This window comes from Gossypium arboreum, chromosome 13 (assembly GCF_025698485.1).
Source record: "Gossypium arboreum isolate Shixiya-1 chromosome 13, ASM2569848v2, whole genome shotgun sequence".
In the NCBI taxonomy this organism is placed as follows: domain Eukaryota; kingdom Viridiplantae; phylum Streptophyta; class Magnoliopsida; order Malvales; family Malvaceae; genus Gossypium; species Gossypium arboreum.
Window position 1 is genome coordinate 7587954 of NC_069082.1, and position 72089 is coordinate 7660042.

General features: G+C 33.6%; 1 protein-coding gene, 3 long non-coding RNA genes and 1 pseudogene across 4 annotated transcripts in view; 3 read left to right on the top strand and 2 right to left on the bottom strand.

Annotated features, from left to right (window-relative positions):
- LOC128286446 (uncharacterized) overlaps positions 1-247 on the top strand; it is a 1577-nt gene extending 1330 nt beyond the window's left edge. The window contains exon 2 of the long non-coding RNA XR_008277009.1: positions 1-247. This exon is cut by the window's left edge and continues 187 nt beyond it. This is a non-coding gene — a long non-coding RNA (uncharacterized LOC128286446).
- Positions 248-32797: 32550 nt separating this feature from the next.
- On the bottom strand, positions 32798-33697 carry LOC108485024 (scopoletin glucosyltransferase-like; annotated as a pseudogene).
- A 742-nt stretch (positions 33698-34439) lies between these two features.
- LOC108484495 (scopoletin glucosyltransferase-like) lies at positions 34440-36286 on the bottom strand. The gene has a single exon (XM_017788299.2). It carries the CDS (start codon positions 36102-36104, stop codon positions 34662-34664), a length of 1443 nt encoding a protein of 480 aa, XP_017643788.1. The 5' UTR covers positions 36105-36286; the 3' UTR covers positions 34440-34661.
- A 25986-nt stretch (positions 36287-62272) lies between these two features.
- Positions 62273-63560, top strand: LOC108485598 (uncharacterized). Its single transcript, XR_008277398.1, has 3 exons — positions 62273-62502; positions 62779-63130; positions 63206-63560. It is a non-coding gene; the product is annotated as an uncharacterized LOC108485598 (long non-coding RNA).
- Positions 63561-67401: 3841 nt separating this feature from the next.
- On the top strand, positions 67402-68855 carry LOC128286565 (uncharacterized). The gene is made up of 3 exons (XR_008277173.1): positions 67402-67479; positions 67956-68037; positions 68728-68855. It is a non-coding gene; the product is annotated as an uncharacterized LOC128286565 (long non-coding RNA).
- The last annotated feature ends 3234 nt before the right edge of the window (positions 68856-72089 follow it).

Genomic DNA, 72089 nt, shown 5'->3' on the forward strand with positions numbered 1-72089 from the left:
CGCGCGATTTCGTACATTTTGATCATTTGGGCTTAATGGGCCAAAGATCGGGTTCATGGGCCAACAGGCCCAATTCAGTAAGTATGTGCGGTAAGTGTTCTGATAGTACGTAAATAGTTAGGATATGCATGAAAACCATAAAAGAAGCTAAATTACTATAATACCCCTATGTATGGAAAATTACTGTTATACCCCTAGGTGCAAAATTACCGTTATACCCCTAGGGTTAATTTTGACTGAAAAGCATGACGATCTGATTCTGTATGATGTATGCCATGATTATATATCTGTTGCATTGGGACATGGGTATATTATGGAGGAAGCGTTCTGGTGGCTATGCCACAAATATCTGATCTGGTGGCTCTGCCACATATATTCTGATACGGTGGCTCGCCACGATTATTCAGATCTGGTGACTCTGTCACATTATTCTGCTGCAGCCATGCTGCAAATTCGTGGTGTGTAGCGGTTAGGTGGGTCGAGTTGTCTCCCACACGGTGTAAGGTTGGTATGGGGTGTATACGGTTGGATATGGTTAGGTTTCGCATAAACATGTAATATCATTACGCTCGCTATGGGCCTATGGGCTTTATTCTCAATTCTATTCGGCTAAGGCCAACTTATTCTATTTCGTGGTTTGAGTGATATAGGCTATGGTTGGGTTAATTTACACACTGAGTTTCCCCAAACTCACCCCTTTTATTTTCATCCACGCAGTAATCCCCAACCATAGTGGGCTTGGAGTCGTGAGGGAATTGAGTGGCCATTGCTCGAAAGTTTAATTTTCTTCCGTGAACTGGACATCCTTTTATTTACGTTTGAAGTTTTGGGTTTTAAATGTAATAAGGCCGCTTATTTATTTTTGATGGTTTTTAATATGTATTACTAAGATAGGTAATACTTATTTTAACTGTTGAAATTGGATAGCTTTAGGGCGCGTTTTCAAAAACAACAGTTGATTTCAAAATAACACGACAACAAGCAAAGCTTCCGCAATGAAAGTATTTTCCAAATTTAATCACTTTTCCTAAAAATGACTTAATCAAATCGGTTTCCTAGAAATATCCATGATGTTAAGGTGTGGCAATGGCAGTATGCATATCTAGGATTGGATCCGAAGGGAGCTTGGTACTTAAGCAGTCCGATGGACTCACCACCTCTTTTCCGGTTTCCTACCTGGTGCACAGCTTCCATTCACTTTAACCCTTAATGAATTAATCTTTTGAACATCAAGTACGATTTTCTGGACTTAGAATGGATTTTTTTTTTAACGTTTTTGATGTGGCATGCCGGATCCGGCCATAACTTCTGGGCCGAGTTTGGAGTGCTACAACACCAATAAGTAGCTTACATTAGCAAACAAACCTTTCAAATACTCATCCACAAATCTATGTACTTTCATCATTATTTTTTCGATTCAATGCTAAAATAGTTTATGCACATACATGTATCATATCGTACCAATCTCATATACATTCCTGTCTTTCATTTACCCGTTAAACCATTTGCAATAAAAGTCAGATACTCAAGGGTCTTAAACGATAAGTACTTATACCATGGCTTGAAGCCAAATTAAGGTAACTTATCCAAAATACTGATATCATGGCCCAATGCCAAATCAGCTGATATGCATGGACCGAAGCCAAATCGGTATATCTCACACCCGAAGTGCTAAATCATATCCTGAAGCCAATTCAAAGTGTAACACCCTTAACCCCAAATGTCACCAGAATAGGGTTACAAGGCATTACCAGACTTATACACTAGAAATTATACAAGACCGAGTCATAAATCTGTAATTCAATTAAAAATTTCTCAAATTCCATCTTTAAGTCCCTAATATTAACCTACAAGGCCCAAAATATGTTTAGGAGTGATTTGGCGCTAGACCGGAAACTTTGGAAACTTTTCCTTAAAAATAGGGGCACACGCCCGTGTGGCTTGGGACATGCCCGTATGGCCTACTCGTGGGGCTCAACATGGCCGTGGGGCCAGCCCGTGGGCAGATCTGTTTTTCTCACGCGACCGTGGGACTAACCTATGGGCAAATCTGACTTTGCCACACGGCCTGGGCACACGCCCATGTGACTTGGCCGTGTGAAAACATATTTTCACATACTAAACACACCTAATTCATGCCCAAAACATTTACTTATAAATCTTGATCAAGTAACATTCATCAAACCTTTCAAACTTAGCAAATATTAATTCATTCATTTCATTACCTCTTAAAGATTATGCACCACATTTACATTCAAAATATAAAATATTTACAAGTGACAAACACCAAACCTAGTACATGCCACATTTCTAAAAGATAGATGCATCACCAAAATTGAGCTGAGGTCGAGATTGACTCGGATGCTTGACTGAACTTCAACTTTACCTAACCTGCGCATGGGAAACAATCGTACGTTGAGTATTGGAAATACTCAATGGTATTATCATAATTCAAATTATAACAACAATAAAATATCATAACATACATAGATAATTAGCAAATCATACATACAAATCATATATATAAATTCATACTAAACTATCATATTTCCATTATATCATTTCTAATGATAGATCCAATAAATCATCAATGATATTTCAAATAACTCATGAACCTTTAATTCATCTCTCAACCACATATAATTATTCAATTCACATTTCAAATATGAACACTTCATGAACCTTTGGTTCATACCTTCAATCTCTTTACAAGTTTCATCTCACATTCTATCTTACAATATCACTTTCTCATTTCATTCAATCGCTCAATTAATCAAATTCATTTGATTTTATTATTTTACTTATTTCCCCTATTAACATGCCTCGGACTTTGGCGGATACACGGATCTAACCAAACACACCAGAATAGCGACCAACGCCTCATCGGATAGTTCGAAGTAAATAAGTGACGACCAATGTCTCATCGGCTAAGCTGAAGCAAAGTGGAGACCAACACCTCATCGAATCTATCCGAAGCAATAATGACACACCAAGTGTCTCATCGACTCGAAGTCGAAGTATCCCTGAACCTTTCCAATCCTCTATGGCATGCCAACTGTATCCACTAAGCCCGACTAGTTAATATGGTATCGGATTACTTCCTCTATTTCAATCAATTCACATCAATTGCACTTTGACCACATTTTCTCACATATTTCTCAATTCACATTCATATGCATACCAACATTACTCAATTCAATCATACAATTCAATTTCACATACATATATTTGTTCATCAAATAAATCTAGTTCACATTCAACTTAAGTATCAATATTTACCTCACATTCAAATTCCATACACATATATTAAAATTAAACATTTAATAAGAAATAACTTGAATTATAATAATACAAACCGATATTTTTCTCGAGCTATTCCTCGATCACTTTTTCTTTTCCTTTCGTATTCAAAGTCTCGGTTTCCTTGTTTGCTATGAAAATTAGCATAAGTACAATTAATTAATAACACACATATTTTATATAAAATAATAACTTTTCATGCAACTTTTACCTAAATCCCAAATTTATCCTAACCATTTTCATCTTCTTCCTTTTTACAATTCACATCATTTTCTTATTCAATTTCCATCAAAACTTCAATATAACCATTAAATTTTTCATTATTTTACCATAATTCCAAACTTCTTTCAATTTAGCTCATAAACTAAAAACTTATAGCCTAGTTTACAATTTAGTCCTCTAATCAATTCTAATCAACAATTTTATCAATTTGATCCCTAATTTCATCATTTATTCAACATAAACCCTACTCAAAAGTCTATCAACTTTCAATATTTCCATACAAATTCAAGAGTACTTTACTCTAAGTCTCCAAAAACATCAAAATCACAAACAAAGGGACTTAATTGACTTACCAATTTAACTTCCAAGGTTTCAAACCCTAATTTCTCCTTTTTCTTTTCTTTTCTTCTTTCTTTCTTTCTATTTTGTTTGGTTCCCTGTAACTTTTTCTTGTTTTTCTTTCTTTTATTCATTCTTTATTTTATTACCTTATTTACTTAATTAATTTTTAATAAAATATCTAATTAATATCAATAAAAATATTACATGTGTATTCATACACACATGTACACATGTATCAATCCTAAAGGTGTTTATGGGCCGAGCCAGGCTCAACTAAAAAATCATGCCCATTTATTGGGCTCGGGCGGGCCGAGCCCAAAAAATGGGCCTAAAATTTTGCCCAAGCTCAATCCGGATAAAAATACTAAAACCTAGGCCGGCCCTACCAGTATTAATTTTTATATTATTTTTAAATATATATATAATACATCAAAAATACTAAAATTATCAAAATAAATATTTCCCAACAAATTGAAAATAAATTTTGAAAAATATGTAGACTTAAATAACACTAAGATGAATGCAACTTAACAAGCAAATGCTTCTAAAATAATAAAAAATTAACAAATGCCTTTAAAATAATAAGAAAATTAACAATAAAATAAATTTTATACAATATCCAAACAATAACAACAAAATAATAGTAACATAATAGTAAAATGGTAGCAAAATATAGAAAACAACAAGAAAATAACATTAAAAAAATATGCATATTTTTTTCCTTTAGTGAATTCAGGCCAAGTTGGTAAAATTTGGGCTCAAGCTAAAATACCTTATACGAGGTCGGCCCATTTTTAAACAGCCTTATTTTTTGTCCAAGCCCATTTTTCGAGCCTATATTTTTGCTCAAACCATACATTTGTCATTTTCTCAATTAATAGATAATAATAATAATAATAATAATAATAAGTAAATATCTTTTACTTAATATATAAGTAAATATATATATATAGATAACATACATTTGTACTAATAATTTAAATACATATGTATTTATTCTCTATCTTACACATGTCATTAATTTAGTTTAATTACTAATTTAATCTTTTATCCTTTCTCTATTCTATGATTAAGTTTTATACTCTATTCAATTTAGTCCTTTCTTACTAATTACTTCTAATTAGAAATAAATTCACCTAATTAAAATCTAATTCAACCCATAACTAACTTCGTAAATATTTTTAATAAATATTTACAAACTCGTTTTCCTAAGACGGAGGCCCTAAATTCACTTTTCAAGTGCCCGTGAAATATGAGTTGTTACACAAAGTATCCCTAATGACATGTCACTAGCATCCTAAACTATTCCTAAGGTACAACTAGGATTCCAACTATCGAATCATCGTCGAGTCATTTCGAAACTTGTCCGTAGTCACGTAATCACAATTTATGTTATATCAAAACATATAAAATACATTTAAAATGAAACTTATAACATACGGACTTACCTTGATTCAAAAAATGATGAAATTGTCGATTAATCGAGTACTTTATCTTTTCCCTGATCCAAGTCCATATTTCTCCTTTCTTGATCTAAACATATTTAAAATTAACTTATTTAATCATATATTCATTCAATTTAGTCCAAAACATACTTTAAAACACATTTACACTTTTGCCCCACATATTTCACATTTTTCACAATTTAGTTCTTATTTCATAAAATCACAAATTAATGAAATTCATTATAGACCCATGCTAGTCGAATTACTACTATGCCTCTATCAGCCCATATTTTTTATTTATTTCACATTTTAACCACTAACTTTACACATTTCTCAATTTAATCCCTATTTTGCATTTTCACTAAAATCACTTAACAAAACTATCAACAAACATTCATAATCTATCAACAAAATTCAAAATACACATGTATTCATCAATTACATCATTCAAAATCTTTAACAGTTTTGCAAAATAGTCCCTAGGCTAGCTAGTACTAGATGCAACGATCACAAAGACATATAAATCATTAAAAACTGAGTCAAAATCACTCAACAATTCAATCTTGAAGTTTTCGAATACTTTAAACCCTAAAATGGTTTCTCCTATCTTCAATTTTCGGCAATTGAAAGAAAGATTTGATTTTTGTTTTGTTTTAATTAACCTTTATTAACTAATTTACTTATTTAGCCTTTAAAACATTTAATAATTATACCAAATGTCATGCCACTATCATCCACTAACTCAAAAATGTGTTAATTATCACTGAAGGACCTTTAATTTAAGGTTCTATAGCTATTTGAACACATTTAGTTAATAGAACAACACTTTTGCACTTTACGCGATTTAGTCTTTTTTATCAAATTAACCAACCAAAAGATAAAATTTCTTAACAAAATTTTTGCACAAACATAACATCATGCTGTAAAAATTAAAATAATAATAAAATAATTATTTTTACCTCATATTTGTGGTTCCGGAACCACTGTTTTGATTTGATAAAAAACGGGCTATTATATAGCTTATAGTAATCAATGAATGGAGTTAATGTGGTAAGTTTATACAAATGAGTTGTGTGATGACATATTTGGTCTAAAACTTGATTTTTGGCTTGTATTAGTTGCTTGATTGGGTTATATTGGTATATGAGAGTTTTGTATGCAGGTTGATTGTGAAAATGGTGAAAAAAGTGGCCTTTAAATGGCTTATTTTCGTCCACACAGGCAGAGACACGGGCGTGTGTCTTATCCGTGTGTGACACACGGCCATGCACATGGGCGTGTAGTCTGGCTGTGTCCCTTGCATCTTAAAATTTAAAAACAGGATGCTCAAAATTGAGCACACGGATAGATACACGGGAGTGTGTCTTAGCCGTGTAAGGCACACAACCTAGCATATAGGTATGTGGCCTGGCTGTGTGAAAACTGCACCTAATTTTAAGAAAATAAATTGGCCACACGGCCTAGCACATGGGCGTGTGGTTGGCTTTATGACCCAAGTTAGGGAGTTACACGGGTTAAGACAGTTTGAAGCACAGGATGTCATGGAACCACATGAGCGTGTCCATTGGTCACACGGGCATGTGACCCCTGTACCTAGGAAAAATTTTGAAATTTTGTGAAAAACTTTTTGAGTTTTCAATTTAGTCCCGACTTGCTTATAATACTTAAATTGGGCCTCGAAGGTCCATTTAAGAGATAATATAATTTGTCGCGATTATAAATAATAAATGACAAGAATTAGGTGTAATTATTCTGTAATGTAACATCCAATTTTCAGTGAAATTGCAACAGTGGGATCACAAATCCGAGTCAGAAAGAAAATTTATTTTTATATTTTTGCATGATTTGCATTATAATAGAGATTTCATATGAAAATTTTGATAAGAAAATTTTATCGATTAAGTGCTTAATTACGGGAATGACCAAATTGCATAAAATGAGAAAGTTGAATTCTAGTAGCTAGAAGGATTAAATAGCTATGGAATTCAAAACTTGAGGTCTCTATATGGTAATTAGACCATTAAGCAAAAGTTAGTAGATATTTTATATGATTCATCCATGGAAATTTAGAAAAGGGCAAGGATTAAATTGGAAATAGAAATAATTAAAAGAAGATAAATAATTAAAAAGAAATTAACATCTTATTTTATGTCATCTTCCTCCCCAAAATACATAGAAACCCTAGGAAGAGAAAACAATCTTATTTGGCTTAATTGGGTAAGTTTTCTTGTCTCGCTTTTAGTAATTTTGATATTTTTGAAATCGGGATAGTTTAATCTATTTATTTGGTGGATTAATTTGAAAAGTTATCAAAGTATAGAAATTTTTCATGGATGAATATGCTGAAAATTTGAAATTTATCGTAGAAAATGAAAGGTTGTTGATAGATAAATAACTTTTACAAAGTGATTTCAGATGAAAACATGATTTAGAGACTAATTTGTAAAGTTGTGAAAATTGAAGAAAATTTCAGAAATTTATAGAATATATGTGCTGTAAATTGTATATTGAAATTTTGGTTAGGCTTCGAATATGGAGTAAATTGCATGAATTTTATTTTCCGAGCCTAGGGACGAAATTAGAATTTATGAAAAGTTTAGGGGCAAAATGGTAATTTTTCCTAGGATGTAAATTGAGTCCAAATAAGTATGAAATATGATAAATTGATGATTAAATTCATTTATATTGATCCAGATAACACAAATTTGAGGCTAGATCGAGGAAATGAAAAAGTTTTAGATTAGTAGATTTTTATACGCAAACAAGTGTCGAGATAAGTTCGTGTAACTAAATTGTTTATATTTATATGCTTGAATTGAATGTTGTGTATGTGAAATATATGAATGTTGTAATATATGAATGAACATATATTTGAAATTTTTGAAAAAGGTTAAATTCAGTTTGAATATTGGATTTCGATGGATAGATGTGATTTTTCCTATTAAAATGAGGTCTTACATTTGTTGCTAACTGGATTTAGCTTAGATGAGTAATCCTATTGACCTCATTACAGATAGGATTTAGCTCGGACGGGTAATCTTGATATAATCCCTTTCGAGCATGTGTTACAATTAGGATTTAGCCTAGACTGGTAATCCTAATTGAGCTCTTCTGAGTATATGTAATAGAAAGAATTTAGCTTGGACTGGTAATCCTGTTATATAATATGTGGCTTGAGAGTGTGTTTCCTAAATAAGTGCCCTAATGGGTACTCTTGAATATGAATTGACAGGTTATTGAATTGTACACCTTGAGTGTACTATCTGAATATCCATCGGAATTTCAATGATTCAACAGACAAAATACTTGACATGATGTAAGAATTATGAGATGAAATGAATAATGTCTTGAAAGAATATAGCATGATGAGCTCATCTATGTTTACTTGATGTATATGAGAATTATGTGACTAACATGTTTGATTGAATGCATGTGTTTAGGCAATTTTGCCAAGTTGATGGAAAACATGTTATTGTATGCTTAGATTTGATTAATGAGATTGGTAAGTTTAATTCTTGTTATACGAAGTTACTAAGCATATAATGCTTACTAGGTTTTATTTTTTCTGTTTTATAGTGCTCGGAAGCGCGCAAAGGTTAGTGAACAATTGGAGCATCATTACACTATCCATAAGCTTATTTTGGTATAATAATAAACTTATTTTGGTATAATGGCATGTATAGGCTAATTTGGCCTTAGATGGCTTGAATATGTTATTTGTAATCTAGCCATTGGTGTAACACCCCAAACCCGAGACCATCGCCGGTGTCGGACACGAGGGGTTAACGAGACAAATCCTCTTAAAGTACCGACCAATTTGGCATTTCTGGACAGGCTGGAAAACTGCGTCACCGTCGCCTTAAAAATCATATCTAGAGTTTCAAAACTCGGAAACTGGTTTTGTAAATTTTCCCTGAATTTAGGCTCATATACCCATCCATGGATTTATTTTTAGAATTTTTGGTTGGGCCAATTGGTACAGTTTATTAGTTAAAGTCACCCATGTTACCGGGATCGACTGCTCTGACCTTCGCGCGTTACAACTTGAATATCTCTCTGTACAGGGCTTTAATACTGGTGCCGTTTGTTTCTAATGAAACTAGACTCAAAATGGAATCTTTACATATAAGGTATGACTCCTAATTATTTCTGGATAATTTATGGTAAATTTTCAAAGTCGCGACAGGGGACCCAGAAACCGTTCTGGCCCTGTCTCACGAGAACTTTAATATTTCTCAGTATACTGCTCATATGGTCGTTTCGTTTCATCCATATAAAAATAGATTCATCAAGGTTCAGTTCCATAATTTACTCACTATTTAATTCTACTTCTACTATTTTTAGTGATTTTTCAATCTCATCTCACTGCTGCTGTCTGCAACAGTTACTGCAGTAGACTATGCCAATTTCATGAATTTTTCCTTGGCCTTAATCATCCATCATACATGACACAAATTATGGCCACCTTATCAAAATTTGAGTTTCTAAGACTCGTGGCTATAGGTTCTAGCATCCCACTCGACGACCACATAGGCCATTTTCACATGGCTTAAAGTTTACAACCCACAATTCGACAAAATATAATAGCCTATACATGCCAAATGTTCTTCAACAACAAAAACAATACCACAAGATTTCAGCCGGTGTGATGACTTCAACGACGGTTCCGAGCACGCAACAATACGAGTCCAAGAGACCTAAAATGGGTGACAAGAAAACACCGAGTGAGTTTACAACTCAGTAAGTCATAAGCATTCATCAATCCATCGATAAAGTTACTACTACATGTACAACAAATGAGGCTAGGTACTCGTCCATATCGAATCTATACCATAATACCTCGGACCTTTCGGTCCAATCTCGTACCAATTCATACATCCACATTTCATATTCTACACAACAAGATAATCGAAGCATTTTTACACATTAACTCATTTTCCAGCACAACCCTACAATTTCAATCATCACATAGATTTAAGGCTTACCAAATTCAACCCCAAGCATAAACGTATTCTCTATTCGTCATGAGCTCGAGGTACTTACCCGATCCGCTGTCCATACTCAATTCAATGGAGACACACCCTCCATATATATAGAGTACGCACACACAGTGCTTACCACTCGATTTCGCACACTTAGTGCCACGTAATTTAAGCTCGCACACACAGTGCCATACCCTCCGAACTCGCACACCCAGTGCCGTATTTTTCCAGCTTGCACACTTAGTGCCAAATATTTCCAGCACGCACACTTAGTGCCATATATTTCCAGCACGCACACTTAGTGCCATATATTTCCAGCACGCACACTTAGTGCCAATCTCGTCACCACACACACGTATTGCTCAAGACACATAGTGCCGAAAGCAAACTTTCTACACATTCCACTATTTCTTTTACATTCAACAATTATCCTCATTCCATACACATACAATTTCATTTATCCATATATATAGCATTCCATTAAACACAATTGCATAGATTTTCCAATCATTTAAGCAATATCAAACATATGTGCTTAATGACTTACCTCGTGTTGGGTAAAATAGTTCCAAGTCGGCTACTCGATGACCTTCGTCTTTCCCTTGCTTGATTCTCCTTCTTTAACTCCTTGAGCTTAATCAATAAATCACTAGTTTAACCATCTCGCTAAACATTCATAATTCAACTACACATGCATATGTATGCTTGTATATTCGGCAACCATTCTTACTAATCGCCCATTTGGTCGATTATACACCTAACCGAATATGCACCAAAACTTGATTCAACATTACCTACATATTCACTTTAATGGCGAATATATATATATATGTACAATGTCAACTAACATCTTTTAATCACCTAATTTCATCTCATGAACATTTAATCAAATTTTCCCAATCTAGCATATATTTTCACATCCATTTGTAACATCATGTACAAACACATATACACATATATCAAAACACAAATTTTACCTATCATGCAACAAGCATAAATCGCACTTATGAGCATGCCATGGCGAATACATCCCACACCATCCCCTTTCAATTTTTGGTCATGGTTAAACAAAGAAAACTCCATGTCTTACTCAAGAATGCTAAAAGAAATTTCAAGAGTAGTCAATCCATCATTACATGTATCATCAACAAGCTTCACATTTAGCATGCAATGGCTTTAACACAATATCAACCTTGGCCAAATACCATTTCCATGGCATAACAAGGATTTGAACCATGGGCTAACATGAACATCAAGTTAGCAACTAAAACATGCATGAATCTCATGACACAACCTCAAACATACCTTAATCTTGACACAAGTATGACCAAATCTCCTTCTAGTTCTCTTCTAAACCAAGCATGAAGCAAAAATCCTTCCTTTTTCCCTTAGTATTTTCAGCCAAGATTTGAGAATGGATGAACAAATTTTTCCTTTCTTTTCCTCTACTCAAGGCAACAAAAGGGGGCATCCATGCTCATTTTTTTCATTTCTTTATTTTTTCTACATAATCCACTAACTAAACATGTTGGAAACATGTTCCTTGCCCATATTCTTGTCATGGCCGGCCACTCTTCCCTTTTTTGGGCAAATTGACATGCAAAACCACTCTTTTGCATGCATGTACTATTAGACCATTGTAAGATTAGCCTATCACCTTTCAACAATGTTTCATACAAGTCCATTTTAATAAATTCACATAGAAATGATCAAATTAATGCATGAAACTTTCACACATGCATTTACTAACATCATAAACATAGAATATAACTTTTAATTACTTATAAGACTCGGTTTAGTGGTCCCAAACCACTTTCCGACTAGGGTCAAATTAGGGATGTCACAACTCTCCCCACTTACGAAATTTTCGTCCCCGAAAATCTTACCGGTAAATAGGTTTGGGTATCGCTCTTTCATAGAGTCCTCGAGTTCCCAAGTGGCTTCTTCAATTCCGTGTTTATGCCACAACACCTTCACTAATGGGATTTTCTTATTGCGCAACTCTTTTACTTCACGCATCAGAATGCGAACCGGTTCCTCTTCATAGCTCAAATTAGGCTGAATCTCAATCTCGACGGAGCGATTACGCGCGATGGATCGACCTATATCGTCAAGCATCGAGACATGGAAAACGCTAGGATCCTTTCAAGCTCGGGGTAAAATTAATCAGACGCCATCGGTCCAACTCGTTCGGATACTTCATACGGACCGATGAACCTCGGACTCAATTTTCCCTACGGCCAAATCTAAGCACCTTCTTCCAAGGTGAAACTTTGAGAAAGACCTTGTCTCCAACCCGATATTCAATATCTTTTCTTTTCAAATCCGCATACGACTTTTGGCGATCCGGCGACTTTCAAACTTTCACGAATTACTCGAACTCTTTGCTCGGCATCCTTAACCAAATCAACCTCAAGAATTTACCTTCACTAAGTTCACCAGAATAATGGGGTACGGCATTTACGATCAGTATAAAGCCTCGTAAGGCGCCATCTTAATACTTGATTGAAAGCTATTGTTGTGTTTAATTCAATCAAAGGCGATATCGTTCCATGAACCACTAAACTCAAGGATACAACATCTCAAAGATATCCTCGAGTATTTGAATTATCCGTTCGGATTGACCATCGGTTTGGGGGTGAAAGGCGGTCTGAAATGCAACTTGGTACCCAAAGCTTCTTGCAACTTCTTCCAAAATCGCGAGGTAAATCTCGGATCTCTATCCGACACGATGGAAATAGGCACCCGTGTAATCTCATAATCCGAGAAACGTACAATTCGGCTAGTTTGTCCATTGAAAAATCCTTACGACGGGATAAAGTGAGCCGACTTAGTCATCTATCGACAACGACCCAAATCGCATCCTTCTTACTCACCGACAATGGCGGTCCGGATACAAAGTCCATTGTGACTCGATCCCATTTCCACTCGGGTATCGTGATCTATCAAGTAATCCTCAAGGCACTTGATGTTCCGCTTTCACTTGTTGACATATTAAACATCTCAAACAAAATCGAGATGTCTCGCTTCATACCATGCCACCAAAACCGACGTTTCAAATCGTTGTACATCTTCGTACTCCCGGTGGATTGCCATTCGGCTACAATGGGCTTCGTTCAAAATTATTGGAATAAGTTCAATTCTTTGGAACACACAGACGACTTCGAACCTCAAACAATCGTCATCATCGATTTGAAATTCCGAGTCCTTGTTCGAACACACTCATCCCGCTTTGCAACCAACTCATCGTCGACTTTTCGAGCTTCACGAATTTGACGATCAATAATGGTTTGGCTTTCAATTCAGCTACTAACACATTGTCGGGTAGGATAGACAAGTGTACATTCATCGTCATAAAGCAAACAAAGTGATTTCGCTTAAGGCATCCGCAACCACATTAGCCCTTCCCGGTGATAATCAATGACGAGCTCATAATCTTTTAACAACTCGAGCCATCGCCTTTGTCACAGATTTAAGTCTCTTTGGGTCATCAAATATTTGAGACTTTTGTGATCCGAATACACATGGCACTTCTCACCAAATAAGTAATGTCGCCATATCTTTAAGGCGAATACGATGGCGACCAATTCGAGATCATGGGTCGGATAATTTTTCTCATGTGGCTTTAATTGCCTCGACGATAGGCCACAACTCGCCCTTCTTGCATCAATACGCAACCCAACCCAAGTAGGGATGCGTCACTATAAATGACAAACTCTTTGCCCGATTCGGGTTGCACTAGAATTGGGGCTTCATCAAATAAGCTTTCAGTTGATCGAAACTTTTCGACATTTCTCCGTCCATTCAACTTAACATCCTTTTGGAGTAGCTTCGTCATTGGCGTGGCTATCGTCGAGAAACCTTTTACAAATCGTCTTAATAACCGCAAGCCCCAAAAAGCTCCTAACTTCGGTAACATTCCTTGGTGGTTTCCAATCGACTATGGCTGAATTTTGTTCGGGTCCACCCGACACCGACGCGACACCACGTGCCCTAAAAAGCTAACCTCTTTCAACCAAAATTCACATTTATTGAACTTTATGATAATCGCTTATCTCGTAAGATTTGCAACACTAGCCTCGGTGTTCAAGATGTTCAGTTTCATCTCGAATAGACCAAAATGTCATCGATAAATACAACTACGAACCGATCCAAGTATGGCCTGAAAATTCTATTCATTAAATCCATAAACACCGCAGGGCATTAGTGAGCCCAAACAAGATCACCAAGAATTCAGTAGTGACCGTACCTCGCTCTAAAAGCGGTTTTGGGTATGTCCGATTCTCGGACCCTCAACCGATAGTACCCGACCTCAAATCTATCTTTGAAAACACCGAGGCTCCCTTTAATTGATCAAACAAATCGTCAATTCGTGGCAATGGATATTTATTCTTTATCGTCACTTTATTGAGTTGACGATAGTCGATGCACAACCTCATGGTTCCGTCCTTCTTCTTTACAAACAATACAGATGCGCCCCATGGAGAAAAACTCGGTCGAGCGAAACCTTTATCCGTCAATTCTTGCAATTGAACCTTCAATTCCTTTAATTCCGTTAATGCCATACGACACGGGCTATTGAAATCGGCGTAGTACCGGTACAACTTCGATGTCAATTCCACTTCTCGAACCAATGGCAATCCGGTAACTCCTCAGAAAAACATTTGAATACTCACAAACCACGGTACCGATTCGAGTTTCCTTTCCGTCTCTTTACTTCCAAACACATACGCAAGGTATGTTTCACACCCTTTTCACATACCTCCGAGCGGTCATAGAAGATATTATCGCTGGCGCTCCTTTTAAATCAAGAGACTCGACTCGGACTACCTCATTATTTGCACTCCTCAAATCAATGGTTTTCCTTTGCGTCCACCATTTTGCATCATGTACTGGTCACCAATCCATACCAAGAATAACATCGAATTCATGAAATGGTAGAAGCATCGATCGGCCGGAAAACAGATTCTCGAATTATTAGGGGCATCTCTTGCACACTTTATCAACAAGCACGTATTGACCCAAAGGGTTTGACACTGAATTACGAACTCAAGAGACTCAACGGTAGTCTTCTTATGGATGCTAAGGTTTCACATACATATGAGTGAGTAGAGCCGGGTCAATCAATGCAATCACAATAGTATCAAAGAGAGTAAAAGTACCAGTGATAACGTCGGGGAGGATGCCTCCTCTCGTGCGCGGATGGCATATGCTCTAGCAGAGCACGGGTCTCGGATCGGACGGCCAGATTAGAGGCTCCTCTCGATTACCACCCCTACCTCCAGAGATTCTCGGGGCCTACCTCCACCGTCGTTCCACTAGGTCTTGCACCTTGCGTCTTATTCCTCTCATCTAGCTCGTGCAATCTCTAATGAAGTGGTCCTTGAACCGCATCCATAACAGCCCTATTAATGCAGACTTACCCCAACATTCACCTAGGTGTCGTCTTCCACATTGGGGCATTCAGGTCTCTCTTGACGATTATTGCCCACACTAGCTATCAAGTAGCTCTGGAGTCCGCCAATGGTCGGGCTCTAATGGAAATTCCGCAATGTCCTCGACTTCATCGGTGTTCTCCCGAACCTCTTTACAGCCGAGAACGGAGCTTTACTCGTCGATCTTTTACGGTAATCTCTTGCTTCAAATTCAGCCTTCTTCTTCTCCTTCCCAAGTTCTTCCGCTTTGCAGTGCTCGTTCGACTAGTGTCACGAACTCCTTTATCTCCAAAATTCCCACTAGTAACTTTAACTCTTCATTCAATCCTTCTTCAAATCTTTTGCACATCGCAACCTCATCAGCCACACACTCCCGAGCATACCGACTAAGTCTTACTTAACTCATGTTCAGATTCGACATCTGATCATCCCGCCTTGCTTGAGTTCCAAAAATTCCTTACGCTTCGATCGATGAACCGTTGACTAATGTATTTCTTTCAAATTGGATTGAAAGAAATCCCAAGTAACTCGCTCATTTGGGACTATGAAAATTAAAGTCCTCCACCAATAGTAAGTGAGTCTCACAACAAGGATATAGCACACTTAAAACATTCATCGGTGTGCATGATAGTTCATCTAACACTCTAATGGTGTTATCGAGCGTAACTCGGCCTTTTCGGCATCATCAAGAACTATGGCCTTGAACTCCTCGGCCCCGCTTCCTAATCAAGTCCACGGTGGTTTACTCAGCCTCACAGGATCAATAACTGAAGGCATTGCGGGCTCTTGGGGTGGAGTATTTAAATTCGGGAATGGTTGGACAGCCGGGTTGGTTCGGGCATATTGCACGACCCACTCATTCATCATAGTGAAGAAGGCTTGTTTCGCCCCTTCATTTTGATTATTCGCGGATGACTGAGGCTCAACAAGCGGTGTCCCTTGCGCGGGAGCAGCCGCTACACTTTCAACGTCATCCGCCAAGGGTCTCTCTACCCCGGGTTCCATTTACTAATCAAAACAAAAATTTCAACCGTCAGAAGTCATCACATTTTTAAGCACTAACAATTTGGCATGTATAGCTAGATTTCACACGCGCTATGGTAGTCCTAGAATCGACTAAACCATAGCTCTGATACCAATTAAATTGTAACACCCCAAACCCGAGACCATCGCCGGTGTCGGACACGAGGGGTTAACGAGACAAATCCTCTTAAAGTACCGACCAATTTGGCATTTCTGGACAGGCTGGAAAACTGCATCACCGTCGCCTTAAAAATCATATCTCGAGTTTCAAAACTCGGAAACTGGTTTTGTAAATTTTCCCTGAATTTAGGCTCATATATCCATCCATGTATTTATTTTTAGAATTTTTGGTTGGGCCAATTGGTACAGTTTATTAGTTAAAGTCACCCATGTTACAGGGATCGACTGCTCTGACCTTCGCGTGTTACAACTTGAATATCTCTCTGTACAGGGCTTTAATACTGGTGCCGTTTGTTTCTAATGAAGCTAGACTCAAAATGGAATCTGTACATATAAGGCATGACTCCTAATTATTTCTGGATAATTTATGGTAAATTTTCAAAGTCGCAACAGGGGACCCAGAAACTGTTCTGGTCCTGTCTCACGAGAACTTTAATATTTCTCAGTATACTGCTCATATGGTCGTTTCGTTTCGTCCATATAAAAATAGATTCATCAAGGTTCAGTTCCATAATTTACTCACTATTTAATTCTACTTCTACTATTTTTAGTGATTTTTCAATCTCATCTCACTGCTGCTGTCCGCAACAGTTACTGCAGTAGACTATGCCAATTTCATGAATTTTTCCTTGGCCTTAATCATCCATCATACATGACACAAATTATGGCCACCTTATCAAAATTTGAGTTTCTAAGACTCGTGGCTATAGGTTCTAGCATCCCACTCGACGACCACATAGGCCATTTTCACATGGCTTAAAGTTTACAACCCACAATTCGACAAAATATAATAGCCTATACATGCCAAATGTTCTTCAACAACAAAAACAATACCACAAGATTTCAGCCGGTGTGATGACTTCAACGACGGTTCCGAGCACGCAACAATACGAGTCCAAGAGACCTAAAATGGGTGACAAGAAAACACCGAGTGAGTTTACAACTCAGTAAGTCATAAGCATTCATCAATCCATCGATAAAGTTACTACTACATGTACAACAAATGAGGCTAGGTACTCGTCCATATCGAATCTATACCATAATACCTCTGACCTTTCGGTCCAATCTCGCACCAATTCATACATCCACATTTCATATTCTACACAACAAGATAATCAAGCATTTTACACATTAACTCATTTTCCAGCACAACCATACAATTTCAATCATCACATAGATTTAAGGCTTACCAAATTCAACCCCAAGCATAAACGTATTCTCTATTCGTCATGAGCTCGAGGTACTTACCCGATCCGCTGTCCATACTCAATTCAATGGAGACACACCTCCATATATATAGAGTACGCACACACAGTGCTTACCACTCGATTTCGCACACTTAGTGCCACGTAATTTAAGCTCGCACACACAAAGGCCATACCCTCCGAACTCGCACACCCAAGGTCAGATTTTTCCAGCTTGCACACTTAGTGCCAAATATTTCCAGCACGCACACTTAGTGCCATATATTTCCAGCACGCACACTTAGTGCCATATATTTCCAGCACGCACACTTAGTGCCAATCTCGTCACCACACACACGTATTGCCCACACACATAGTGCCGAAAGCAAACTTTCTACACATTCCACTATTTCTTTTACATTCAACAATTATCCTCATTCCATACACATACAATTTCATTTATCCATATATATAGCATTCCATTAAACACAATTGCATAGATTTTCCAATCATTTAAGCAATATCAAACATATGTGCTTAATGACTTACCTCGTGTTGGGTAAAATAGTTCCAAGTCGGCTACTCGATGACCTTCGTCTTTCCCTTGCTTGATTCTCCTTCTTTAACTCCTTGAGCTTAATCAATAAATCACTAGTTTAACCATCTTGCTAAACATTCATAATTCAACTACACATGCATATGTATGCTTGTATATTCGCAACCATTCTTACTAATCGCCCATTTGGTCGATTATACACCTAACCGAATATGCACCAAAAACTTGATTCAACATTACCTACATATTCACTTTAATGGCCGAATATATATATATATGTACAATGTCAACTAACATCTTTTAATCACCTAATTTCATCTCATGAACATTTAATCAAATTTTCCCAATCTAGCATATATTTTCACATCCATTTGTAACATCATGTACAAACACATATACACATATATCAAAACACAAATTTTACCTATCATGCAACAAGCATAAATCGCACTTATGAGCATGCCATGGCGAATACATCCCACACCATCCCCTTTCAATTTTTGGTCATGGTTAAACAAAGAAAACTCCATGTCTTACTCAAGAATGCTAAAAGAAATTTCAAGAGTAGTCAATCCATCATTACATGTATCATCAACAAGCTTCACATTTAGCATGCAATGGCTTTAACACAATATCAACCTTGGCCAAATACCATTTCCATGGCATAACAAGGATTTGAACCATGGGCTAACATGAACATCAAGTTAGCAACTAAAACATGCATGAATCTCATGACACAACCTCAAACATACCTTAATCTTGACACAAGTATGACCAAATCTCCTTCTAGTTCTCTTCTAAACCAAGCATGAAGCAAAAATCCTTCCTTTTCCCTTAGTATTTTCAGCCAAGATTTGAGAATGGATGAACAAATTTTTCCTTTCTTTTCCTCTACTCACGGCAACAAAAGGGGGGCATCCATGCTCATTTTTTTCATTTCTTTATTTTTTCTACATAATCCACTAACTAAACATGTTGGAAACATGTTCCCTTGCCCATATTCTTGTCATGGCGGCCACTCTTCCCTTTTTTGGGCAAATTGACATGCAAAACCACTCTTTTGCATGCATGTACTATTAGACCATTGTAAGATTAGCCTATCACCTTTCAACAATGTTTCATACAAGTCCATTTTAATAAATTCACATAGAAATGATCAAATTAATGCATGAAACTTTCACACATGCATTTACTAACATCATAAACATAGAATATAACTTTTAATTACTTATAAGACTCGGTTTAGTGGTCCCGAAACCACTTTCCGACTAGGGTCAAATTAGGGATGTCACAATTGGAATGGCTAGTAATGGTTTGTTTTGATACTTATTGAGTATAATGTCATGATAAACACTTATGTGTTAAGTATGACTGATCAAATGATGTTTAATGTTTAGGTTAAACAAAGTAAGAATTTAAACATGTATTGATGCAATGTTATAACATATTAGAAGTTAGAATTTGCTTGAATTTAATGCTTGAATTGGTTGGAATTTGGATGTAAGTTTTAGTGCAGGATATTGGTAAAATTTTAGGTGAGAAATAAAGCTAGAAATGGCTTTATTTTGTCCACACGGGTAAACACACGGGCGTGTGGCTAGACCATGTGTCCCTTGCATCTTAACTTCGAGAAGCAAAATGCCCAGAACTGAGCACACTAGCAAAGACACGGGCGTGTGTCTCAGCCGTGTATGCTACACGGCCTGGAACACGGGTGTGTGCCTTGGCCGTGTGAAACCTACACTGTAACACCCCCTAACCCCAAACCGTTACCGGAACGAGGTTATGAGGCATTACCGGACATATCGGACAACTTACTTAATAATTTACAATTAATATAACTTTCATAGTATAATATAATAATTAAGTCCCTATCTTGAACTCTCAAGTTCAAACACGTATTAAAAGTAGAACGGGACTTGTTCGAGTATTCCAATTTTTTTTATAAAATTTGGCAAGATTTCGCTTATTTTTACCTAAACCTCCTCCAAATTCAAAACAAAACAACCAACACCAATATTTCACATTCATATACTAATATTTATATTATTAACAAAATTTTAATTTAATAACTATCATAGCATCATTCAAAATTGATTAAAAACTTCATTCATTTAACAACTTAATGTTCATGTATCAAAATATCAAGTACTTTCCTTACCATTTCATTTAACCGTCTAAATTTTATAATTCATCTTTCACTACCCAAAGTAATATACATATTCAAGTGACTAAATAACACCTATGTACATGCCACCTTTACCCAAAGAAAAATATACATCACCAAGTTTGTGTTGGAGTCGGGATTGTTCTGGATGCTGAGCCGGGACACTTGACTTCTACTAACTCAGCATCGGAATCAATCAGACACGAGTATGGATATACTCAAGTGGTATTACTATAAATCAAGACTATTTAACATTAATAAATTACAAACATCATCCGTAAATTCTATAATTATTTAAACTACTTTTATATATAATTATTTTACTTCATAAATCTTAAATTCATAATTCATTTTTTTTCTCATACTAACTCAATTCATAATTTAGTTCATACATTCTTTCTCGTACTTTTCAATAGTACTAAAACAAATAATCTCATTTTCAAAATTTCATTTCAATTATTTACCCTATTAACAAAGCTCGGACTATGACAGATACGAGGATTCCATCCAAACACACCAGAATGTCCAACCCAAACACACCCGGAATATTGTAAATCCTCATTCAATTCAAATATCTATTATCGAATCTAGTCCGACAAGTTAATAGGGTATTATTTTTTTTTTATTTCTAATTTCAATTTCATTTACACAAAAATTTTCAATACTCATTCAATTCAAATATCTATTATCTTAATTCATATACAAATTAATTTTCACACAAGTGTATACCATCAACACCATACATTTGTCACAATTTATTTATTTTCAATCAATACACTTTTCAAATAATCACATATTCCATAATTCACTTATTCAATTCAATTTGATTCAATTTATATCACTTTCATTTTCACTCAATATTCATATCGATTTCACATACTTACCTCAAGTCTTATTTACCATACATAACAATTAAAATTTCAGCAATCAATAATAATTAAAATTTGAATTATAGTAATACACACCGTAATTCTCCCGTTTTAGTCATCGATGACTTTCTCCTTTCCTTTCGATGCTGATGCTTCCGGTTCTTTATTGGCTACGAAAATAATAGTAATTTACATTATTATTTACAGCACTAATTATAATAAATAATTAAATTTCTAAACAACTCCTACCTTATTCCCAATTTAATCCTAACTAAACTTAATTATTTTCTTAATCCAATTCACTCTCTTTTTCTATTCAAATTTTGTCTAAACTTATATTTAACTATAAAATTTCCAGCATATTTCCCTAATTTCGAAATTTCTTCAATTTAGTCCCTACAACATAAAACTTATAGCCTAGTTTACAATTTAATCCCTTAATCAATTCTAACTTAGAATTCATTCAATTAAATCCCTAATTCCATAATTTTTCCAACATGAACCCTACTTGGAAACATATGAACTCTTGAACTATCAACTTAATTTCATCAAAATCTTGTTTCAAAGCTCCTAAAACATCAAAATTAAGAGAAAAGGACTTAATTGACTTACCTTTTAAAGCTTCAAACCTTAAAACCCTAGTTTTTCCTTTCCCTTTTCTTTCTTTCTTTTCTTTCCCTGTTTCGAAATGCTTCTGTTCAGTTTCTTCTTTGTTTCTTTTGTCTTTCTTTTTATTCTTTTATTATTTCATTTATTTTACTTATTTATTTTATCATTTAACTAATATATATTATTATTAATTTAATAACAATATAATTAACACATTTGTATACATGTATCTTTGTACATTTGTACACTATTATTACCATTCATTTGTCTTTCTTTTATTTATTTAACAAATAAAAATCTTATAATATTAATATTTAATTAATAAATATCTTTAACTTAAAATTTAAGTAAATACATAATTATAATACAAATGTATATATTCATATTATAACAAATGTCATTATTTAATTTGTTTTTCATACCAAAAATCTTATAATTTAATTATTTAATTAACAAATATCTTTATACTTAAATTATAAGTAATTAAATATTTAAATTACAAATGTACCCATACAATTCTTACACATGTATATTTTATTACCATACAATTATCTTCTATTTAATTTATTTATAATATATTATCAATTAAATAATCATAACAATTTAATATAAAACCATAATAATAATCATTATAATATATAAAACCTAAAAAATCTTTGATTTTATTTCACCAATATGCCACATCATTTGTAGTCAATGGCTTAATTGCCATTTTAATCCTTTTATTTTCTATTGCTTTATAATTAAACTTTTACCCTTTATTCAATTTAATCCTTTTATTACTTACTCTAAATTAAGCTAAATTCACTTAATTAGATCCTAATTAGACACACTACTAGGCTCATAAATATTTTTAATAATTATTTTCGAACTTATTTCACTAAGACGGAAGCCCTATAACTCACTTTTCCGGTGCCCGTGAATTTCAGGTCATTACATACACCTAATTTTGAAAAATTTAATTAACTACACAGTCTAGCACACGGGCATGTGGCTGGCCGTGTGACATAAGTCAGAGAGCTACCTAGTTTCGAACATAGCCTATAGCACGAGGGTGTCCTAAGGTCATACGGGCGTGTCCTTTGGACCACACGGGCATGTGAGCCCTGCATCTTGGAAAATTTTTAAAATTTTGTGAAAAATTATTAGAGTTCCCAATTAAGTCCCGACTCAATTCTAATACTCATATTAAGCCACGAGCGTCCATTTAAGGGACGTTATGAATAATTTAGAAAAATAAATAGTAATTGACATGAATTATCTGTAAATGTTTTGTAAACTCCAGTAATGCTTCATAACCCTGTTCCGGTAACGAATACGGGTTAGGGGTGTTACATTTATTGGTATCAGAGCTACGGTTTAGCCGATTCTCAGATTGTACATAGTAAGCACGAGTTTAGCTATACATGCCATTATATAATTTGTGATAGTGTGATATCTCCTAACCATTTTAAATATGTTTTTCCTATAGTAATGTCATCTAACCAAGCTAGAGTTGAATCTGAAGAAGCTAAAAGTAATACTTCAGCTTCAGTACAAAGAGTTGTATCTAGTAGTAGAAGGCCTGAATCTGAGGGCCGATGTGAGGAGGCAAAACAAGCCTTCTTTCAAATGATGAATGAATGATTTACTGAATATTTGAGAACTCATCCACATCTTGTTGTACAACAACCTCTCCCACCTACTCCTCAATCGGTTCTTGAAATACGACAAGGTGTTGACCCTGCTATAACTAGTAAGCTTTCGGTAAATAAAATCCGTAAATATGGGCAGAGGAATTTAGAGCTACCGCAAATGATGATCTAGAAAAGGCTAAGTTTTGGTTGGAAAATACCATCTGGGTTTTAGACGAATTATCTTGTACACCTGCTGAAAGTCTAAAATGTGCAATATCCTTGTTGAAAGACACAACTTATCATTAGTAGAATACCATAACTTTAGTGGTACCTAGAGAGGACATTAGATGAGAATTCTTTCAAACTGAATTCAGAAAGAAGTGTGTTAGTAAGAGATTTCTGGATCAGAAAAGGAAAGAATTTTTAGAGCTTAAACAGGGAAATATGATTGTATCTGAATATGAGTAGAAATTTGTTAGATTGAGCAAATATGTCAGAGAATAGGTTCCAACCGAAGCTGATATGTGTGAACGCTTAGAGGTAGGCCTAAATGAAGACATTAAGTTGTTAACCGAAATTCTTGAATTGAGGGAATTTGTGGTACTGGTCGAATGAGCACACAAAGCTGAATAATTGAGTAAAGAGAAGAAACAAGCTGAAAGAGAAGCTCAAGTTTCTAGTAAAAAAAATTATGAATAAGTCACAATCATCTTCTTTTAAGAAATGAAAGAAGTATTATGTTCGTGTTACTATCTCTACGGGATATTTTGGTAAAGAGCGAGGCTCTCAACGCTCTAACCCAAGATCTTCATCTCCATCTGTAACTTGTGTTGGTAGTGTCGGTAATTCCAAACTGAAATGTAAACACTGTAATAAGTTTCATTTTGGAGAATGTCGTTTGAAAAGTGGGGCATGTTATGGATGTGGTTCACTTGACCATTTTCACAGAGATTGTCCAGAAAGAGTTGAAAGAGAAATAGAACCGACTCCAAAGCTGAGAAATCATGTTATGAGAGGCAGACCACCCCGTCACCTGGACAATGTTAGTGGTAGTCGAGGTACTACCAGGGATACAGCAGTTAAATCTGAGGCACGAGTACCGACAAGGACATATGCTATTCGTGTAAAAAAATACTTCTACACCAAACGTCATTACTGGTACATTTTCTCTACTTGATACTGATATTATTGCTTTGATTGATCCTAGTTCCACACATTCATACATTTGCACAAATTTAGTGTCTGTTAAAAATTTTCCTGTTGAATTCACTGAATTTATGGTTAAAGTTTCAAATCACTTGGGTCAGTATGTTATGGTGGATAAGGTCTTCCATTGATGGTAAATGGTTATTACTTTTTGGCTGATTTGATGTGATTTTGGGAATGGACTGGTTAACCCAACATGATGCAGTGGTGAACTGTAAACAAAAATATTTTGTGTTGAAATGTCAGAACGGTGAGTTACTACATGTTAAATCTGATAAATTAGATGGGTTATCTAATGTGATTTCAGCAATATCAGCACAGAAATATGTCAGAAAGGGTTATGATGCTTATCTTGCATATGTGTTGGACACTAAAGTATCTGAGTCGAAGATTCAGTCAGTACCAGTTGTATATGAATTTCCTGATGTATTTCTAGAAGAATTACCTGGTTTACCACCAATTAGAGAAGTGAAATTTTCTATAGATCTTGTTCCGGGCACAATACCTATATCCATAACACTTTATAGAATGGCTTCTACCGAATTAAAAGAGTTGAAAGCACAGTCACAAGAGTTGATTGATAGTGGCTTTGCTCGACCCATTTTTCACCTTGGGGGCACCGGTTCTGTCTGTTAAGAAGAAAGATGGATCATTGAAGCTGTGCATTGATTATAGACTGCTTAACAAGGTTACAATAAAGAATAAATATCCATTGCCTCAAATTGATAATTTGTTTGATCAATTGAAGGGTGCCACTGTATTTTCAAAGATTGATCTTTGTTATGGTTAATATCAGCTACGAGTAAAAGACTCAAATGTGCCAAAGATAGCTTTTAGAACTAGGTATGGACATTATTAGTTTCTTGTGATGTCATTCGGTTTGACAAATGCACTTGCAGTTTTTATGGATCTGATGAACAGAATTTTTAGACCTTATCTAGATAGGTTTGTGGTGCTATTTATTGATGATATTTTGGTTTATTCTTGAGATAAAAATGAACATGCTGATCATTTTTGGATTGTGCTGCAAACACTGCGTGAAAAATAGTTGTATGCCAAATTTAGTAAATGTGAATTTTGGTTATGAGAAGTTGGTTTTCTTGGACATATTATATCTGCTAAAGGCATTAGAGTGGACCCAAATAAAATCTCAGCAATTCTTAATTGGAAGCCACTGAAGAATGTATCTGAGGTTAGAAGTTTTCTGGAACTAGCCAGTTATTATCGAAGATTTGTTACGGGGTTCTCGATGATAGCTTCTCCAATGACTCGTTTGTTACAAAAAGATGTAAAGTTTGAGTGGACTGATAAATGCCAGTAGAGTTTTGACAGATTAAAAGCTTTATTGACATAAGCACTTGTGTTAATTTAGCTTGAATCGGGTAAGGAATTTATAATTGACAATGATGCATTGTTAAATGGTTTAGGTTGTGTTTTGATTCAAGAAGGTAAAGTAATAAACTATGCTTCAAGACAGCTAAAACCACATGAAAAGAATTACCCAATACATGATCTTGAATTAGCAACAATTGTGTTTGCATTGAAAATATGGCAACATTACCTGTTTGGTGAAAAATGTCATATATTCACTGACCATAAAATTTTGAAGTATTTGATGTCTCAAAAAGATTTGAACTAAAGACAGAGCAAGTGGCTTGAGTTATTGAAAGATTATGATCTGATTATTGACTACCATCCGAGAAAAGCCAATGCAGTTGTAGATGCTCTGAGCAGAAAATCCCTGTTTGCTTTGCGAGCTATGAATACTCGATTATCGTTATCTGATGATGGTTCAATTATAGCTGAGTTAAAAGTTAGACTGACATTTTTGCAATAGATTTTTGAAGCTCAGAAAGATGACAGTAAGTTACAAGCAAAACGTATGCGGTGTGGATCGACTTCTAATTCAGAATTTCGGATTGGAACTGATAGTTGTCTATTATTCAGAGGCAGAATATATGTACCGAAGAATTCAAAACTAATACAGAATATTTTGAATGACGCTCATAATGGTAACATGTTTATTCATCCTGGTAGTAGTAAAATGTACAATGATCTGAAAAAAATGTACTGGTGGTCAGGAATGAAACGGGATATTTCTAAATTTGTATCTAAATGTTTCATATGTCAGCAAGTAAAAGTTGAACATCAGTTGCCTTTGGGATTATTACAGCCAATTACGATACCGGAATGAAAATGAGAAAGAATTACCATGTACTTTGCATCAGGATTACCCCTATCTCTAAAGAAGAAAGATGCCATTTGGGTAATTGTTGATTGGTTGACAAAGTCTGCACACTTTATTCTGGTACATATGGATTTTTCTTTAGATAAATTGGCCGAATTATATGTCTCTGAGGCTATTAGATTGCTTGCAGTACCTGTCTCTATTATTTCAGATAGAGATCCTTGATTTACATCCCGATTCTAAAGCAAATTGTAAGAAGCTCTGGGTACACAGTTACATTTCAGCACTGCATTCCATCCTCAGATGGATGATCAATCTGAATGCGTAATACAGATATTGGAAGATATGTTAAAATGTTGTGTACTTGAATTTGAAGGTAATTGAGAAAAGTATTTGCCTTTAGTTGAATTTGTTATAATAACAGTTATCAGTCCAGTATCAAAATGGCACCATATGAAGGTCTGTATGGTCGCAAATGTAGAACTCCATTGTATTGGACAGAACTCAGTGAGAAAAAGTTACACGGAGTTGATTTAGTCCATGAAACCGAAGAAAATGTGAAAGTAATTTAAGACAGTTTGAAAGCAGCTTCTGATCGTCAAAAGTTCTATGTTGATCATAAACGGAAAGAAATAGAATTTCAGGTCGGTGACAAGGTATTCTTAAAAGTATTACATTGGAAGAAATTTCTCCTGTTTGACCATAAAGAAAAATTGATTCCATAATTTATTGGACCATATGAAATTACAGAAAGAATTAGACCTATAGCATATCGGTTAGCATTAACACCAGAACTTGATTAGATTCATAATGTTTTTCATGTGTCTATGCTACAATGATATCGATTCGATCCTTCACATGTTATTTCTCCATTAGAGGTAGAAATTTAGCCTGATATGACATATAGTGAAGAACCGATCAAAATCTTAGCTCGGGAAACAAAAGAGTTAAGAAATAAAAATGTAGCATTAGTAAAAGTTCTTTGGCAACAACATGGTATTAAAAAAGGAACTTAGGAACTAGAGGATACCATGAGAAAGCAATATCCAAACCTTTTTACCGGTAAAATTTTTGAGGATGAAAATCCTTAAGGGGGAGAGTTGTAACAGCCTATTTTCAGTGAAATCGGAACAGTGGTTTTGAGACCACAAATCCAAGTCAGAAAGAAAATTTATTTTTATATTTTTGCATAATTTGCATTATAATATAAATTTCATATGAAAATTTTGCTAAGAAAATTTTATCGATTAAGTACTTAATTACGGGAAGGACCAAATGGCATAAAATGTAAAAGTTGAATTCTAGTAGGTAGAAGGATTAAATAGCTATAGAATTCAAAAATTGATGTCCTTATATGGTAATTAGAACATTAATCAAAAGTTAGTAGATATTTTTATAATTCATCCATGGAAATTTAGAAAAGGGTAAGGACTAAATTGGAAATAGAAATAATTAAAAGATGATAAATAATTAAAAAAATTAACATATTATTTTATGTCATATTCTTCCCTAAAATACATGGAAACCCTATGAAAGAGAAAACAATCTTTCTTGGCTTAATTGGGTAAGTTTTCTTGTCCCGTTTTTAGTAATTTTGATATTTTTGAAACTGGGATAGTTCAATTTGTCTATTTGGGGGATTAAATTTGAAAATTTATCAAAGTATAGAAATTATGTCATGGATGAATATGCTGAAAATTTGAAATTTATGGTAGAAAATGAAAGGTTGTTGATAGATAAACAACTTTTACAAAGTGATTTTTGGTGAAAACATGATTTAAGGACTAATTTGTAAAGTTGTGAAAATTGAAGAAAAATTCTGAAATTTATAAAATAAAGGTGTTGTAAATTGTATATTGAAATTTCGGTTAGGCTTGGAATAGGGAGTAAATTGCATGAATTTTATTTTCCGAGCCTAGGGACGAAATTGGAATTTATGAAAAGTTTAGAGGCAAAATAGTAATTTTGCCTAGGATGTAAATTGAGTCCAAATAAGTATGAAATGTAATAAAATGATGATTAAATTCATTTATATAGATCCAGATAACACAAATTTGAGGCTAGATCGAGGAAATGAAAAAGTTTTAGATTAGTAGATTTTTATATGCAAACAAGTGTCGAGGTAAGTTCGTGTAACTAAATTGTGTATATTTATATGCTTGAATTGAATGTTGTGTACGTAAAATGTATGAATGTTGTAATATATGAATGAAAATATATTTGAAATTGTTGAAAAAGGTTAAATTCCATTTGAATATTAGATTTCGATGGATAAATGTGATTTTCCCTATTAAAATGAGGTCCTGCATTTGTTGCTGACAGATTTAGCTCGGATGAGTAATCCTATTGACCTCATTACAAATAGGATTTAGCCAGGATGGGTAATCCTGATATAATTCCTCTCGAGCATGTGTTACAATTAGGATTTAGCCCAGACTAATAATCCTAATTGAGCTCTTCTGAGTATATGTAATAGAAAGGATTTAGCGTGGACTGGTAATCCTGTTATATAATATGTGGCTTGAGAGTGTGTTTCCTAAATAAGTGCCCTAATGGGTACTCTTGAATATGAATTGACGAGTTATTGAATTGTACACCTTGAGCGTACTATCTGAATATCCATCGGAATTTCAATGATTCAAAAGATAAAATACTTGACATGATATGAAAATTATGAGATGAAATGAATAATGTCTTGAAAGATTATAGCATGATGAGCTTATCTATGTTTACTTGATGTATATGAGAATTATGTGACTAACATGTTTGATTGAATGCATGTGTTTATGCAATTTTGCCAAGTTGATGGAAAACATGTTATTGTATGCTTAGATTTGATTAATGAGATTGGAAAGTTTAATTCTTGTTATACGAACTTACTAGGTATATAATGCTTACTAGATTTTATTTTTTTTGTTTTATAGTGTTCGGAAGCTCGCAAAGGTTGGTGAAAGGTTGGAGCATCATCACACTATCCATAAGCTTATTTTGGTATAATAACAAACTTATTTTGGTATAATGTCATGTATAGGATAATTTGGCCTTAGATGGCTTAAATATGTTATTTGTAATCTAGCCATTGGAATGGCTAGTAATAGTTTGTTTTGGTACTTATTAAGTATAATGTCATGATAAACACTTATGTGTTAAGTATGAATGATCAAATGATATTTAATATTTAGGTTAAACATGCATGAATGCAATGCTATAACATATTATAAGTTAGAATTTGCTTGAATTTAATGCTTGAATTGGTTGGAATTTGGATGTAAGTTTTGGTGCAGGATATTGGTAAAATTTTGGGTGAGAAATGAAGCTGAAATGACTTTATTTTGTCTACACGGGTAGACACACGGGCATGTGTATAGACCGTGTGTGACACACGGCCTGGTACATGGGCGTATGGTTAGGTCGTGTGTCCTCTGTATCTTAAATTTGAGAAACAGAATGCCCAAAATTGAGTACACGGGCATGTGTCTTAGCCGTGTATGCTACATGGCCTAGAACACGAATGTGTGTCTTGGCCGCGTGAAACCTGCACCTAATTTTAAAAAATTTAATTAACCATACAATCTAGCACACGGGCGTGTGGCTGGCCGTGTGGCACAAGTCAGATAGCTACCTAGTTTAGAACACAGCCTGCAGCACGGGCGTGTGAGCCCCGCATCTTGGAAAATTTTTTAAATTTAGTGAAAAATTCTTGGAGTTCCCGATTAAGTCCTGACTCGATTCTAATACTCATATTGGGCCTCAAGGGTCCATTTAAGGGACGTTATGAAAATCTAGAAAAATGAATAGTAATTGACATGAATTATCTGTAAATATTTTGTAAACTCCAGGAATACTCCGTAACCCTATTCCAGCAACATATACGGGTTAGGGGTATTACAGTACTAGTTCAAAAAGATCAAAGTTCAAAAGCATTATACTTGCTACTCTTCTTTCAAATAGGACTTTTTATGGGCTGCTGTCCAAGTGATTCTTAAGCAAAAATGGTGTTTGTTTGTTGAGGCATTGTGAGTAACTTAGGGCTGGTAATAGGGTGGGTGGATATTGTTAAATTCACTACTGTTCTACAATTGATATATGTTGTTCGACCACCAGTCTCGTTCTACTATGGATGTATAATTTTAAAATCCACTACCACCTCCATGAATGTTGAATCATACATCTCTAACCCACCCCGCTCCGTTACAATTTAATTGTTGCTACTTATTTTAATTTTTTCAATCTTTTTAAAATCAAGTAAATATTTAAACATAAAATATGTGATTTTTCTTCTATATTATGTTATTATAATTTTAGCCTTTTAATAGTTTATATATAAAATGATAAAACAAGAAATGTATATAGTGGAGCAGGTTGGAGCGGGGCAAGCAATTCCTATAATCATTTCATATCTACTATCCAAAAGAAAAATCCGACCTGTCACATTCTATATCCACTTTTCAAACAGAAAAAATCTACTCCATTCGGAGTGAATTAATTTTAAATTCATAGGACAGTTCGAGTTTTGCCAACCCTAAATTAAGTCCATGTTTTAACTGTAAAACCCACCATTTTTAATTGACTATTATTATAAAAGCCTAGTAATTTTTGTGGGCCATTAGCCTTTTTTTTATATTATCGAATCCAACTTTATGTATAGTTTTTTAATGAAGTTTTTATAAAATAATAGATAGAATCACTTACAATTTTTTTTATATGGTGATTGTTGACATTTGGAAAAAGCTAACCTTAAGGAAAGGGAAGTGCATTTCGATTGTAAATTTTAACGATTAAGGTCAGTTTTGGTTTAAATTTCTTGAAATCTTTGTGTTTTAAATCTTTTTTTTAAGTTGTATTTTATTTGGGTTAATTTAATAATTTTTGTCAAAATTTGGTGAGGTTCCAATGACATTACCTTGAATTGTCAAAATATGTTTTGAAATTAACTTGAAAATTAATTTTGAAACAAGCACTATATGATCTATTTCGTACCACATGGGTTGGAGGCACAACTGTTGTAATTTGTAAAATGTTAGCATTTTGGTTCACATGGTTGCTGATAGTTACACGACTTGAGCATACGACCGTGTGACTTCTGTATTTTCATATTTGCCTTTAACTTTTGAAAATGATGCGTTTTGATCCCTGTTTGTTTCCAGGTCTTCTCTAGAGCTCAAATAAGTTCATATAAGACTCGGGAAAAGTTTTAAATGGCATTACATGATTGAAATGACTAGAGTAATTAAATTTTTACTGTTAAATTGTTTATAACTATTCTGTTTTGTACTGTAACATTCTGTAACTCGATTTCGATGATGAAGGCGACTGTGAAGTGTTACACTTGGAAGTATCACTTCATCATTTTATTATTGGAAAGGTAAGTTGATATGAAACTTACTATATATATATATATATTTTTTTTGCCTTCGTGTATTTAGTGTGGTTGTGTGTGATGGTCATGCTCAACGTCATATAAGCTAAGGAATAAGTTGAAGGTATTATATGCATGATGATATAATATTGATTATCCCTTTTGATGTATATATGATGAGTTTCGCTAACACTCCTGCTCATCAATGGCTGATTTGTTTCCCCTCTCAACTTTATCTATATTTTTCCCATTGCAGAGCGAAACTGGGCCGACATGCCAAGACTTTTTCCCCAATACATTCCTGTAGTAATCAGCATAGGTTGCCTCCAGCTCGTAAAAACTGTTGACAACTACGCCGTAGCTTTTCAGCTCTGCTTCCTTGATTGCTTTCAACAGCTTGGTAGAATTAGTTTCAGCATCTTGTTTGACGTAATCCGGCACTTGGTTTCTTGTTAACTTGATATCGCCTGGTAGGTTAGGCACCACAAAAGGTTGGGAATCGGACTGAACTTCTTGTATGGCTTGTATAGACTCATGCACTCCGATGCACAAAATGAAAAGTAGCTAATTCCAAGAAAAACCAACCTGGGGATCCCGAATTTGTTTGCAGCATCAGTAGCCCAGTGGAAGAACGTATCAGCCACCAAACAATCTGGTTTACGTCCTTGTAGCAGCTTTTCAAAGGGTTGTTGAAGCATGAGTGCGGCCTGGAAGAAATTGGTAATCATTTCCAAATTTCCGTCTTGGGAAGTAGGGATCAAGTCAACATTTTCACACCCTTCAGGCAACCCAACGTCGACAGCCGGGAAGTTGAGAAGCTCAACACCGATGTGGATACCAGATTCCTTGCTTCTCTCGATTGTGTTGGAGAAGAGAAGAGCGTTGACTGGAGTGGTAAATATAGTTGTCTGTCTTCACTCCTCGACTCGCAAACATCTTGGCCATATCCACTACTGGGATGAGGTGACCATGAGCCAAGAATGGAAGGAAGAACATATGAATTTCTCTTCTCATTTTCCCTTGAAAAACACTCAAAAACAGTTGAATTTAGATTAGAAGTGATAGGTGATGAAACTGGAAATTTCTGGGATTGTTTGAAATTGAAATTATTGTGTGATGAATTTCCGCTGACACTGAAGTGATGACCTGTATAATCTAGGATCGAGAAAGGAATATATTCCTTCATTCGTCAGTCTCAATCTTACTCTGTTCAAATTAATAAAAAATATTAGTAAATTCAACAAAATTTAAAATATGTTGATAATTTTTTAAAAAATTATCCCTGTCTGGAATGAGATGAAGAGAAATAAAGCAAATTGATTAATTTTTTTTAAATTATCTCTGTCCGGAATGAGATAAAGAGAAATAAAGTAAATTGATTAAAATTTAAAAGTTGATGGTCAAAGCGATAAAATAAATTAGGACTAAAATGATAAAATTAGAAAATATTAGAAAATAATTTTTAAAAGTAAAAAGATTTTTACTTTTAATTTTTATCCAATTGACAAACTATCAATATTATTTTCTATATTTTTAATTATTAGGACTCTTTTATCTTTTAAAATTTGCATCAAATTATTTTATGCTTAATTATTATTTTTATCAAGAACATCAATTTTAATTTAATTTAATTATTATAGGTTATTTAAGTAAAATTATAATTGAAAATCTTATTTAAGCAAATTATTTATTTTCTTTTGATGACATAATTCAACAAAAGAATATTAATATTATTACTGATGTAGGACAACATAAGTTTTACTTAAATTTATTCAATTAACATTGATATTATTACCGGTGGAGGATAACATTTAGGGTTAACTTTCTTTGAATGAAGGAAGTTGACATGGTACATTTTTTATGTATATAAATTTATTTTAATATATGAACCCTGAAAGGAGGGCTCTTCCAATTTAACAGTAAAGCAAAACATGCATGAAGTTGAAGAACCAACCGACAATATGAAATGTCTATGGATTTAATGAGAATGTAAGCTTATTTCTTCAATCAGAGCATCCAAATCAGAGTAAGAAGACCCTCCTTTTTCAACAGCTTTTTTTGCTGTTTCGGCCAGTGCTTTGGCTTTGTTTCTCATTGCTTCTGCTCTATCACTCTTCATGATCTCCTTCACTGCCTTTTCAATGGCTCCCCTTTCCACAAAATCTCCCTCCAGTCTCACCCATTTCTGAACACCAACGGCCACTCCAATCTTCAAGACTTGAGTCACCAACTTTTCATTGTAGAACTGCTCTGCAAATATTGGCCAAGTGACCATAGGCACACCAGCACACACGCCTTCCAAGGTTGAATTCCATCCACAATGAGTCACAAATCCTCCCACTGCTTCATGATCAAGAATCAAAACTTGGGGTGCCCATCCTCTTATTATAAGTCCCTTCCCTTCCATTCTCTTCTCAAACCCTTCCTGCAACCAATCCTCATCTTCTTCATTGTTCTTTGGCTTCCTCACAACCCAAATGAACTGCACCTCTGATACTTCAAGGGCCATGGCGATCTCCTTTAACTGAGCAGAGGTGAAGTTGGCCATACTCCCAAAACATATGTAAAGAACCGAATTGGATGCTTTCGAGTCAAGCCACTTCAAGCACTCGTGTTCATCAATGGTTGATTTCTTCCCCCTCTCTAGTTTATCTATAGCTGTCCTATTGCAGAGCGAAACAGGGCCGACATTCCATGCCTTTTTACCCAACACATTCCTATAGTAATCAGCATAGGTTGCCTCGAGCTCGTAAAAACTGTTGACAACTACGCCGTAGCTTTTCAAGGCTGCCTCCCTGGCTGCTTTCACCATCTTGCTAACTTCATTTTCATCCTCATGTTTGACGGAATCTGGCAGCTGGTTTTTCGTGAACTCGATATCGCCGGGAAGGTTAGGCACCACAAAAGGTTCGGAATCGGACTGGACTTTCTTGTGTGGCTCGTATAGTCTCATGCACTCCGTTGCACACAATGAGAAGTAGCTAGTTCCATGAAACACCAACCAGGGAATTCCGAACTTGTTTGCAACATCAATAGCCCAAGGGAAGAACATGCCAACCACCATGCAATCTGGTTTACATTCTTGTAACAGCTTTTCGAACGGTTCTTGAAGCATGCGCACGGCCTTCCAAAACTTGGACGTCAGTTCAAAACTTAGGTGAGTAGGGATCAGGTCAACATTTTCACACCCTTCAGGCAACCCAAAGTCGACAGCCGGGAAGTTGAGAAGCTCAACACCGATATGGATACCCGATTCCTTGCTTCTCTCGATTGTGTTGGAGAAGAAAGAAGCGTTGACTGGAGTGGTGACTATAGTTGTCTTCACCCCTCGACTAGCAAACAGCTTGGCCATATCCACAGTTGGGATGAGGTGACCATGAGCCAAGAATGGAAGGAAAAACATATGAATTTCTCTTCCCATTTTTCCCGGAAAAAAAAAACTACCGTTTAGAGTTGGACTAAAAAGTGAAATATTCTGGGATTGTTTGAAATTTAGTGATGGTTTTCAGCTGACACTGAATCGACGACATGCTGATATATAATACCGAGAAAGGAATATACTAATCCTATAAAGGAAAGTCAGGATTTTTCGGGGTAATACAGTATACGTCCTTGCATTCGTCATCTCCTTATATGGAAACTCGTAATAGTCGATAAAAGCATTGGGAGAAAAGTAGAATGATAAAATCCAATTTGAACACGGAACGAGGAACACCGAACATGCGTTGAAGTTATGTGATAGTTTAAAAATGGGGCTGAAGCGAGTGAGTCAAGTCTTTGCAAGTTTCCAGAGAACAAAAACTCCTCTAATTCTTGCTACATTGATTGAACTTTTTCTAGACTAACATCACTTTGCCTTGCGGTTAACGCTAGTGTTGTTTGAAGAATAAATGGTCAAATTTGCTTCTGCCCGGAGTCTATCAGTTGTCGATAGATTTTTCGGGAAAGTTCTTAAGCAGGTTTGACGAATTGAGGAGACATAGGATATTTGTACCAAGCTAAAACCTTTAAAAGTATTATGAAAAGGTGTTCTTCTTTTAAAAATTTAATAATGTTTATAAAATATTTATTTTAAATATGATGATGTAAAGTGAAAATTTTAATAAGGATAAAAAATAATTTTAATAAAAACGCTTTTTCAAATGTTAAAATTAAAATTTTTAATTTGGGTTAAAATCTCAGTTTAAAATCTAAATTTGATTTAAAAATATGTTTGTTTATTTTATTTTTATTTCTAATTATGATTAGGGTTGAAAAATATTTTTAATTTCAATGGTAAGCAAAGCCTAAATTGATTAGTACTGATTGTCATTGTTTATCCCCATGATTGACAATTTGCATGGAAAGTTTTGTTCTTTACTTAGGACTAGTTTGACAATACTTTTAAAAGTTATGTGAAAAAGTATTTTTGAGAAATGTTTTAAAAATTTGATTTAAAATTTAAGTGTTTAGCATTGCTGTCAAAAAGTACTTTAGAGAAATAAAATATCCATTTTAGACACGTTATTATCAAGTAACAAATATGCATTTAAATAATATTTAAATTAATTAATATTATTATATTTTAGTAAGAATATAAAATTTTATTATAACTTGTTCTTAATATTTTAATATATGAAATATAAATTTTAAATATTTTAAGCAATAAATATTAATTATTTATAGAATTTAATTAGAATATATAAACTAATCACCAAAGTAATTAAGCACCACCAGTGCTTTTGGGAAAGAAAAATTAAAAATTTTAACTTTTCCTTTTTAATAGTATTTTTTAAAATTATTTTTAAAAAGCTAAAATTTCAGCTAAAAGTAGCTTGTTTAGCACAGTTTTTCTTCCAAAAGTACTTTTAAAACCATAAGTGTTTTTTTAGACACTACTAAACAGACCCTTAGTTAAAATGATTTTTGGTTGAGATTTTTCTTTTTCATTTTTTTTTTTACTTTTTCATTTTTTGAGTTTGAATTGGTTGGATCCGAAATGATATTTGAATGCAGAAAAGACTAGTTCCAATTGCTTTTAGCACAAGAAACGCAAGATGTAAAAAAGCAAACAAGACGAGATGTTTGTACAATTTGATTTCCTTAAATATAAGGAGTCTCACCCAGAAATAATATTCATTATCTTAGGACATTATACAACTGACACTTACAAGTTTAAACTTCTCACTTTTAAACTTAATATTTAAGCATCTCCCTTTAATTTTTTCCTTTGAAAATTTTAAGACTCTTAACAAAAAAAATACTAATAATGCACTCTTAAATCAGTTCTTCACTAATAAAATAATTACTTTCAATTCTCTATATAAACTTGGACAAATTCTTCATTACATCTTTCAATAATGATATAAATTTCAATCATTATCTTTTATAGTTACGTATATTTTTTATTTTAATTTAAGTCATTTAAATAAAACGAAACAATGTGAATAATTAAGAATGAATAATTAAGAATTTAACAAGTGACATCCGAGTTTTGTCATGTTAAATAATTAAGAATGAATTGATTCTTTATTAATTTTGGATTGATTCGTTTTTCTTTTTAATTTTATGGATTTAATATTTTAATTATATATTATGTTGAATCTTGGAGATTCTTAATAATTTTTGGTTTTGATTCTTTAAATAAAATTTTAAGGTTTTATAAATATAATCTAGTTTAATATTTACATATGCTATTTGAAAGATGAAAGTTTATTTATTTATTTATAATCAATTGATAAAAATTGATTTGTGAGATTTCTTTTCTTCTTTTTACACCATTATTTTATAAATTTTGGTTAAAGTCATTATTAAATTAAAATTACAGACTTACAACTTTTTTACAATTGAAGAATTCCAATTGGGTTGTATAATTGGTTTTGAAAGTTAATTCACTTGATAATTGAATAAATGAATGTTGGTAAGATATATTTTATTCGCACTATTTGTTTTAAATTTTCTGTTTGTAGTTGAATATATATAGAATCATCATCCTTTATCTTTATTTATGATGAATTATATTCACCATTGAATTCAATTCATATATACGAATGATTACTTTTGGTTTCTTTTATAATTATTTTATGTAAGTTTTAGTTTTTATGGAATCGGACTAAAATTAAAATATTTGGGATTATTTTTTAAATATGGTGGCTATGAATTTTCATATGTAGTTGTGCATATAAAGACTTTTATATAATTTGGGATTCTTTTTATATTTTGTGGTTATGGATTTTTTTAAAGTATTTGTGCATATAAAGAAGTTTTATGATAATGTCTTTAGTCATGAATATAAATTTGAGTTTACATGAAATGTGTAAGGCAAGATAGTATTATTTTTATATTTGTGTGTGTATATATATTATATGCATATCAATAATTTTGAGGATTAATGCATGATTATAGTTTGTGTGAACAGTGTTTATAACCATTATTCAATAAGATATCTTTTATAGTTTAATTGGTGAAATTAAGTTTTGATGGATACCATTGAAGTTTTTTTTTTTTGTTATGGTTATATATTCAATTTTATGGGTGCTTTGGTGCAAATTCATGTCAACTATATACATATTTAAATATTTTGGTCTTAAATTTGGTTATATAATCTTAAGTTTTGGCATCTTCGGTTCCAAATATTTGGTTAAATTATGATGATATGGTTTATTGTATGAATTGTGGGATATGCTAACTATTATGATTTTGTTTTTTGAGATTTATTGGCTTGAAAATATTTTTTAAGTATTTATGTGAATATCTGTTTAATCACAAATATAACTTTGGATTTACATGGTAAATTCAGGGTAAGTTTTTCTATTTGATTATGAATACATGTATATATGTGAATTGCTTTGGTGTTTTTATCCATTCCAAAATTATGAATACATGGACTTGTTAATTATTTGGCTTTGAACCACTACATTATTTCTGTTTGGTTTTGATATATATGATTTTGGAATAAAAAAAAAAAAGAAGAAATAGTCAAAAATTAAAGTTTTCGGTTTTTATTGCATTATTAAGACAACCTTATTTTGTGTTATTTCAAAGTCTATAAAACAATAAAAAAATAGTTTTGACATTTGACTATTGGGGAAATTTAAATTTGAATATTGGTATGTTTATATATATTTTAAAATAACTTAATTGAAGCAAAAAGTCACCAAAGTGATTTCTTTGTATAAATTATTTTGTTTTAAAATATAAAATTTGTATGCATGTAACTTAAGTTATGTTGATATTGATTGGCCCAAATGAAGGTTAATAATATTACATGTATAACTATGGTGATAAACATGTGACGATTATTCTATTTTACATGTGAGTAATGAATTGGCCCAAAGGAACATTTATTGTTCGGCATATTCTTATTGTCAATATTTGATTACTACACCAAGATATCAATTACAAGTTAATATTTTTTCAAAGATGAAATATTAATGGAGTGTCGATATCTTAAGATGATGTTTACCTTTATTCAAATTATTTTGGTTTAAATTTGAAGTATTATGTGAGGTTTATGGTTTAAGATTTATTCAACTATTTTTATATTTGCCAACATCATTGTATGTTGTTTTGGGATAAATATATATACATATGTATACTATTATCTTTTAATTTGATTGAAAGATGAAATTAAAAGAAATATTTTGAAACAAATAAATTCAAATTTTGGCTTTAGGTTTTAATTAAGGATGTCTAATATTTTAAATAAATTAGTTGAAACAAAATGCTGCCAAAGTGACCTCTTTTCTGTAGATTAGTTTATTTAAAATATTAAGATGATTATATGTTTTTGTGATTCATGCGTTTATTAATTGACCCAAAGGTAAGTTAATATTTGACAGAATTACAACGACATCTGTGGTGATAAATGTGTGACAATTATAAGGTATTTTATGTGAGCAATAAGTTAGTCCAAAAATTAATTCATTGTTTAACATAGTTTATTGTCAATGTTTGATTGCTACAACAAGAGTACCGCTTACTGTTAATATTACTATCCAAAGACTTGATATTAATGTAGTGTTTGGTGTATTGAAATGAGATTAACCATTATCTTGAATTTATTGTTTACTTATGAATATTGATGTGAGCTTACTTCATCTTCTACTGCCACAATATCTGCTAATATAAATTCTATACACATGCTTAATGGGACTAATTTCAATGAATGGAAAAGGCACTTACTTATAGTGTTTGGCAGTATGAACATAGACCTTACATTAAGGGAAGAACTACACATACCTCTCATTGCGGAAAGCACCCCCTATGTTAAAAGGGATTTTGAGAGATGGGATCGTTCAAATTGCATGAGTCTGATGATCATGAAGTATAACATTTCAGAAGCCTTTAGGGGTAAAGAATCTAAAAAGATTACTCAGGCCAAAGTTTCCTTGACGAAATTGAGAAACATTTTGCTAAAAATGATAATGTTGAAATGACATCACTTCTGACTTCTTTGATGTCTATAAAGTATAAGGGTCAAGGAAATTCTGAGCGATCTAAGGGCTATGAGTTTTATGATCCCACAATTAAGACTATTTTTGAGATGAGAATTGCAACATTCTTTGAGGATGTTGAGTTTGTGGGGAGAAATAAGGTTAGAGATATTGTTTTTGAGGAAGAATTGGATTCTAACTCAGTTCCTACTATCACTTTTGATGATGTTTAGGTTCTCATACCTATTATTGATTAAGAAGTGAATCTAGAATCTCAATAAGACAATATTGAACAACTCCTTATTTAAGATGAGGTAATTGTTCCAGAAGAACAAACTCAACAACCTCAAGAATGAATGTCATTAAAAAGGTCCATTAAAGAAATGGTTATAATGACTTTAGTGGAATATTTTGACATTAATCAGATGAATTTTAAGTTAATGGTTTCTCAATGGTAACATTGATCATACATTTATTTGGTGCAATTAGAAAGCTTTGTGTAACAGTCTAATTTCAGTGAAATCGGAATAGTGGTTTTGGGACCACAAATCTGAGTTCGAAAAATGAAATTATTTAAATTTCATAAAATGATAGGTATTATGATAGGAATATTGCATGAAAATTTTTATAGAAAAATTGTATTAATTGTATGTCTATTTGCAAAAAGGACTGAATTGAGTAAAATGTTAAAGTTGTATACTAATAGCTATAGGGATTATATAGCTAGAGAATTCAGAATGTGAGGTCCTTATATGGCAATTAGGCCATTGATGAAAAACATGTAGATATTTTTTAGTGACTCATCCATGGAAAATTGAAAAGATGCAAGGACAAAATTGGAAAGTGAATAGATTAATATATAATAAAAGATTAAATAGAATAAAACTTATTTTATATCATCATCTTCTCCATAAAATACATGGAAACCCTAAGAGAGAGAAAGGAAACTTCTCAAGCTTGAATTGGTAAGTTCTATGTCCAGTTTTTTGTGATTTTTCTAATTTTGAGATTGGGAAAGATTAATCTCTTTATTTGGGGGATTAAATTTAAAAGAAATTAAAGTTTAGAAAATTACCCATGGATGAATATGTTGTAAATTGAAAGTTTTTGATAGAAAATGAAAGATTATTAATAGATAAACCACTTTTACAAAGTGATTTTTAGTGAAAGCATGTGTAGGGACTAAATTGCAAAGTAGTGAAATTCTTGAAAAAATTCTGAAATTTATGAAATACATGTGCTGTAAAAGTTATATTGGAATTTTGAATAAGCTTGGAGTAAGGAGTAAATTGCATGAATTTCAATTTCCGAGCCTAGGGACGAAATTAGAATTAATTAAAAGTATAGGGGCAAAATGGTACTTTTGCCTAAAATGTGAAATGGGCTTGATTGAATGTAAAAAAATCATAGAATTGATGATTAAATTTATTGATATAGATCCGAAAGTGTTGAACAAAGAAAAAGATCGAGGGAAAGAAAAAGTTTCGGATTAGTAGATACGATCAATTGTCAAGGTAAGTTCGTATAACTAAATTAAGCATGTAAGTGTGTTGAATTGATTGTTGAATTATGTGCATCATGATTTGTAATTGGCATGTACATTTAATAAACCAATGTTGATTTGTGATTTACATGTAAATAATGAAATATTACATGAATCCGTTTGAATATTGATTTCCGATTGGACAGGTGATTACCCTGTATATGAGATCCTACATATGTTGCAGTAAAGGTTGTTCTGAAAGGATAATGTAACACCCCGTACCCGAGACCGTTGCCGGAGTCGAACACGAGGTGTTAACGGACTTAATTCACTTATTTATACACGTTCATTTTAAAATTTCGCACAAGTGGTTAATCGCATCATAGTCACTTTAAAAATCATATCTCGAGTTTCAAAACTCGAAAACTGATTCCGTAAATTTTCCCTAAAACTAGACTCATATATCCGTTTAAAAATTTTTTTCTAGAATTTTTGGTCTGGCCAATTAGTACATTTTATTAGTTAAATCTCCCCTGTTACAGGGTTCGACTACTCTGACCTTCATGCATTGCGACTTAGATATCTCCCTGTACAGGGCTTCAATACTTATGCCGTTTGTTTCTAATGAAACTAGACTCGAAGAGGAATTTGTAAATATAAGGCATGACTTCTAATTATCTCTGGTTAATTTATAGTGAATTTCCAAAGTCAGAATAGGGGATCCATAAATCGCTCTGGCCCTATTTCACGAAAACTTAAACATCCCTTGAAATACGGCTCATATGATTGTTTTGTTTCTTCCATATGAAAATATACTCATCAAGGTTCGATTACATAATTTATTAGCTATTTAATTTGATTCCTACTATTTTTAGTTATTTTTCAAATTCACATCACTGCTGCTGTCAGCATCTGTTTTTAAGGTAGACTATACCTATTTCATGATTTTCCATGGATCAACTAGCCATTTGTCGTACATAGCACTAAAATGATCGTGATTAACCATTCCAATGGCTAATCGTTACCAAGCATTTCCATACCACTCAATGAACAATATACAAAATGATTATAATGCTATGCTCAAGATATATAAGCCATTTTCGCATGGCTATCCAAATTTATACAATACCAAAAGGTACATGACCAACAACAAAAGGCGGTCCTATACATGCCATTTTCGAGTTCAACTAAAAGAGTACCAAAAGGGCTTTGATAGTGTGGACGACTTCGACTTCGACAATCCCGAGTCCGATAGCTGACGAACTAAAATCTATAAAACAGAGAATCAAAGAAACGGAATAAGCATTTAATGCTTAGTAAGTTTGAGTAATGAAATTTATTTTTGACTAAAGTATAACATTCATATGGCTAAATGAATAACTTCATATATGCACATTCTCATAATCCTACTTACTTCACACTTCAATCAACATATTCATACACAAGGTATCAAACCTAACTAAAGGCCGAAAGTTCGTTAATCAATTGAACGAATACTATTTAAAAACGAATCGACTTTTTCGATGAATGTACGAAACATACCTTATCGTTTGGATTTTATTAGCGTATTAATTGAAATTATTACAGCAAGATCGCTCACTTCCAAACCCAAGTATCTTCGGGATTTAGCCGGATATAACAACTCGCACAAATGCCTTCGGGTCTTAGCCCGGATATAGCAACTCGCACAAATGCCTTCGGGTCTTAGCCCGGATATAGCAACTCGCACAAATGCATTCGGGTCTTAGCCCGGATATAATCACTAGCATAAATGCCTTCGGGACATAGCTCGGATATAGCAACTCGCACGAATGCCTTCGGATCTTAGTCCGGTTATCATCCGAATAATCATGCACATATGTCCACAAATCATAACACATCTTTATTTCGTTTTCATTACTAGAACTCAGACACAAGGCACTTATCTACCATTACCATTTCGGCTCAATAACCACATACAAAGAGCATGGTTTTGATTCACTATACAACATGATCTAATCGAATCATAATCTAAGTTCCATTACTCGAAAACTTACCTCGGATGTGGTCGAACGATTTCAACGGCTATTCGATCACATTTTCCTTTCCTTTATAGGATTTAGTTCCCCCTTGCTCTTGAGCTTAATTTAACAAATAAATTGATTTAATCATTTGGAACATCCAAGAGAAATTCAAGGTACTTAGCCCATATATATTAGGCATTAGAGTCATATATGTATGAAATCATGAATCAAATTCAACATATTAGCCAATATTCTCCTTTAGCCGATTTTCTAAGTCAAGATAAAGCCATCAATATGCTTACCTTTAGCTGAACGTACAACATCAATCCATGTACTCATTCATGTGGCTGAATATGCATGTCTATGTTGAGGCCGATTATATGCTTAATACATTCTACAAATATGGTTACTTGTATTGACTACATACCATTTTGTTTCAAGTTCAAAACTCGGCTAATACACATATATACACTAGTAATCAAATACTAACATTTGCACTTCACCTTAATAGCTAGCTTAGCAAACCTCAATTTAACATATAATTGTTCATAACACAATTAAAGCATCCTCTCCATTCCATCAATTCAAAACACATACATTTCTCAATAATATTCAAAATCATATTCGGCCTTAGTACATACTTCATCATAATTTTACATCATGGCCGAATGCTCTTTTTAAACCATTTACCCTCACAAAGCATAAATTTCACCATCAAACTTACAAGCTTATAATCCCATGAATTTTAACATCATAATATCTATCCAACTCTCACTCATTAATTTCTATCATAAATCTCAAAATCTATAGTTTTCTTCTTTTTTTTTTCTACCCATGACCGAAACCTCCAACAACACCAAATAAAAATATACTTCATGGGTTTAAGGTAGAACCAAGAAAGGAACTCATAAATATCAAGTTATAAGCAAACTATCATTGTTCATCTAGATTTAGCATGAAACAACCACCATCACCCTTGTTAATTACCATAGCCGAAAACCTTACTCATTCCAAAATCAAAATTTCAACATGGGTTACAAAAATAACTTGATATCTCACCCAAGATCAACTAAAATTTCAAGAACTAGTATAAACTCCTTACCTTAATATTAGCCTAAGATGACCGAATGCTTCCCTCCCTTCTTCCTCTTTTCATTTCGGCCAAGAAGAATCAAAAAGGATGAAGCTTTTTTTTTCTTCTAGTTACGGCAAAATGGGGGAGCAAGGATGAAACAACTTTGGTTTCTCCTCCCACTCCCCTCATATTTTATTGTTCTTAACACAACATGTTATCACAAAATGTTTATAATATGTTTTACCCATCACATTTTGTCTATCCTCATTGTCATGGCCGGCCACTACTATCAAAGTGGGGAAATTGACATGCAAGTCCACCCTTTTGATTACATGCACTAATAGATCCTTATAGATTAACCTATCACATTTCAAAAGTGTCACACATAAGTCTTATTAACTAAATTCACATGCAATTAACTAAATCGAAGCTTAAAACTTTCACACACTCATATTTACATATTTTAGACAATAAATATTATACTCAAATACTTCGGTGACTCGGTTTAGCGGTCTCGAAACCACTTTCCGACCAGGGTCAATTTAGGGCTGTCACAGATAATCTTTTGATCTCATAATGAAAAGGAATGTAAACCAAAAGGGTAATACTTGAAAAGGATTTGTGTACCCAAATGGTACAACTTGAAAAGGTTATGTACACTTTGTATGTACACTTGGAAAGGTTAGGTATACTTTGTGTATACCATATGAAAAGAAAAGGTATATTTTGTGTGTACCACTTGGAAAGGAATGTACATCTCAGGTGTACAACTGGAAAAAGAAAGGTCCATCGGAAATTCAATAATTCATCAGTAACGACATACATAGTGATATAAAGAGAAACGACATGATGAGCTCATCTATGCATTTTAGTATTTTTGGAATCTAATCAATTGGTTGAATGATTGTGTATAGGCCTTAATTGCTAATTGACTAAGTTAATGGACATATTACTTAATGTATGAATTAGTTGTTGAACATGAATGGTAAGTGTAGTTTGGTTATATGAACTTACTAAGCATTAATGCTTACTAGGTTTATATTTTTCCTATTTTATTGACAGACTGACTAAATCAGCTCATTTTATTCCAGTACGTACGGATTATTCTCTTGATAAGTTGGCTGAATTATATATTTCTGAAATTGTGAAATTACACGGAGTACCTATGTCTATTATTTCGGATAGAGATCCGAGATTTACTTCGAGGTTTTGGAAAAAGTTGTAAGAAGCTTTGGGTACAAAATTGAATTTCAGTACCGCTTTTCATCCACAAACTGACGGTCAATCCGAAAGAGTAATTCAGGTACTCGAGGATATGCTCCGATATTGTGTTTTATAATTTCAGGGCAGTTGGGAGAAGTATTTACCTGGGTCGAATTTGCCTACAACAACAGTTTTCAATCGAGCATACAGATGGCACCGTACGAGCTCAGTGAGAAACAGATTCACGAAGTTGACTTGATTAGAGAAACTGAAGAGAAAGTGAAAGTGATTCGTGATTGTCTGAAAGCTGCTTCAGATCGAAAAAAGTCATATGCAGATTTGAAGAGAAAAGAGATCGAGTTCCAAGTGGGTGATAAAATTTTTCTAAAGGTATCTCCGTGGAAGAAAATTTTAAGGTTTGGCCGAAAAGGCAAGTTGAGTCCGCATTTTATTGGGCCTTATAAGGTTATTGAAAGAGTTAGACCAGTGGCTTATCGGCTAGCCTTGCCAACCGAGTTGGAAAAGATTCATAATGTGTTTCATGTGTCGATGCTGCAACGTTACCGTTCTGATCCTTCACATGTGATTCCTCTAACAGAAATTGAAATTCGACCGGATATGACCTATGAGGAGAAACCAATAAAGATTTTGGCTAGGGAAATTAAATAGTTGAGAAATAAAGTATAGCCTTAGTAAAAGTATTGTGGCACAAACATGGAATAGAAGAGGCTACATGGGAACTTGAGGAAGCTATGAGGAAACAGTACCCGAACCTTTTTATCAGTAAGATTTTCGGGGACGAAAATCTCTAAAGAGAGGAGAATATATTACCCAGATGGCATTTTTCTTTTTCGGAGTCAGAGGTAAACCTGTCACAAAATCCATCGTAATTCTATCTCATTTCCACTCGGGAATCATCACTAGTTGAAGTAAACCTGAAGGTACTTGGTGTTCAGTTTTCACTTACTGGAAAATCAAGCATTTTGCTACAAACTCAGAGATATCTCTCTTCATACCATTCCACCAATATATTTTCTTCAGGTCGTTGTACATTTTCGTACTACCAGGATGAACTTGCAAACAACCACTGTGTGCCTCATGTAAAATCTTCTGAATCAACTCAGCATCTTTTGGTACACATACTCGATCATGGAACATTAAGCAATCCTCTGGTCTAATTCAAAAATCTGAGTTACAATCCAATTCACACTGAGCTCGCTTGGCTCACAATTCACTGTCATTCTTCTGAGCTTCACAAATTTGCTGAAGAAATAGTGGCCTAACTCTTAACTCGGACAAAATCAAACCATCATTAGACATAGCCAAATCTATACCAATAGCTCTCAAAGCAAACAAATTTCTACTTAGGGCATCTACGACTACATTCGCTTTCTCGGGATGATAATCAATTATTAATTCATAATCTTTTAATATTTAAAGCCATCTCCATTGTCGTAAATTCAAATCTTTTTGATTCATCAAATATTTCAAACTTTTGTGATCAGTAAAGATTCGGCATTTCTCACCGTATAAATAATGACGCCAAATCTTCAAAGCAAAGACAATGACGGCCAACTCTAAATCATGTGTCGGGTAATTCTTCTCGTGCGGTTTCAACTGTCTTGAGGCATAAGCTACTACTTTACCTTCTTGCATTAAAACACAACCAAGACCAATTGATGACACGTCACTATAGATCACAAATTCTTTCCCCGACTTGGGTTGCACTAATACTGGTGCTTTGGTCAACCGCTCTTTCAACTTCTCAAAACTTTGTTGACACTCTTCAGTCCAATTAAACTTAACATTCTTTTGCAACAGCTTATTCATAGGAGAGGCGATCATCAAAAATCCCTCGACAAAGCGTCGATAATATCCAGCTAAGCCCAAAAAGCTTCTAACCTCAGATACATCCTTCGGCGATTTCCAATTAACAATTGCCGAAACTTTGCTCGGATCGACCCGAATACCATTACCCGAAACTACATGTCCCAAAAATCTGACTCTTTAACTCTCAACTGATACTAACCGGATCTCAAATCAATTTTTGAAAACACTGTCGCCCCTTTTAACTGGTCAAACAAATCATCGATTCTCGGCAACGGATACCTGTTCTTTATGGTCACCTTGTTGAGCTGTCGATAGTCAATACAAAGTCTCATGGATCCATCCTTTTTCTTTACAAACAACACGGGGGCACCCCAGGGAGAGAAACTCGGTCTCATAAACCCCTTATTTGTTAACTCTTGCAATTGAGCTTTTAATTCTTTCAATTCAGTCGGAGCCATTCTGTATGGAGAGATCGAAATTGGTGCAATTCCAGGTAATAAATCAATAGCAAACTCTACCTCTCTGATCAGAGGCAACCCTAGTAATTCTTCTGGAAATACATCCGGGAACTTGCAGACTACCGGTACTGATTCAAGCTTCGACTCAGACATTTTAGTATTTAATACATAAGCAAGATAAGCTTCACACCCTTTTCCCATATATCATCGAAAGGTACATATACGAAATCACCATAGGCAATTTATTTGATTCATTTGTTTCCACCCGAAGAATTTCACCATTTTCACATTTCAACTCAAGAGTTTTCTGTCTGCAATTTACTCTGGCATCATGTAGTATCAACCAATCCATACCCAAAATGACATCAAACTCATCAAATGGTAGCAACATTAGATTAGCCGGAAAGCAGTGACCTTGAATCATCAAAGGGCAATTTTTACAAACCTTATCTACTAACACATATTTGCCTAAAGGGATTGACACTTTAATTACAAATTCAGTAGATTCTACAGGCAAGCTCTTACTAGATACCAAATTCACACAAACATAAGAATGAGTAGATCCGGGATCAATCAATGCAATGACAATAGTATCATAAAGAGAAAATGTACCAATGATCACATCGAAGATGACGCCTCTTCCGAAAGCACGTATGGCATAAGCTCTAGCAGTGCTCTAGCTTCCGGCCTCCCGCTTGATTCCTTTGTCACACTTCGATCGCTAGCTCCACTTCTAGTATTTCTGAGGTCTACCTCTATTAGCGAGATTAGTCCGTCTGCACTCAAATTTTTCTTCTTCAACCCTTTTTGGGCAATCCTTAATATAATGTTCTCGGGAACCACATTTGAAACAAGCCCGGCTAATCATCCAACACTCTCCGAAATGTTGTTTACCACAGTGCTGACACTTAGGTCTATTAGATCTCACATTACCTATACTCGCCATTGAAGTAGCTTGAGCTTTAAAACCCGAATATGATCTCCTACGATCCCGATACGAATGTCCAGTTGAAACAGTCAACCGAGGATTCATTTCTTTAGACTTCTTTGACTGAGATTGGAATGACTTACTCATTGGCCTCTTTCTTACGCCTCTCGCTTCATTCATGCCTTTTTCTTCTCGTTTCGCTTTTTCACTTTACAAGCTCGATCGACCAATACCACAAACTCTTTCAACTCTAAAATCCCAACTAGTAGCTTGATGTCTTCAATTAGCCCATCCTCGAACCTCTTACACATAATAGCTTCGGTGGACACACACTCCTGGGCATACTTGCTGAGTCTGACAAATTCACGTTCATATTCTACCACAGACATTCTACCTTGTTTCAGCTCAAGGAACTCTTTCCGTTTTTTATTAATGAACCGCTGGCTTATATACTTCTTTCTAAACTCCTCTTGGAAGAAATCCCATGTAAAAGAAATCCCATGTAACCCTTTCTTTCGGAACCACAGATACCAATGTCTTCCACCAATGATATGCCGAATCCCTTAGTAAAGATATAACACATTTCAAACATTCTTCGGGAGTGCAAGAAAGCTCATCGAATATCGTGATAGAATTTTCAAGCCAGAACTCTGCTTTCTCGGGATCATCATCTATATTAGTCCTAAATTCTTCAGCCCCTTACTTTTGAATTTTATCAACCGGGGGTTTGCTTAATCTTACCATTTTGGCACCTTGAGGAACTACGAGAACTGGTTGAGGAATAGGAGGGGGTGGAGGAGGCTGAGCGTTCGAATTTGCCCGAACAAATTCTGTGTACCAATTACTCATCATATGGAGAAAGGCTTCCCGGGCCCCATCTCTCTTATCATGTGTCTCATACCTGCTCTCAACTAGCACAGTCCCTTGTGCGGGAGCTGGCGCATTACTTTCTACATCATCAGATACAGCTCTGTCGGGATCCATTTACTATATAAAAACATGATTTAAATTGTCAGGAGTCATCACACAATCATAATATAATTATGGCATGTATAGATAGACTTTCACACACAGTACGTAAATTCGAGAACCGCCTAAACCTCGGCTCTGATACCAATAAATATAACAACCCTTACCCATGTTCTAAGCTGGAACATGGTACGGAATATTACAGATCATGAAAACATGAATTTACACATTTACCTGATCTTACGTAATTAATTCCTCTAGCTTGAACAAAAATAGATAACATTAACAGATATATATAAGTACAAGCAAATTATCAAATTTTGAAAAGTAATATTTTAAAACAAATTAAATATGACACATAATAAAATGATTCAGCCCTCTATACATGCTATAATTCCAAAATAGTGTTTACAAAATACCAAAAAGTATTGATAGTGTGGATGGGTCTCCGACGATCTCCAAATCTCGAGCTGGCTTAGTAATTCTATAAGACAAGAAAAAGAAAATAAGGTAAGCATATAGCTTAGTAAGTAAGTACGAAATTGATATTCAATTTATCAAAGTAAAACAATCATACTAGTATATAATCACATATTCAGGACAGACTGTTTTCTAGAGTCCCAGTGTAAAAAAACTCATATCTCGAGCTAAAAAACTCAAAATCCAATTCCATAAATTTTCCCTGAAACTAGACTCATATGTCTACTTACTAATTTTTTTCTAGAATTTTTGGTCAGGTCAATTAGTACAGTTTATTAGTTAAAGTCTCCCCTGTTCCAGGGTACAACTACTCTGACCCCTATACACTACGAACCAAATTTCTCCCTATATAGAATTCCAACGACCATGCCGTTTGTTTCCCTTAAAAATAGACTCAATAAGGAATCCATGAATGTAAAGTATGACTCTTAATAATTTTTGTAAAATTTATGGTGAATTTCTAAAGTCAGAAAAGGGGATCTCAAATTCATTCAGACCCTGTTTCACAAGAATTCAAATATCACACAATATAGAATTCTTTTGCTTGCCCTGTTTCTTTTATGTGAAAATAGACTCATTAGGCTTTATTTTCATATATCATTTGCATTTTTATTCAACTTCCACGATTTTTGGTAAATTTTTAAAATCATGTAACTGCTGTTGTCCAACACTGTTTTATTTTTAATATTCACTCTTGCATAATTTCACCTAGTCCTTTTTGTTATACCAGAATTCACTCAATTATCGAGCACATAGCTCCTAACTTTTCATAAACATAAATTTGCACATATCCACTTTATAATAACTTTCACATATTACCACTTTATCGATTTTCCTCGTTGAACTCAACGGAAAAATAACAAATATACCATTGTTTACACATATTTCCCCTTTCCACACTTATAGCCGAAGCTATCTGATACGCATAGTAGCCTGCACTTAGTACTTCACATGCGACCAACAATCCGGTACACGTAGTAGCCTGCACTTAGTACTACACACGTGACCTCACCATCTGATACACGTAGTAGCCTGCACTTAGTACTACACACGTGATCGAAGTCATTGAGTACGCATAGTAGCCCGCACTTAGTACTACACATGCTAATTAACAAAGATGGTACACGAGTAGCTCGCACTTAGTACTACACACGTGTATTCACAATGGGTCATTCAGATTGTTCTGTTCAAGGTTCAACCGAAAATCTTTCCTTTTCACCGTTAACACTTATTCATAATCTAATTAAATTTACAAGTTTCCATCATTTAATCATTCTATGTACAGTAACCAATTCATATGATAACAACATAAAATAACATAAAAAAAATTGATAAATTATTCATGTACGAACTTACCTCGGTGCAAACTTTAGAAATGTTATGATTTAGTCTGAAAGCTTTTTTTTTCCCCGATCACGATCAATTCCACATCTTTCTTGATCTATAACAACACATTTATCTCATTTAACACTCATACTATTTATTTCAATCCAAAAATCACATTATGGAAAAATTACGTTTTTGCCCCCTAACTTTTACAAAATTACAATTTTCCCCTAGGCTCGGAAATTTAATTTCAGCCCTTATTCTTATGTTTTATGACATTCTAAACATTTTTCTATTCTATGGAAACATCAAATTCTCACTCTAACATGTACTTATGAACATTAGGTATTTTTACCGATTAAGCCCTTTTACTCGTTTTCACTCAAAACCGAGTAGTACAAGTTGTCTAACATAATTTAAAACCTCCTATTCTATCATAAAACACCAAAATACACAAATTTCACCTATGGGTATTTTTCCAAATATGAACCCTAGGTTGAATTATTGCTAACATAAGCTAAATCGAGCTACCGGGATTTCAAAAACATAAAAATCATTAAAAACGGGGCTTGAAATCACTTACTATGAAGCTTGAAAATTGAAGAAACCCTAGCTATGGAGGAGAGAAAAATTCGGCAGCAACTAATTGAGAAGATGACCAATTTTGTGTTATTTTTCCCATTTTATTTCATTTAATATACAAATGACCAAAATGCCATTACTACTAAACTTTCCAAAAATTTCATCCATGTCCAATTTTTGTCCATAAACTTAGAAATTGGTCAAATTTCTATTTAAGACCTTCTAATTAATATTCCAAAGCAATTTCATACTAAAAACTTCTAGAACACAAGTTTTGCAAATTATTCGATTTAGTCCCTAATCTCAACTTAAGCGCTTAATGCATAGAATTTCATCACAAAATTTTCACTCAATCATGAATCATATCATAAACCTCAAAATAATTATAAAATAATTATTTCTATCTCGGATTTGTGGTCACGAAACCACTATTCTGATTAGGCCCTAATTCGGGTTGTCACATTTATAGTGTTCAAAGCTCGTGAAGGTTGGAATTGGGCCGGAGCTATCATCACACTATCAATTCTTTCATTTTGGTAAAAATGATAAATCTATTTTATTTTAATGGCATGTATAAGCTTTTATCGCTAAATAACAACTTAATATTTTGGTTTGTAATCAAGTCATTAGAGTGACTAGTGGAGCATGTTTAAGATTGGTATGTTGTGGATTAATATAAAAACATGTTGTTTTGAATGTTAGAAATTTGTTGAATTGGTTGGTAGATAGTTATAAATTTGGTACAGGAAAATGGTTAAGTTTAGGGTGAGAAAAGTGGTCTAAAACGGCCTATTTTCGTCCACATGGTTAGACACATGAGCGTGTGTCTAGGCCGTGTATGACACACGGTAAGCCCACGGGCGTGTGTCTAGGCCGTTTCTGACACACGGTAAGCCCATGGGCGTGTGTCTAGGACTTGTGTGACACACGGTAAGCCCACGGGCATGTGAAATGACCGTGTGTCCCTGCATCCTTAAATATAAAGTTAGGATAGCACACGGGCAAAAGACACGGTCGTGTGTTTTGTTCATGTGAAGGACACGGGTTACAAGCATGGTCGTGTGTCAAAATCGTGTGAAAATGGCTTAAAAATGGTGAAAAATCAGTTTACCACATGGCCTAGCCACATGGGCATATGCCCAGATTGTATGCCCCTTTGATGCTTAAGAAATTGTAAGTCAGAATTGCCCACGGATTGGCCACACGGCCATGGGAGCCACATAGGCTGGCCACACGAGCATGTGCCCCTAACTTCAAGAATTTTTTTTCAAAGTTTTCCGTAGTTATCGGTTTAGTTTCAAATCACTTCTAAAGCATGTATTGGACCCTGTAGTCTCATATTAGGGACTTTATGGTGAAATTTGAAAAGTTTTGATTTGGAATGCAAATTTATGGCTCAATTTTGTACAAATGCTAGTGTATAAGTCTGGTAATGCCTTATAACCCTATTCCAGTGACGGATACGGGTTAGGGGTGTTACACTTTGTGTCTAATGATGCAAAGTTAATGATTTGCAAAGAACTTCATCTATGGGCTTAAGCAAACTTCTCGTCATTCATATTACAAATTTTACCAAATGATTATCTTATTCGGTTTAGAGATGAATTTTATTGATAATCGTATATACCATAAGTTTAGTAGGAGTAAAGTTCTATATTTGGTTTTATATGTTAATGACATACTGCTTGTCAATAATAAGTATAACCTCAATCAATGCCCTAAAAATGATTTTGAGATTACAAAAAAAATGCATTATATTTTTTACATTTTAGCAGTAGAAAGTCTAATGTATGTTCAGGTTTGTATACATTGGAATATTGTGTACACTATTGGGATGTTAGGCAAATATTTTAAGCAACCCTGGTTTGGACCATTGGATAACATCCAAGAGGGTTATAAGATATTTTCAGAGAACAAAAGATTACATGCTCACATATCGAAGGTCTAATCTATTAGAGATCATCAAGTATACAGACTCCGATTTTGATGGAATAAGGATACAAGATTTTGTCACTAAGGTGCAAATTGTGAAAACAAATTGCAGTCTTTTATTCCAATAGTAACAGGAGCACATCAAATTCAAAACACACAAACTTTTAGTTCCTTGTTGTTAAAGTAAAAGTTCAGAGTGGTTAGGTGCCTATAAAGCATATTAGGACAAACTCCATAATTGCGGATCTGCTTACTAAGAAACTACACCTAAGGTTTTATAAGAGTACACTGCTCATATGGGTGTAACGTCATTTAAATGATATTTGGTTTTAGTGGGAGTTTATATTTTTTAAATGCTTTTATGTTATAGACACATTTTTAGTTTAAAGATATTAAGTTTATTTTCTGCAGAAATAAAGTTTATTTGGTTTATTCATGCTCTGATTTTGGTAAGGTTTGATCTCACTAAGGAGGACCAATTGGAAATAGACATGTTTAGATCATATTGCATGTAATTTCCATGCTACACATCCATATTTGATCTATGTCATTTGGTTGTGTTAATATACGTGATCAAGGATGGATTTAGTTAAGCCTTGGTTCTATGTTAACATAATTAATGGACGAGATTGTTCGGAATACCTTTTGGATATGATAGTAAAATTTTAAGCTCATAAGGTTATATAATGACATGTAATTATAGAGTAATTAGTATATATATATGGTCCAAGTGGGAGATTGTTGGAAAATATGGACATCACATATAAAATAAGGGTAATTACATGTTATTATTTACTATCATGATAGGTTAGCCCAAATTAAAAGTGATCTAATTTGGTTAAAATTTTATTGGGTTTTAATTATTAAATAAAGTATGGGTCAAATATGTGTAGATACTCTAGTAATTAAGTTCTAATCAAATTCTAATTAATGATGGGCTAATTAGAATTTGATTAGAACTAATATGCCAAGGTTATAAATATTAGGGTGATGGCCCCCAAATTACACACAAGATATCTTTTCTAATATCCCATCATTAGGAAAGAGAGAGCAGTTATTCTTTGAATTTCTTGTGTGCTAATTTGGAAGATCAAATCCCCAAGATCCAGAAAGTTTCAAGGAATTCATGGATTCAGGTATGCTTTCGCATCTAGTTTTGTTCTTGATTTATTCTTGATGATTTGACATGACAGATCCTGGTTTATTAAGTTTTATTTTAGATTTATTTTATAAATCAAACATGTGAAAAATCAATAAAAACACTACAAATTGTATGAAATTACTCATCGAAAAGTGCTATTAAAACAAAAAATATGTTGAAAAATAACTTTCCAAAATAAAATTATTACACTTACACTTTCCCAACAATAAAACAATACACACTACCAATACAATTCTCACTAAGAGTGGATTTGGATGGACTGTGAGAAGTGGTGCAGTGCATTTAACTTACTTTTTGTCTCATGCTACAGTATCACTACAGTATCTATTCTCATCGCTACCACTATTTTTACACTAACTGCAGATAAACACACTACCGATCTAAATCCACCCTAAACAAATCACATAAAGTTTACTTGCACTCATTCTCATGATTCTATTCATTGAAATTCCACTAACAGATTCGATACAAAAATCATCATCATTGACTCAAGAATAACAAAGTCAGTCATAATGATAATGGGACTCAAAAATACATATAATTAAGTAGAATTAGAGTCGATTGGACCTTAGTGCTTGTGTACAACTGTTTTAATTTTGATGTACTAGTTCAAAAAGATCAAAGTTCAAAAGCATTATACTTGCACTATTCTTTCCACTTATCTGGATTCTAATGAATTTCAATATCAAATGGGACTTTTTATGGGCTGCTGTCCTAGTGGTTCTTAAACAAAAATGGTGTTTGTTTGTTGAGGCATGGTGATTAAGTTAGGGATAGTAATGGGGTGGGTGGATATTGTTAAATTCACTAATGTTTTACAATTGATATACTTTACCTGACCACCCATCTCATTTTACTATGGATGTATAATTTTAAAACTCACTACCACCTCTATGAATGTTGAATCATCCATCTCTACCCCATCCCGCTCCGTTTCAATTTAATTGTTGCTACTTATTTTTAATTTTTTTCAATCATTTTAAAGTCAAATAAATATTTAAACATAATTTTTCAAAAAATATTTAAACATAAAATATGTTTTTTTATATTACATTATTTCATTTTTACCCTTTAAATAGTTTATATATAAAATGATAAAATGGCAAGTGTATTTAGTAGAGCGGGTTGGAGCGGGCCAAGCAATTACTATAATCACTTCATACCTACTATCCAAAAGAAAAATCCCACTCGTCCCATCTTATATCCACTTTTTAAACAAAAAAAATCTATTCCATTTAGAGTGAATTAGTTTAGAATCCATGAGATGGTTTGAGTTTTACTATCCCTAGATTAAGTCCATAGTTTGACTGTAATACCAATAATTTTTAAATGACTATTATAGTAAAGGCCTTGTAATTTTGTGGTCCATTAGCCTTTTTTATTTATTTATTGAATCCAACTTTATGCATAGTTTTTTATGAAGTTTTTATAAAAGAATAGAAGAAAAAAAAAAGATAGAATCACTTACAAGTTTTTTATACGGTGATTGTTGACATTTGGAAAAAACTAACCTTAAGGAAAGGAGAGTGCATGTCGATTGTAAATTTTAACGATTAAGGTGAGTATTGGTTTAAATTTCTTGAAATCTTTGTGTTTTAAACTTTTTTTCCTTTAAAGTTATGTATTTTATTTGGGTTAGTTTAATAATTTTTATCAAAATTTAGTGAGGTTCCAATGACATTGCCTTGAATTGCCAAAATATGTTTTGAAGTTACCTTGAAAATTGATTTTGAAACAAGCACTTTATGATCTATTTTGTACCACACGGGTCGGAGGTACGACTGTGTGTAATTTGTAAAATGTTAGCATTTTGGTCTACACGGTTCCTGATAATTACACGGCCTGGGCATATGACTGTGTGACCCCTGTTTTTCATACTTGCCTTTGGCTTTTGAAAATGATGCGCTTTGATCCTTGTTTGTTCCCGGGTCTTCTCTAGAGCTCACATAAGCTCAAATAAGACTTGGGAAAAGTTTTAAATAACATTACATGATTGAAATGATTAAAGTAATTAAATTTTTACTGTTAAATTGTTTATAAATATTCTGTTTTGTACTATAATATTCTGTAACTCGATTCCGATGATGGGGGTGGGTGTGGAGTGTTACACTTTGGAAGTACGACTTCATCATTTTATTGTTAGAAAAGTAAGTTCATATGAAACTTACTATATATATATATATATATATATATTGCTTATTTGTATATATTTAGTGTAGTTGTGTGCGATGGTCATGCTCAACATCAATAAGCTAAGGAATAAGTTGAAGGTATTATATGCATGATGATATAATATTGATTATCCCTTTTTATGTTGATATGATAAGTATAATTGAATTAAGAGATGTCAGAATTGCTCATGGTAATGAAATGGTATGATTCGTGCATTAAATTTCAAGGAATTAGGTTGGAAAAGATAAGATGAACATTTAAACGAGATATGTGTTGTGATGATCCGAAAGGCCCCATGTTAATATGGAAATGAATAAATAGGATTTTCATTTGCATTGTGAATTAAGAAAAGAAATGTGAAATTCTTGTTAAATTCTCTTTACCCCAATATAAACTTGGTAGAAGGATTAGGATACAGTTGACCTGTAAATTAGGGTTGTATGTGCATAATTTGCATTGAAATTCCGTCATGGTGTTATGTGGGGTTTAGGGTTGTGTGATATGTTTTAGAATTATGTAATTATACCTTGGTTGAGCATTTGTAGCCAACCATTAGGTTTATATGTTATACTAGAGTTATGTTGCCTTTAAGCTTTATATTCTTAGTTTATTGATGTGTATGGAATCCCATAGTGTTTAAGTCTTATTTTATCGAGATTACAGTGAGCATAATTTCAATACTTGTTGATAAGCAAAAAAAATGAAATTTAACAAATGTGTGAGTGATTTAATAGTGGCAATAATATATGTCATTTGTTTCAAATTATTAGTTAATCTAATGTTACTTATCTTGTTATGTTCTATGTATGAATTAGTTATATGTTTGTTGAAAATTTGGTTGGTAAGGCCTTTGTGAGGCAAGGTAAGTAAAGTATTTTTCATTTGAACTTATTAAGCATATATATATATATGCTTATGCGTTGTTGTTTTTGCGCGTAGATTGCACTCTAGGACCATTGAAGTCATCTCTCTCTTTTGGAAGCATCACACTACCGCCAAGACACAAGAGTATGAAATTTATGTATTTCTGTATTGTGGCATGTACTTAGGGCATCAACGTGTATAATGCTTATTTCATATGTCAAATAGTACTGGAAATTGGGTTATGATGTAGAAGTTGAAGGCTTTAGAAACTAGTTAAAATTTATGAATGTGTAAAATTGTGAATAGTTATAGTACTGCCTAAGTGGCAGCTTGTGTTGCTTAGGTGGCTCCTTGTCGAAAAAACACTTTTAGTTACTATTGCCTAGGTGGTGGATTATACCACCTAGGCGAATTATTAGTGAAAAAAACCCATTAACTTTAGTATCACTTAAGCAAGAGCTTTGGTCGCTTGAGTGGTAACTTGATGATGATATTATTTAATTTCTTAAAAATCCCTTAAGGATTTGAATAACATTTAACAAATTAAGTAATATTCTCATATTTTGTAAATTACTTAATTTTTTCCTTTCAAATGTGCACTATAATATTTTTGAACTTTGTTTTGAAGAGCATAAAACTAATTTTGGATATAATTTAAATATTTTCTAAAATTTTACAAAAATATTTTCAAGTTTAAAATTTCTTGAATAAATCAAAGGTATTTGCCATGTTAGCGCTCTAGTAACACCTTCCATTCGTACAGTATGTTGGGACATAGTGGAGGACCCAAGGAGGCTAGTTAGGGCCCCGCCCCCTAAAATGGAAATTTTTTTATTTTGGCTCTTTATAATTTATAAAATTTTAAATTAGTAATGATAAAATTGCACTTTGGCCCCCAAAATAATAAAAATTTGATTTAGTCCTTTAAGAATTATAAAGATATAGAATATTAAAATGGTGAAATTACATTTTTATTATCTTAAAAATATACAATTTAATTTCGCCCCTCAAAAAAAAATTCTTGCTCTGCCACTATCAGGACAGGTAAGGGGGTGTTACATAGAGACTCTTTAATGTTTCTCTCTATGTTGCTTGACATTCAAGCAATTGCTATAGACTTTAGGGACATCACCATTCAATTTAGGAATACTGTTGACAACCTTGAACCAAATCAATCTTGAAGTCATTTGTAATGCACATGGCTAATTTTCTCATGCCGCAATTCCAAATCAGAGGCAGTTGCCTTGTTAAATTAAAAAAATAAGTGAAAATAAATATAAAAGATAAAATGTTATAAAAATTTAAAAGTATTTAAATTTCAAATCATTGCAAAAAAAAAAGAATTGAAATCTAAATACCTTTTAGAATTTTATAATTTTATAAATAAATATTTTAACTTTTTTAATTTTTACATTTATTGTAATAATATTATTAATTTCAACTAAAATCTTTTGTAATTTTTTATAAAATTTTATAATTTATATATTTTTAGATTTTATGAATATTTTGAATATTTTATATATTTATTTCCATTTTATATTTTTTAATGTGTATATATATTTAATAAAATATTTTTTATATAAAGATATCAGATGATACTTTGTGATTATACCAAATTGAGAAATAAAAAAAAAGTTCGAAATACTAAGTGAAAAAACAGGTATAGTGAAATCGTGAATCAAACCTTCAAAAGAAAAACTACTAACCCTAAACCTTCTTCAGCCATAGATGTTGAATTGGTGAGTGTAAAAATATGGGTAATCAAAGATGAAGAGATTGTAAGTTGACTTTGGTGGTTGTGATTCTCAATCCCCTTTATAAAATTGCATGTCCAATTAAAATGATGATTGTTAATTACAACAAAACAAAAGCATGTTAGTTAGCTCTTTTTAATATCTTTTGATATTGTTGTTGGTTCATCTTCAACAATTCGAAACTATAAAATTTTTTCAATAAAATTATGTTGATGTAATTAATTTCTGCTATTTTTTTATTAAAAAAGAAAATTTGATTAAATTCAACTTAAATTTTTATAATTTTATTTGATTGTGAGATTTAGAAAAAAATTAATGGAAACCCATTGCTTATTCATCATCTTAATTCTATATTACAATAAACCATTGTTTGTTTTAAAAAAAATGAGCTTCATTAAAAACAATGTTGCATGGCATACACATACTGCCTCCATGCACCCTTGGATCACTTAAGGAAGAAATTATCCCAATTTTCACTTTGTATTCACATTTCAAAATTTAGGGTTCAAGCATTGCTGGGATCAACATCGGTTTTAATTAAAGGTGAAAAAAAATGGAGTTTTGATCCATTCGGGACTTATCAAGTATTTGAAAAATAGGGTTTTAGGTGAGATGACTTTTTTTTATATATTCAATCGTAACATATTTATTAAATGCACCTATTTTAACTTTATAGCTATTTTTAGATTTTAATTTTACAAAAAAATTATAATTTCTTACTTGATTAAGAACTCTCTACAAAATTTAAAATAAAAATATTTTTTGAATGAGTTGACTGAGTTTTATTAAAAATTATAAAATTAATACCCAAAAATTTTGGGTTCAGGTCCACTTTGACAAACAAATAAACGGAAATGGGGATACAATTTATCTTTTGTAATTAGCCCGTTACTGAAATAAATAAAAGTAGAAACAGAATAATGAATACAAAAAAGAAATAATTAATAAAAGGAAACCTATTGATATTTCCCAGTCAAATGGAACAACCTGGCCACCATTAATCATATCGTCTTTTCATGTCAATAGTCGCGTCTGTTCATAGATAGCTCTTCCCCAAAAAATTTTTCGTGTACCTGCTATCTTTGACTACTCCATTTCTCCACCACAAAACGATTTCAATCTGTATTTCTTCTCCATCTTCCTTCCAAAACCAGATCTCTGTGGTTCAGCGCTTCCCCCACCAAGTATGATTCTTCCCTTTTTTCTAGTGCTTCTTTTGCTAGTTTATGGGCATGAGCATTCTCCGATTTGTGGATAAACTAGAAAGTGATCTCTTGAAGACTAGTTCTTTTACTTTGAATATCTCTAATAATAGCTCAAAGTACTAATTTGTCTACTTTTGTCGATTGACATTTTTTGATGATTGTTTTCGAGTCTCCCATTATTGTTGCTAAAGTTAAACCCATTGATAATACTAACTTGATAGCATTTAATGTTGCACGAGCTTCTGCTACAAACAGGGATGAGATACTATAATGGAGAGTCGTCTTTGAGGCTTTTAACTCACACATTTGGTCCCGAACCACTAAACACGAAGTAGATCTAGAATTTCTTTTGTCGAAGGCTGTATCAAACTATATCGTTGTACCTGTTTTCGCCCCTATTTGGTTATGAACTCTTTTAGTATTAAAGGTAAGCTTTTTTTCTCATATCCCTTCGAGTTCTGCTATGTATCCTCTGATTTTTTGTGATAGATCCCTAATTGAAATGGTTTTTCTTTCATGAACATACTGATTCGGTGAGCTCTAAATGAACCATAAGGAGCAGCAAAAAGTCCAGCACTGTTCTTTAGTACTCTTTGCAAAAACCCATGTAAGCAACTCCCAAATATTTTGATTCATAAGAGTTGTGACCCAAGAGAGATTAAGGTTTTGCCATACTTCAAAGATTGCAGGGCATTGTCTAAAAACATGGTGGCTATCCTCTTCTCCAGAGCAACAACGAGGACATCTGACGTTAGTGGTCACTCGCTTGTGTCTAAGGTTGACTAGTGTAGGTATATAGTTCCAGGAGATCCGCCATATTGTTAATGTAATTTTTTATGGTAGTTATAAATTCCATAGTTTTCTATATTAGTCTTTGATTTTGGTCTGTATTAAGTAACTATTAGGATCCAAGCTAGCATATTGTAATAGTTTAAAGGCGCTCCGTACTGAGTATTCTCCGGAAAGTTCTTCTTTCCACACTTGAAAATCTTCATGGTTAGCTTCTACAAGAAAGATCTGCAAGATCCTTTGGGCAATTTTCGTTTGGAAGGTATTGCTGACTAACTCCATTTTCCATGTTTTATTTGTGCTATCAATTAGATCTGAGACTAATTGGAGTTCATCATTTTCTTCTCTGTTTTGTTGACCAACTGCATCAATCCCATTCCATATAGAGATCTCATTTCCTCTTCCAACTCTCCAACAAAGTCCATCTCGAAGAAGACCCTTTGCTACTCAAATATTGATACGGTCGTTGAGAGCACAAAAAAATCCTATTCTTTGTAAAATAATGAAAAAGAACAGTAAAGGGGAAGTAGGGTCGAATCCTCAGGGATCGGATTATACGAATGTTTATTTCTCGAAATCCTGGGCAGAATCGTGCTCAAGAAAACCCGCGTGACAGAAAAAAATAAAAAAAATAACATAATTAAAGATTTAATTTGAAAAAAATAAAAAACAGAATCTAAAGTTGATTGAAATTGTGATTACGAAAATAATAAAAATAATAAAGAGAGTTGAAGAAAAAGAAATTTTTATTGGTAGATTTCAGCCTCTAGTTGTCTCATTCCGCTTTGGGTTCGATCCTCGGTTTTTAAATGACCCTTCTCAACTCAAGTAAGCCAATTATAGTGGAAGAGGATGTCTACGACCACCAGCTTCAAAGATTAGACTTACGATTTTTAGGTAACCTGATTCTAGCCAGTAATCTATGCTAGATCAACTCTTCTCAATGGCGAATTTCACGCCATTTCATCTCTTTGGGTCGCCAACCTCTGACGCAGTAAGTTAACGAACCGACTATGCAATCCTTTCAAAACATACAAAGCGGCTGCCTTTGCATATGCTGAAAAGCTTACTTCTTAAGGGCCATGGACGGAAGTGTCAACCCGTAGTGCGGAGAAACGATAAATACTTGGCGAGAAAGATAAGTATGGATTCTAGGCTTCAAGAACACTTTTTGGGGAATATTGACAACTTTCGGTTAAATAGATTTTAGTGGCTCATGATAATGGTGGAAAAAGAAATAAATATAAAAATAGAAAAGGGAATTTTATTGAAAGAAAATATGAAGAAACAAAAGCCTAGACTTTCAAAGGGAGAGTGTTTACAGAAAAAGATGAACACTAAATAGAGTCACTTCAACCCCTATTTATATTGCTAGGGAGATAGTCTAATTTAACTTAAATTCTAAAAAGATAAATACATTTAATTAAATATAAATAAAGATAATTAAAATAAAATCCTAAAATTAAATAATCCTTATAATTATCTTAATATTAATTATCCTAATATAAATAAAATAGAGTCTTATAAAATAAAATCTTTTCTTTTTGCGTTTTTAGTCCTTGTGTCTTCCATGCTCGCACTTTTGACACAATCTTTTTCCTGTGTCGCATATCAGCCCATTGTGTTTCCAAATTCGCACTTTTGTCCCTTAATTTTGCTTTTACCTCCAAATCAGTCCCTAATCGATAAAAAGACATAAATAGCTCAAATTAGTAGGATCAAGCTCAGAATAAACACATGATTAATACATAAAAATACGTTATTCTAGAGCATTATCAGATACTCTTCTAGGTAAATGAAGGTAAATTTTCCAACTATGCATTTAGAAAATTCGAATGCAAAAAATATTTTACTTTAAGAACTCTGGCCAATAGAGAATTTAGATAATTAAAAAGGCGCCAGCCCTGCTTGGCTAATAACGCAATATTAAATTGACTAAAATTTCGGAAACCTAAACCTCTGTTTTCTTTTAAAAAGCACATGTTTTTCTAAGAGCACCAGTGAATTCCTTTCTTCCCACGTCTCTTTTGCCACAAAAACTTAGCAATAATACCTTCCAGTTCATCACATAATGATTTTGGCAATAAAAACCAAGCCATTGAAAATGTCGGTATAGCTTGTAAAATAGCCTTAATGAAAACTTCTTTTCCAACCTGAGACGGATATCTGATACTCTAGTTATCAATGCGTTGTTTTAGTCGATCTTTCAAAACTTGAAAAGATTCTTTTTTTCTTCTACCAACTATACTCAGCAACCCTAAGTATCGTTCTGAGTCGTTTGAGCTTTGAACTCCCAGCTGATTAACCACCAATTGTCTATCTTCCTCCGATGTATTTTTACTAAAAAAGACAGTTGATTTGTCAAAGTTCACACATTAACCCAAACATTTTTTGTACTAACGTAGAATCTCTTTGATTACGAAAGCTCCCCTTCTGGTTGCCTCCCCGAACAAGATGCAATCATTTGCAAATAATAAGTGAAACACCTGTGGGCCGCTCCTACTAACCTTAACACCTTTTAAGAGCCCTTCTCTTGTTGCTAGTCTCATTAGGCACGATAAACCCTTTCCACATATTATGAATAAAAACAGACTCAAGTGATCACCCTGTCAAAGTCCCCTGGTTGGATAAAATGTTTCTCCAATATTTCCATTAACCATAGTTGAATAAGAGATAGTAGACATGCACTTCATAATTGAATCAATCCATTTTTGAGCAAATCCCATTCGACTCATTATGTCCCTAACAAATTGCCATTCAACTCTATCATAAGCCTTACTCATGTCTAATTTGACCACCATGAACCCTTTTTCCTCAATCTCTTCTGTTTCAGTGACTGTAGAATTTCATAGGCTAACAATACATTATCCGATATTAATCTTCTTGGCACAAATGCACTCTGTGCTTCATCAATACATTTATCAATAACTCCTCTAAATTTGTTTGCTATAGCCTTTGCTAGTATTTTATAAATAACATTGCATAAGCTAATAGGTTGGAAATGTGTCATATTAGAAAAGTTGGTGATTTTTGAGATAAGCACAATATGTATTGAGTTTATTGGACTAACCTCCATATCTCTATTCAAAGGGTGTAAACAAAAAGAAACGACATCTTCTCCAATGATATTCCAGCATCATTGATAAAATAGGGCTAGGAATCCATTTTCCCCCGGTGCCTTTGTAGATCACATTTCGAACAATGTCTCTCGAATCTCCTCTCCAATATACGGCGCTATAAGCTTTCTATTATCTTTCTCGTAGATATAACGATCAATACCCGTAAGTAAGTGTTCATTAATGACTGTATTCTCTGCTGTAAATTAATTCTGAAAATAAGCCCATGCAATACCCCTTATTTCCTGAAGGTTTTCCGTTTCCCCTCCACTTCCATTTTGCAGCTTATTAATCTGATTTCTCTGCTGCTTCTGTGTTGCTTTGCTATGAAAAAACGTTGTATTTCTATCGCCAAAATTTAACCAATTCAATCTAGCCCTTTGTTCCCAGTAATATTCATCCTTTTCAATCTCAAAGTTTAGTTGGATCCTCGTATCAATCATCTCAGCCAAATTCCTTGTAAAGGCCTAATTTTCAGTGGTGTCGGAAATGGTGATTTGAGATCACTAAATTCGACAAATAAGATTGAACAAGATAGTAATTTAATATTTATAAGTCAAGTAAGAATTTAGAAGAATTTGTGAAATGGTGAAATTAGTGAATTAAAAGAATTTATTAGGTCAAACGGGTCAAAAATGAGGTATCGAGACCTCAAAGTTGAAAATCGAGCTATAAATATTTTTATAAATATTTATGGAGTGTCATTGAGTTAGTATTAAAGTTTCGTTAGAAAATTTTAACGTTTGGATGGCTAATTAATTGAAAAGGATTAAATTGAAAATAGCACAAAATTTGTTAAATTGTGAGTAAATAGCTTAAGTATTTAAAAAGATGGATTTAAAGAGCAATTAGACCCAAAGGTTAATGGCTGGACGGTTTGGGTATGAAATAAGCAAGAAAACAATGTGAACAAGGGCAAAATTGGAAATAGATAAAAGTTAATAGTTAAATAATGATGTAATTGAAAAATCTAGACATTTTCTTCATAATTTCTCAGCCAAAACGCCATAGAAGGTCTGGAGAAAGCTGGTTTTTCATATTTTTACATCATGTGAGTCTAATTCTTGCTTTTTCTTGATAATTTTATGTTTTTATGACTTTTACAATTAGGTCCACTTGTAGAATTCATTAGTTTTTGATTTTATGGGTGAAATTGGAAGTTACCCTGGATGGATAAGGAATTTTATGATGAATTATTATGAAATTTAAGTTCTAATTTCATATTAAGGTGGTTTTATTAAGTGATTTTGATAGGAAATGATATTTAGGACCTAATTGTGAAAAAGTTGTGAATTGAAGGTTGCTGTTGAAATTCAGAATATAAAAGGTTTTGAAATAGTTTATAATGATAAAATAAAGTGTTAATTGAGAAAATTAGTTCAATTGATGGGTGAATTGAGTAGGGACTAAATTGTGAAAGCGTAAATTTTGGGGTAAAAGTGCAATTTCGAAATTTGAACAGCATAAATTGTGAAGTGAAATAGAAATCAAATAAATGCTAATGAGTAGAAATATTTTATATTATAGATCAAGAATCCAAAGAAGAACGAGGAAAAGAAAAAGTTGCGGAATAGTCCCAAAATTTCAATATCTTCTACAAATTAGCCGGGTAAGTTCATATGGTTGAAATTAGATGTTTATTTGTGAATGATTGAAGTATATAATGTGTTATTATATACGAATTTGTTGTGGGATTGTGTAGATTTTGTTAATGAAAGAATAAATGTGGAAATGCAAATTAGGAAAAACGCAGGATTGAGTACGTTCATATCGTGACGTGTGATGAATTGATTGGATAAGACCATGGTTGTTCCATGGCAAAGTGTGAAATGTAGGTATGGTATCATCCATCTTGAGTTGTGAAATGTAGGTATGGTATTATCCATCTTGAAATGTGAAATGTAGGTATGGTATTATCAAATCCATCTTGAGTTAAGAAATGTAGGTATGGCATTTCCCATACCGAGTTAAAAAAATGTAGGTATGGTATTTCAATGAGGAAAACCATACTGAGTTGTGAATCGTGGCATTGAGCAACGACGTACTCAATTTCGTAAGCCGTTTCCTAATTTGATTATAAGAAATAAAAGAGAAGTGATCCAAATGAAAGAGATTGAGTAGTTATTCTTGTTGAGCTCAACTATATGAATTATTATAACAATGGTTGTGAATCGCAGGAAAATTTAGTAAATGTTTTGGTATTGTTTGGAAATATTATGTTTGGTAAGCATTACTTTTAACCTATGAACTTACTAAGCTTCAATAAGCTTACTTGTGTGTGTTTAATATTTTTATGTAGATTGACTTGAAGTGAAGTGGGTAGATCGGATCAACACAACAAAGCACACTATCCAGATCAATTCGGTAGCTTTTGTTTTATGTTTGAAGATTTATATGGCATGTATAGAGTTTGAATGAATTGAAGTAAAGATGTTATAAACTAGTTAACAATATTTGTACTAAAATAGTTTTCGGTAAGTAGCAGTAGTTTGACTTTAAAAATCACTAAAATAGTAGAAATGGAATTAAATAATGAATAAATTATGGAATCGAATCTCGATGAGTCTATTTTCATATGGAAGAAGCAAAACAGGTATATGAGCTATATTTTATGAGATGTTTAAATTTTTGTGAAACAGGGCCAGAGCAATTTCTAGATCCCCTATTCTGACTTTGGAAATTCACCATAAATTTTACAAAGATAATTAGAAGTCATACTTTATATGTACAGATTCCTTATTGAGTCTAGTTTTATTAGAGACAAACGGCATAGTCATTGAAGCTCTGTACAGAGAGATATCTGATTCGTAATACACAAAGGTCAGAATAGTCAAACCCTGAAACAGGGGATATTTTAAATAATAAAATGTACTAATTGGCTTGACCAAAAATTCTAGAAAAAAATTGGTAAGTATATATATGAGTATAAATTCAGTGAAAATTTATGGATTTGGATTTCGAGTTTTATAACTCGAGATATGAATTATTTAGCAACTATGACACAGTTGGACAGCTTATGCGGAAAGTGTGATATAAATTGTTTGAATTTGTTTAAGTGCTCAAATAAGTTTAGTAATGCCTCGTGCTCGACTCGTGACGGTCTCGGGTAAAGGGGGCGTTACATTTATTAGTATCAGAGCCTGGTTTAGTCGATTCTCGGAGCGAATTTGATGTGTAAAGTGTTTAAAAATACATGTCATATAAATCGTGATAGTGTGATGTGAATGATCCGATCTAATTACTAATTTTGTTATAGATTGTAAAGATGTCGATAGACCCGATGGTGCTAGTCGGGAAGAGGAAGTTAATAGTAGAATACAGACTTCGAGCGGGAACAAGTGGTAATGTCCGATTTCTTTGATGAGAGAGGAAGAACTTAAAAATATGATTTACTGATTAATGAATCGGTGGTATCATGAAACAATACAAGGAAGAAGTCAGCACAACAACCTCCTCCTCCCCTCTCTGTACCACCGATTTACAACCCGGTTGCTCCTCCTTTAATAGATGAATCTAGCAAAAGAACACCAATTGAAAAACTCGAGAAAGTTTGGAGTGAAGAATTTCGAGGAGATCGGACGATGATCCGGTTAAAGCGAGTATTGGTTAAAGAGTTTGGAGAGAGTTTTAAGCAGATGATGTGTTCTCCGGAGGACTATTTGGGATGTGCGTTTAGCTATTGAAAGAAGAAGCGTATAATTGGTGGAAACCATTGAGGCGATGGTACTGCAGATAAACTTACGGGAATTCTTCCAAAACGAATTTAAGAAGAAGTATGTGGGAAAGAGATATTTAGATAAGAAGAGAGAATTTCTTGATCTTCGACAAGGAATAAAACAATGGCGAATATGAAAGAGAATTTGTGTATCTCAAGAGATATGCTCGGGATGTTGTACCGAGAGAGGAAGAAATGTGCATTAGATTTGAAGAAGGGCTTAATGATGAAATCGAATGATGATTGGAGGTACAGAGATTCGGAATTTGTGATTACGTCGATCGAGCTCAAAAGATGGAAGAAGTGTATAACGAGAAAGATGCAAAGAGAAAGAAGAGGTAAAGAGGTATACAAAAGAAGTTTCTCTAGACCAACTTCGACTTTTTCGCCAAAAGTTCGAAATGATTCGTCGACTGTTATAATCCCGAACGATCGAATAACGATAAAACGACTCAACAAGATGTCGGAGTAACTAAGAAACCAGCAGCTAGTGTTAGTAGTGTGCAAAATATTCCGAGACTTAGATGAAAAAATTGTGGTAGATTTCATATTGGTGAGTGTTGGGGAAGAGCCGAGCTTGCTATAAATGTGGTGGAACCGATCATTTTATTCGGACTGTCCTCAATTATTAAAAGAAGATAGAGAACAAGGGAGAAGCAAGCAAATACTCCTCGAAAGGTAAACGTTCAGTCAAAGTAGTGCTACTGGACTGTTCATTCGGGAACGAGAGATCTGCTGACCGATCGAGACAAGAGTACCTGACGTACATATGCTATCCGCAAGGGAAGAAGCTTCGCTCCGGATGTGATAGTGGTAATTTCTATCTTTTGATGATTCTGTATGCTTTAATTGATCCCGGATCTACACATTCATATATTTGCACCGCATTAGTGTCGAAAAGAAAATGACTATTGAGTCCATCGACCTTGAATTGCAAGTCACTAATCCACTAGGGCAAAGTGTGTTGGTTAATTTAATATGTCGGAATTGTCCCTTTGAAAATACAAGGTGTGAATTCTCTCACGATTTAATGTTGTTACCTTTCCGAGAATTTGATGTTATTCTTGGAATGGATTGGTTGATTGAACACGATGCCATAGTGAATTGTAGAGAAAACGGATTGATTTAAAATGTCGATGGGAAATAGTTTCAGGTGAGTTTGGGGATAAAAGAATGATGTCGGATTATTTCATTTTTACATTTCGAAAATTGATTCGGAAAGGTAATAAAGCATTTCTAGCTTATATTCTTGATACTCGGGGTTCGAATTGAAGATGGAACAATTGTCGATTGTTAATGAGTTTATTGATATGTTTCGAGGAATTACCGTTTACCCCGGATCGTGAGGTTGAATTCACAATTGATGTAATTCCTGCATGCAGCTCAATATCAATAACACCGTATAGAATGGCACCAATGAGTTAAAAGAGTTGAAGACACAGTTGCAAGAGTTATTGGATAAAGGGTTCATCGGATCGAGTACATTACCTTGGGGCGATCTGTCTTATTTGTGAAAAAGAAAGATGGTTCGTTGCGATTGTGTATTGATTACGTGCGGTTGAATAAGGTAACAATTAAAATAAATATCCATTACCTCGTGATCGATGATTTGTTTGATCAACTGAAGGTGCTGCAGTGTTCTCAAAAATAGACCTTAGATCTGGGTATTATCATTTGAAGGTTAAAGAGTGTGATGTGCCAAAGCGCTTTTGAACTCGGTATGGTCACTACGAATTTTTGGTAATGCCTTTTGGTTTAACGAATGCCCTGCTGCATTTATGGATTTAATGAATCGAATTTTTCAGTCTTATTTGGATAGATTTGTGGTGGTATTTATTGATGACATATTGGTCTATTCAAAGACGAATTTGAACATGCACAAGACTTGAGAATTGTACTATGACTTTGAGAGAAAAAGCAGTTATATCGAAATTTAGTAAATGTGA

Coding starts and splice junctions, on each gene's coding strand:
- LOC108484495 (XM_017788299.2), bottom strand. CDS start 36,104: ATGGGAAGAGAAATTCATATGTTTTTCCTTCCATTCTTGGCTCATGGT.